Source organism: Triturus cristatus, chromosome 5_2 (genome assembly GCF_964204655.1).
Source record: "Triturus cristatus chromosome 5_2, aTriCri1.1, whole genome shotgun sequence".
Taxonomy (NCBI): domain Eukaryota; kingdom Metazoa; phylum Chordata; class Amphibia; order Caudata; family Salamandridae; genus Triturus; species Triturus cristatus.
Window position 1 is genome coordinate 982,476,555 of NC_140588.1, and position 72,089 is coordinate 982,548,643.

Consider the following 72,089-nt stretch of genomic DNA (forward strand, 5'->3'; position numbering starts at 1 on the left):
TTATGATGCCGCCAGTGCTGGTCACGTCATAGCGCATTGTAAAACATTGTTGCTTAGGACAACGCAAGGGGCATAAGGCAAGACGGAGAAAGGAAGCGCTATTGGAGGGAACACGGACAAAGAGTAAAGAAAAATGCTTAGATGCAGCCAGCACTTGTGGCAGGAGGCAGCACAAAGAGAGGCACATGGGGTGATAGGCAACACAGACAACGCAGGGGGGTAATATGTAAAGGGGGATGGCGTGTGGTAGGGTCTGGGAGCAAGCAGATGAACACAAACACATGCACTCGAATGGAGTGCTTCAACAAAAACAAAAAAGTAGCTCCCATAACGCAAGTTGTGGAAGGACACAGGTACTTTGGCCATGAGGCAGGGGAAGATCAAACACAAGAAGAGGACATGAGGCCCTTATGGGTTAGCAAATCAGAAGCAAGCCCACTGTAAGCTAATAATCGTTCTCAAAAGCAACAGGGTATGCACTGTCGCGAGGCAAGACTTAAACAGATAAGTCTTAATGTCTTTCATGAATGTAGAACAAATGTTACATTTCTCTCAGGAGTCTGGGAAGACTGTTCCATAACTTGACAGCTGGAACCCTGAATCAAATAATAACATTGATATTAAAGATATGACTACTGGCATTAACTAATGTTGTTTACCTGCATTCTAAGTTGAGTGAAAGTCTGAATTCGGTACATGAAACAGGGACAGCTGGGCCTCTTTGCCTGCCCCTAGGGTGCTCGGATTGAGAGATGGTGCAAATAGTCTCAGTTCCAATATGGGAGCACCTGTTATGTGCCATTTCCCCCCAGGATGTGACTTCATCAACATCTCGGGCCCATAAATACTTGGCAGACAATATAAGCAGAAGGCAACAACCTTAAGTGCCATTCCCCTTGCACACTGTTTTCAGATTGAGTTCAGTTTCTAACTAATGTCCACCACTCAATGTTTGCTCAATCTAAAGCTCCATGCTTATCATTCGAACTTCAAGGTATTTGCAAATCTGTCTTTGAATGGCTGCTTTTATCTTTACTGCATACTTTAGCATAGATACCTAATCTCTTGACGTGTTTCTGACCTTAAGACTGTTTGTACGGTTGGGTTAACCTGGGTGCTTACTTATATCTGGGTGCAAACTACTTTTCCAAGCACCAGAGTTACTAAATTTATAATGAAATGTAGGAAAATACGTCTACTAAAGGAGATATTCCATTTCTGTGTCTTTTTATTATTACATTTGCTCACCTGTGGATTTTAGTACTAAATTGGTATTCATTTATGTTACTTTGCCTCTCGATAACTATCATTATATTTCAGGTTTTGTGTACTGTTTGTAAATCTGCCTTTCTCCGTGGGTCGAACACTTCTAACACAAGTCTTTATCCCCATGTTGCTGCATATTGTTATATTGTCTCTGTGCTTCCACCTACGCTGCAATGGTTCTTGTGGGACTAAACATTAAAGCTTAAAACAAGAAGACACTGTATCTGGTCCAACCCAACCTAGAAGGCCCAATTATAAATAACTGCTGTTCCAATACACCATACATGGTGTGCGGCATGTGAATATATGCACACGTGACACATGTAAATCAATGTACCGGGCACAGGAGGCATGAGTATACTTCAACATGTTACGCATAAATCAAGGTGGCCAGTAGGTAATATGTCAATGTACTTAGACTTGATACATGTAAATCAAGGTGCCCGCTGTGTAACATGCGAGTCTACTTAATTTATGTAAATCAAGCTGTCCAGTGTGTAACATGTGACAATACTGAGTTATGATACATGTAAATCAAGGTGTCCTGTGTCTAACATGTGAATATACATTGAATTAATACATATAAATCAAGGTGTCTGTCATGTAACCTGTGAGTATACTTACATATGATGCTTGTAAATCAAGGTGTTCAGTGTGTAACATGTGAGTATACCTAGATTTGATACATGGAAATCAAGGGTTCCCATGTGTGTAACGTGAATATACTTAGTGCCTGATTACGAGCTAAGGCCTTATTTATCACCCCTGACAAATAACAATATCACAGGGTACATTATTTATTGGGAATAACACCTATTATGAATTCATGTTGAGTGGCATGCAAATGTTGGTGTATAATGCACCAAAAGCCACATGATACAGTTAATATGTATGTTTTCCCCTGTTAAATTACGGCAGGGTGGACCTGCTGAAATTTAACAAAGGTTGAGTTATTAAACGCATCTGATAATTAGCGGGTACGTTAAACACCCAAAACTCGTAATTCCGACACCTGCATAAACAGGAGTACACTCTTGGGTCGGAATATTACGAGGAACTCATAATTGGGCCCATAGACTTGATATGGGTGAATCAAGGTGACCAACATGTAACATGTGAGTATAGTTAGACTTGATACATGTAAATCATGGCAAGGGGGGCAACGTAAGAGATGGGATGAGTGAATCCAGGACGACTGATGGGGACTGACTGACTGCCTGTGTATGTGACAGGTGGGAGTTGTTCTTTATAAAGACAGGGGTGGCACTTATGGGCGCTCCCCGGGAGCAGCAACGCGGGACCAAACCCAGTGTAGGTGGCAAGGGACAGTCATCGCATCCCTTGCAGGAGGGACCATCAATGCCCCGGGTCTGACCCCAGAGGGGACCCAAGGGACAGCCAGGCAGCAGGCATCATTGAGTTCCAGTGCACAGGTATTATCCTGAAGTGGTTTCCCGGTCAGCCGGCCATCCATGCATGGTAGCGCCACGCTCAAGAGATGGAAAGGGGGGGTCTCAGACCCTCTGACTCCTTAACTAAACCATTGGGCGGCGTGGTTGGAGGTAGGCATAGTTCACCCTACCAGTGGCAAGGGTACTGGATGCTGTCACCTGGGTTCACATCTATTGACGAATGTCTCACACTTTCCATGCAGGGGTTTTAGGATCAGCCTGACACTTAGGGGTACCCCACAGGATTTAGGGCGATTGATCTTTCCGTTGTTTATCTGATTTATTTGTTTCCTCAGCCCCCACACTCAGAATAGGCCACCTTTGGATTGATCTCCACCATGGAAGGAGGAGGTGACCTTGAAGGGTGCAGAGAAGGATTACTACTCACTGCTGAGAGTGTGTGTGTGAGCCATGAAGGTATTTCAGATGGAGCTGCCATTTAAGTGTTGATCTTTTTCTACATGTGACCGCCTTGTTCCGGGACTTACATAGAGCCAGGTTATGTTTGCACTTGGCAGAGGCATTGCATATGTAAACGTTCTTGTGTACGGATGATAGCAAATAGCTTGTATTTGGGCCTTCTTGCAAACCTAATAAAACGCCTTCAAACGGTTCAGAACTCCGCTGTTTGCTTAATCTTAAAGATTCCTCCGCGAGTTTCGTGTCTAACTATCTATGCCAACTCCACTGGCTTCCAGTTTCCAAGAAGATCCAATTCAAGGCTCTTAATTTTGCTTTCAGGACCTAAATGTCAAAGGGTCCCACCTACCTTCGGGAGATGTTCAAGGCTTACTGCCAAGTCAGATCCTTGAGACCGAAAGCTCGAAAACTTTTTCAACTACTCCGCATTCACGGAGCTAGAAGAGGAGGTAGATTCTTTCTTGTCTCTAAATTGTGGAATGCTCTTCCCCTCTACTTACATTGCAGCCCTTCTGAATCTATTTTCCGAAAGAACCTCAAAATGGTGCTTTTTGCTTCTTGTTTATAGGGCACCTCAACCGCTGACTGTCATCTCTCTCTTTCTTCACTCTTACCACTGGCGCCTGGACGCCTCTTTGGAGGCAGCTGTGTGCTCTGCAAATGACTTGTATTGTATTGGGTGTCTGTGTCATTTCTTCTCTAAAGGGGGGCTCATGTTGTGGTTTCCTGGACCATCTGACAATGATGAAGATGCGATATTCATGTGTGAGACTATGTTATATATCTAGAGATGACAAAGCAGGGCGTGATCAACAGACGGCGAGGTATGCCATGCAACGCGGTATACAGTGCCTAAGTTCGGAAATGAGGGTTGCACAAATAAAATCATATAAAGTACAAAACAAGGAACTCAAAAGAAGAGCAAACTATGCAATACAGTGGAAAAGGAAGAAGCAGAAAAATAAAAAAGAGTTATTTATTCCTAAATCCAATTCAGCATTGTTGTCCTTTGCAGAGGCTGGTAACTGCTGCAATTATGAGCCTCAATCATAAGCGAGTGCTCATAATAACAACAATAACAACACACAAAAGTATGTGGATAATGGGGCTATTAGGATCTGCCCCCAGTTTGACCCAACACAAGTGATTAAACAGGCTCCTTGCAGTTTTGTAGAAAGGATGCCATGGGTCCAGATGCAATCAAGAAAATTGCCCATTTGACTGCTGTTGGGGGTATAAATACAGCAATTATCAGGGTTCAATGGGCCCTTCAGGGCTCTGGGCCCCGGTGCTCTGCACCTGCTGCACCAATGGTAGCTACGTCCCTGGCTCTGTGTGTCTGTGTACCTCATGTTTGTGCCACTCAAACTTCGATTCATACAAATAACAGAAGTGCCATCCTTCTACACACTCTGATTGGCTCAGCCCATTTCAGCATTTCTCATAGGCTACAAGAAGTATTAAAATCTTTCTGGAATTAAACAGTTCTCTTACCAGCTGGGCCACAGCTGGGCCGCACATTAGCAGCAGTCTCACATGATCCTGCACACCAAGCACACACTCTCCTCCCTGTGTTTAACAGGTAGATTCTTCACAACTTTATCAGATTGTTGCAACCAGTGCCCTTCGGTTGTCTACCCGCTGTCATTCAAATCTCTAATTTTCTCGCCCCACACAGCTACTTTAACCTCTTTCCACCAAAAGCCTCTCTGTCTTTGTACGCCATGAGTTTGGGGCAGCGCATTCTAGCGCTTCATGCACATACACACGTTATCCGACAACCATAGTAATCTGTGTCCACCATACTAACTGGATAATAGCTGCAGTGAGAGCCACATATAGAACCGTATTATAATCAATGTACTCACACATGCCAACTGTACCCGTCTAGTTGCCATGTTTTTACTCATAACCTTGACCTGACTTGTGTTTACGGCAGTGCTATCACTCTACCAAATTCTTATTTTTCTTCTCATTTTATCATATATTTGTGCATTTGCCAAAGGATACAAATGATCAGATTCATCCAATCCTGTCCTTTGGGGCGGTTTTTCTTTTCTCTATAACTTTATATTTCTACACCTGATTTTCTTGCATCCTGTGACATCTTTTTTATTACATTTTCGTCCTTCAAACTAGCTCAGTTGGACCCTTTAAGTTGTTTATTCTTGAACTGTATTGTTGTTTGCCTAGTTGCACAGGAATATTTGTCTGCGCGAGCCAAGCTACGAATGGCGAGCCATAGATCCCACGCAGAAATCAGTTTACTTTTATGGTCAGATTGCTTGGCCTTGTGAGGCTCAGTTATAACTCACATGAAGTTAGTGGCCTCTCTTTCCTACAGCCTAACTCCCTGTTTCCCAACAAACAGATTATCGCCCACCTGCTGTTCCTCTCGATTTACCTCCCCCATACCCCCTGCCCCATGACCTCCCTGGCACTCCCTACACCGCCTCTCTCTCTGTCCTGGTAGTCAAGGGCTCCTTAGTAGTCTCAGCTTTCTCTCCACTCACTCCTTGCCCTCTCACTTTTACACGCCTCCCATCTTCCTGCTGCTCCCTTCTCCCCCTCTTCCTTTCCTTGAGTGTCCAGTTTAATGTCCTGTCCCCTCCGCCCCACTCCTCACCACTTCCCTCACACTCTCTGGATTCTCGGTCCCACAGAGATGCCTTCTTGCTGCATCACGTGCCAGTCTGAACAGGCACAAGGTCAATCCACAGTCTGGCCACGGGGGGCTCTCCACCATCCTGCAGAGGGGAGCAGAACATCACGCATGTGCCACTGGTCTGTCATATGTGTTCAGCGTACGGTTCTTGATTTTGTCCGGGGTATGGACTGGGGTGGAAGGAGTGTGGTCACTGGGACGGAGAGTAGATGGGAAAGAGTGTGCCTAGCACAGCACTCTCGGATGTAGACAATGGCAACTAGCATGAGAACCAGCCGTGGCCCGTGCAGGTAAAAGCGGTGGGGCCGGGTGTGGGGGGGGATTTCGACATGACGACCACGAGGGAAAATTAATTATTGATTTCATTTTCCCTCGTCATTGTCTGTTGAAATCCCCCCAACCCGGCCCCACCGCTCTTACCTACACGGGCCGCGGCTGATGAGAACATTTTCAGGGATGAGGGGAGGAGCCAGAAGAGTGACCGAAAGCCCAAAACTCATAGGAACAGCACACACCCAATGTAGGAGGCTGGCTTAGTATATGGTGCACACGGATGTATGACGTTACAACGCACACTTTTACAACGCATGCACTTACAACGCATTTTTTACAACGCATAATCCATTACAACGCATGACATTACAACGCATGACACTACAACGCATTTTTAAAAAATACCTTTACAACGCATTTCCATTACAACGCATACTACCTTTACAACGCATACCATTACAACGCATAATATTAAATTACATTTAAGGTAAGTATTAGATAGTATAGGGGTAAAAGTTACTTTTCTAACTCCAGGGGGTGCAACAGTAGGGTAAGTGTTGGATAGTATAGGGGTAAAAATTACTATTCTAACTCCAGGGGGTGCAACAGTGGGGTAAGTGTTGGATAGTATAGGGGTAAAAATTACTATTCTAACTCCAGGGGGTGCAACAGTAGGGTAAGTGTTGGATATTATAGGGGTAAAAATTACTATTCTAACTCCAGGGGGTGCAACAGTAGGGTAAGTGTTGGATAGTATAGGGGTAAAAATTACTATTCTAACTCCAGGGGGTGCAACAGTAGGGTAAGTGTTGGATAGTATAGGGGTAAAAATTACTATTCTAACTCCAGGGGGTGCAACAGTAGGGTAAGTGTTGGATAGTATAGGGGTAAAAATTACTATTCTAACTCCAGGGGGTGCAACAGTAGGGTAAGTGTTGGATAGTATAGGGGTAAAAATTACTATTCTAACTCCAGGGGGTGCAACAGTAGGGTAAGTGTTGGATAGTATAGGGGTAAAAATTACTATTCTAACTCCAGGGGGTGCAACAGTAGGGTAAGTGTTGGATAGTATAGGGGTAAAAATTACTATTCTAACTCCAGGGGGTGCATCAGTAGGGTAAGTGTTGGATAGTATAGGGGTAAAAATTACTATTCTAACTCCAGGGGGTGCAACAGTAGGGTAAGTGTTGGATAGTGTAGTGTAATATTATGCGTTGTAATGGTATGCGTTGTAATGGTAGTATGCGTTGTAATGGAATGCGTTGTAAAGGTAGTTTTTAAAAATGCGTTGTAGTGTCATGCGTTGTAATGTCATGCGTTGTAATGGATTATGCGTTGTAAAAAATGCGTTGTAAAGGTAGTGCGTTGTAAAAGTTGCGTTGTAAAGGTTGTTCCCCGGTGCACACGGGCCTTTGTCACTATGGTGACAGAGAAACGTGCGTCTCCTGAGCAAATTCTACTTGGTCAGATTTACCAAGCGACCAACTCAAGCAATGCCAGGACAGATCATTCTACGGCAGTTGTAAATCTCAGTTGGGGAAGGGTAACTGGCCCAGAGAGAGTTCTGTATCCCCAGATCCCGCCCCTTTGCCATGAGAAAAGACTCACTGCGTGGGACAGGAGACAGAGCTAGAGAAGGAAAATCTTTACAGGAGTCCTTGCCTCTATGAACAGGCAGAGAGAGTAATTTGGGGGATGGCTGAGCTCCTGGAAGGAGGAAAGGAACTGCTGCCTGTTCTGAACAGGAAATTACCGACGTGACAGAACAGTACCTTTCACTAAGATGGAGAAGGAACCCCACTAAAGAGAGCGAAGGCCATGCAGCTTGGTCTTCTTAGCAGTGGACGAAAACTCCAAAGGCCGCATTGTATTGTCTGTAACATTCTTGGCCAGCAGGGCTTTTAGATGGAAATTTAGTTTGTTTCCTGATAAAAGAATAAAGAGTCTATTGCAATGAAACACGTTGTGGGAATGAGAAGAAACGAGAAGAAGAAAAGGAGAAAAGAAGAAAGAAGGAAGACATACTTTATATATATATTATAAAGGCGTGTGTTCAGGCAGTGGTTTGTTACACCTTTGTGGTGTACTCTGACATCTACCATCTTTACCACTGAGGTAGAGCTTGTTATGGTGAATTTCTGAAGAAGCTGCGGGCAGCACGATTTGAAGCTCCTGAATTTCAAATGATGCCCTGATGTAAAACGCTTTTCCTCAAAGACACCACAATTGTTTGCCTTTGGAATCACTGCCAGGACTTTATTTTATCTAGGCACAGTACTTCAAAATGAGAAATCTTAGCGTTGAAGGACTATATTTAAAAATGGGCGTGTAGTTTACTGCTTCTTAAATATTGACAAATACAAGTCACACAAAGTCAGCAAGCGTCAGAGTCCCAAGGGTAGACATTAATCGTTCTGTGATGGTGTATGTATTGTAAGTCTAATGTAAGACTATTTTTAGGGGTGGTGACTACATTTAATGTAGAGGATTGTTGGCTACCAAACATGGCTACATCAAAATAAATCTTCTCTCCCCATATCCCTGGCTCCTATTTTTAAAGTGGAGACTAAGAGCGTTCTATCTTTACTGACAAGACCCAGTGCACCCCCATCAGGTAACATTGGCCATAGGGAATTAAGGTAACATTTTTACCATCTAAGATGAGGGAGCTCATATAATGTCTGGGGTTGCCTTTTGAGATGGGGCTAGAGATTTTTGGTTTTCTTAGAAGAACCTATTTCTAACTGTACTATAACTTACTTGTAATAAACTTGTATTTTCCTAAAAGGTAAAACTGACAGGACATTTAAGTTAGAAACACAGTGACACATTAGGTAGTAGTTTATGAATTTCTAGCCCCAAGCTATCTCCTGGAGTAAACATTGGCTGCTCACTCCTGCTACCATGTGAAAGTCAAGTGGCAAAATGGGGTACTAAGTAAATAAGTTGACTTGCACTAGTACTGTGGCCCAGAACAGCAGAGGAAAAATACCATAACCATAACATTTAATGCCCAGTAACCTTTAACTGGGGTTATTCTAGGTCACATTAAGGGTACTTTGTGTACCTAAGATTACCATAGAATTCCAGACCTAAATAATAAACAAATCAACATTAATCTACACATTCAATGTGTGAAATAGTTGATACACCTCAAAGTATGACCATTGTCTAACATGAGACTTCCGGTGTGACGTGCCTGTTGTAACACCAGGCTGATAGCTAGTGTATGGGGCAGAAGGTCAGATTAGAGAGAGGCGGGGGGGCGTGGTTTGGCACCGTGGAAAATGGTGGCGTCGAGGTGAGGCGCTCCAACGGGACCGGGAGTTACCGCGCAACATGGCCATGACCCGCGACGTCGGAATGCTTGCAAGACGTCTGAAGTTATACTGCACCCTTTGAAATTACCAGCGTCCTCGAGACCTTCATGGTGTTTCTGCTTTTCATCAAGTGAGTCTCTCGAGATGCGCTATTGCGGCCGCCATTTTAGGTAGGATTTGACTGACGGCTTTCCTCAGAAATGCGGAGTTACCGGCTACAAGCTCTTTGAATCTCCCTAATTGTTTCCTTCTGCACGCTTTATCTTCAAAAGCCTCAATGCTTATTTCCTGAATCCCTCGCAAGCAGAAAGCTGTCTGATACTTCAAGTTTTAAATTTTACTGACAGAAAGAGAACTTTGACGGCTATTTTTTGTTCTCCCCTCTATTTTTCTGGCTTAATTCACTCCTTTTCCCTTTGGAGACTGGAGCATTGCAAATTAAATATCTGGTTACTCTTTTTTTTCCTGACTAGAGGAGAAGTTTGGCGGCCATTTCGCGCATATTTCTCCTGTTTCAAGACGCTTTTTCTCTCACTTCCCTGGAATGTTTACGTTGTGTTATTCTTCTAGCCTCAATAACTTGACACTAACATAAAGTAGCTCATTACGTCTAAATTTACAACAAATATAACCATAATTACAACAGCATCTACCTGGCATAAGGCTCAAATACCGTCAATCCTGCCTAAATTGATTGACCTCCACATGGCTCCTTCCTTCTGACTGTGTTTTTGTTTACACGTCATACAGTTGCTGCCTTTTTTCTTTCGAATTGGTGTGTTGTTGGCTCTATGGGCAGAACAAGAGGAGCTTTATCTTCAAAGCCACAACCGAAATATATTTTTGTCAAAAATTCAAAAAATTTCTGCGCCTATTCTAAATTGGAGGACTCACTATTGGCTACACCTCCTTCCTCAGTGACTATGGATCCCTCATTGGCACCCTCTGGGAAATCGGTTACTAAACGCCTGAAGCAAAACTCTCCTTCTCCTCCAAAATCGGTCTCACCGGTACCCATGGAGATGTCATTGGATGAAATTAGGGCCCTTAGGCCATTTATGGAGGAAACTAAGTCTAAACTACAAGCTCTAACAGACAATTGGTGTCAACTTGACTCGAGGGTTACCGCAGTTGAACAAGGTATGTCTTCATTTAAGGACACCAATGCAAACGTATCTCAACTTCAATCTCGAGTGTTGACGCTCCAAAGACAGATTGAGGACCTTGAAAATCGCAACAGAAGAAATAATCTCTGAATTTACGGTTTGGCGGAAGGAATTGAAGGGTCGGACCCTCTCACTTTCTTTAAATCTTTTCTTCTCAAAGTTCTACACTTAGCTCAAGGCCATGTTCTTAATATTCAAAGAGCACACAGATTAGGTCGTCCATCTTCTACTGCTTCGCCTTCACAGAGGCCAAGAGGAGTCATCATCTACTTTCTGGAATATACAGACTTGTTATTGGTGTTGTCTGCGGTCAGACCTTCCCAGCGGATTACTTGGTCTGGTTCAACTCTATTCTTCGCGCAAGACTATGCTAAAGCCACAGCGAATAGGCGTAACGCTTTCCTCAATTTGAGACCAGCGCTTCGATCCATGGGGGCTCGCTACGGTCTTTTCCATCCATGTCTATTTAAGGTTACATACAACAATAGGACAACAATTTACGAGGATCCAGCTTGGTTACAAAGTTTAAATAATTCATGTAACCCTAATGCAATGGACGTTCTGCAGTCTTCTGCTTCGAGCAATACTTGATCCTATGTTCACAATGTTTAATACATAGTACTTACCTCTTCACTGTGGGGTTCCTAAGCAGCCTTTTCAACCCTTTATTCGTTTTAGACTGGTTGTTTATATATTTTCACAAGTTTTATAGAGTTTATAATTTTTGTTTATTCATTTTTTCTTTTCTATCTCTTCTGTATTTCTGTAGATCTCCTGTTTGTATGAATACCTATCCAATTCGACTAAGCGTTGCTCACTGTTTCACTTTTTTAACTTACATTGTTGTTGTTTGAAGGTTTGTTCTGCTTTCCAAGTTTTTATGTCCTCCTTTCTTTTACTCAGTATTACGTTTTATCTTTTTGTCCTCTTCCTTACTTATGGATATCCTCCGTTACCGTGGAGCGTTTATATTCCCTCACTCATATTGTTTTATCAGTTCTACGTCATTTTTATTGTTCTACCTTTGTTTTCTCAGTGCACTTATCTTTTCACTGCTCTTCAGACATATTATAACTGCATTGTTTTTGCCTTTTATAGTTTCTTCCTTCTTTGGCGTGGTGTCTTCCTGGCCCAGTTGGTCCTCCCTGGATGGTCCATTTCCTCCATGTGGTTCCACCTACCCCCGCTTTCTTGTTCCATTTATGTAGGTATGTTTTGTGTATTGTCTCTTGTTTTGTCTTCAATTTTACATTTTTTTTTTTTTTTTTTTTAAAAACCTTTATTTCGTCAAGAATCTGGACACAGCTATTCAGCCGACAACCCGGAGGTTCGGCAGCTTCATTAGGAGAGTATAGAGAATCGTCCACAGTACATTGAAGGAGCAGTGAGAAGGTTCCATTTTAAATAATTACAAACACACAACAAACCCCAGCAAGGCAACAACACTGAATGCCCACGGTGGTAGCCCCCCAGGGGGAGCCGGACCCCAATCATCTAACGGTCACAGTACTATGATAAGAGGAAAAAGGGGGAAAAGCAGAGGCCCAAGAGGTCAATTAACCATCACATCTACATACGGAGCTGGAAAGAAGGTCAAGAAGAAAGCTGTTCCTCGGGGGGATCCAGATCAGGGGCAAGACATATTCCCCCCCTGTATTGGTTCCACCGCCCCCAGATGGCATGCCACCTCCGAGGGCGGCCTCTGGCGCAATATACTGTCTTCTCCCTGAGCATACTCCAGTCCATATTTTCTTTCCACGCAGTTAACGTGGGGGGCCCCCCGGAACCCCACAAGCGCGCGATGTCCCTCTTAGCAACCATGTTACCCAGGGTCACCCACTGGGTCTGTGCCTCATCATGGTCAGTGGGCCCCCAGACATTCAGGAGACAACACCGCGCCTCCGGCTGCATGGCAATGCCCGTCACCTCCCCCATCACCGCATGAACTCGCCTCCAAAATTCCGTGATGACACCACATTCCCAGATGATATGTAGGAAAGTACCCACCATACCGCATCCCCTCCTACATAGGCCTTCCTCAGAGAATCCCATATGAACCAGTCGCGGCCCCGTCACATACACTCGATGCAGGATCTTAAGCTGCACTAGCCTCAGACGCGACGGGATCGCAACCTCCTTAGGAGAGGAAACAGCAGACTGCCAGTCCTCATCGTCCAACTCGAGTCCGTCCCTAGTCCACTGGTCCCGCAGCCCCAGTAGCACATCAGCCCGAACATTTATCAGTTTCTTGTAGATGAGCGAGATCGTGCTCTCCGGCATATGGCCATCAAGGATCCGGTCCTCCAAAGGAGAGGACTCAGGCACCTTCTCACCCTCCACAAGGACTGACCGCAGGGCATGACGCACCTGAACATATAGGAAAAACTCAGACGCCCCCAACTCATACTCCTTCTGCAACTCTTCAAAGGACTTCAGCATATCTCCAACCCTGGAAATGCCGATCAAATCCCATTTATCAAACCCTTTCGTATGCCAAAGCCTACCCAACCTTTCAGATTCAAACAACGGGGCAGCTAAGGTGAGCCTATCCTTCCAGCCCAGAGAGTCAGTCGCCATCTTCCATACACGCACCGCCACCCCAGTGGGCCCCGTGAGGGATGAGTCGTGGGACCGCGAGTACAACGCCCTAAGATAGTTCCCACCGCGCAACAACCATCTGTCCATGGCATAACCAGGGCTGAGGGCCGGGCCATAGAAACCGTGGTTAATCGCGGACAACTGGGTGGCCCAGTAATAGCGTCGGATGTCTGGAAGCGCGATACCCCCGTCATACCATGGAAGCGTCAATTTAGCAATCGCTATCCGCGGCCTCCCATCCCACAACAGCGTCCGTTGGAGGCTTTCGACCTCCCGAAAGTACTTGGCCGGCACCCAATCTAGAGTGTTTTGCAATGCGTAGAGGAACCGAGGAAGGGACATCATTTTGAACAAGGCAGCGCGCCCGACGAGGGAGAGCGGCAGCCTCCGCCAGCCCTCAACATTCCGCCACAGGCGCGCCAGGGGGGGGAGCAGGTTTCTCTCATACCGCAAAGCGGGGTCCATGGAGATAAAGATCCCCAGATACACGAAGCCCTGCTGAGCAATCTGGATCGAGCAAGTTCGCGGGACCGGCGGAACCTCACCACTCAGGACGTATAAATACGATTTACTCCAGTTGATGACGAGACCCGAATTCCTACCGAAGGATGTAAGAACGTCACAGACCACTATGAGTGAGTTCTTGGGCGAGGCAAGATACAACAAGATGTCATCAGCGTATAGCGAAATGCGGTCCTCGTGGTCGGGCGACCACCGAAGGCCACGTATATCCGGGTGCCAGCGTATCCACGCCGCCAGAGGTTCAAGAGCAAGGGCGAACAACAGAGGCGACAGGGGGCAGCCCTGCCGAGTCCCCCTCCCAAGCCGGAACGGAGTCGATACCCGGCCATTTACCACCACGCTCGCAAGGGGTCCCTCGTATAGCAACCTCACCCAGCTCACAAAACCAGGGCCAAAGCCGAACTTGGCTAGCACAGCCCACAAATACTCCCATTCCACCGTATCGAAGGCCATCGTGGCATCAAGAGACGCCACAATAGCCGGTTCTCGCAGCGTGCCAGCCCTGGCGATCCTCCCATGAAGGCGCCGAAGGTTCAACGCGGTGTTGCGATGCGGAATAAAACCGGATTGATCCGGGTGAATCAAGTCTCCAAGTACCCTGACCAATCTGCCCGCCAGGATTTTAGCCAGGATCTTCGGCTCGGCGTTGAGGAGTGATATGGGCCTATATGAGGCACACTTATCTCGGGGTTTACCATCTTTATGTATCACAACAATTGCCGCCAGCCTCTGGTCCAACGGGAGGGTCCCACTCCCCCGCGCCTCCACAAACATGGCGCGCAGGTGAGGGGCTACCCTATCCGGGAACAATTTATACAGGTCAATCGGCAAGCCATTCGGGCCCGAGGCCTTGCCCGAGTTCAGCGCGCGAATAGCTCCCGCCACCTCATCGACCGTTAAGTCTCCATCAAGATCATCTCTATCTACATCAGAAAGAGAGGGCAGAACGATATCCCGCAAGAGGTCACGCGAGTCCCCGGGCGGCCTATCCGACACTGAGGCATAAACCTTACGGAAATAGTCCGAGAAACACTGGACAATCCCCTCAGGTTCCACAATCACCTCTCCCCCCTCACCCGTCAGCTCCGGCACTACTCTATTAACCCGTTCTTTTTTATCCAGCCAAGCTAGGAGCTTCCCGGCCTTGTCACCAACATCATACAGGCGGCCCTGCTGCTCCCTACTGAGGGTCTTAGCGGCATTTGTCACAAGGTCCTTATACTCGGCTTGCTTCAAGCTCAGCTCATGCAGTGAGGCCGCTGTTACCTCCTCCTCTAGCGCTCCTTCCAAAGCCATGATCTCCTCCTCCACCTGCATAACCTCGCCATCTCTCCGCCGCTTGGCCGCCACTACAAGTGAGAGGGCCTCCCCTCGCAGAACGGTCTTAAATGCTTCCCAGAGCGACACTGCCGAGTCCACGGACCCCTGATTATCCTTGAAAAAATTATCAACTGTCTTCACCAGTGCGCTGCGCATCTTGGAATCTCGAAAGTACCAGGGGTTAATAGGAGCCACCCTTCCCCCTCCCTCTCGGCCGACATCCAACCTGACCCACACTGGCGAATGGTCCGATATGCCACGCGCCATGTGCCTGGCCTCAGAAACCAAAGGGGCGTGCACAGCCAAAGTGAGCAGATAGTCAATCCTAGAAAGGCTACCATGCGCCCCGGAGTGGAAGGTGTATTGACGCTGTGTGGGGTGTCGGAGCCTCCAGCAGTCTATCAGGCCGAGTGTGTCTAGGAAGTCTGGAAGCCACTTCTGAGCCCCCCCTGTGTCTCTGGGCGGGTGCCTATCCAGCAGCCCAGAGCCGACAGCATTGAAGTCCCCCCCTACCACTAACATACCCCCCGGGAGATCCAGCAAGGCCCTACCCAGATCCACAAACGTGGAGGCCTGCAGGGCTGGAGGGACATAAACCGAAACTAAAACCAAAGTTCTACCTTCCCACCTCCCCGCCACCGCCACAAACCTCCCCCTATCGTCAACAACGGTGGAGTCCACCTCAAATGGCAGCGAGACCCTGACAAGGATGCCCACACCCCTAGACCCGGAGGAGAATCCCGAATGAGCTATGAATTTATAACCCTTCCTATTAAGAGCATAGCACGTGTTACCTATAAGGTGTGTCTCCTGCAGTAGGGCAACATCTGGCATTGACCGTTTCAAGTGTTGCAAAACTATCCCGCGCTTAATGCGATCCCCCAAACCATTAACATTCCAGCTAATAACACTTAAACCTCTACCCCCATCCCCAAACACAAAGAGGCCCACCCCCCCCCCGAAGAGCCACCATGGGACAATACCGAAGATGATCACTACGCCTTGCAGAAACAGACCCCCCAACAACAACCCCAAAATCCCAACCATCCCCCCCACCCTGCACCCCTGCTGCAGCTTACAAAGCCCCCCCAACTTGCAGTGTGCCTGTCGCCCTACAAAACCCAACATCTACAAAAAGCACCCTGAGGGAGGAAAGAGCTCCCCTCGTCCTCCCGCAACCCTCCGCATTTACTGCACTCTAATCAAGTCATCAAATAAAGTCAAATCGAGTCAGACCGGCTCCGAGAAATCAGCCTTGCCCATCCCGGCCACTGTCCCCATCCGCGGCAGTATCCTCTCCCGTCCGCCGCCGGGGCAAAGCGTCCAGCCATTCATCGGCCATAACAGGAGACTCAAAGAAGAATGTCCGATCTTCGTACACCACACGTAGTCTGGCAGGGAAGAGCATGGCATACTTCAGATCCCTCTCCCGAAGTCGCCTCTTCACCCCCAGAAAGCCCTGTCTCTGCCTCTGCACCTGCTGGGTGAAGTCCGGATAGAAATTCACCGACGCGTTCTGGAAGGGGACCGGGCCCGTCACCCTCGATGCTTGCAGGATAGCGTCCCGATCTCGAAAATGAAAGAGCCGGGCAACAATCGGCCTCGGTGGGGCTCCCACCTTGGGCCTCCCACCCGGCACTCTATGGGCCCTTTCAACCGCAAAGAACTTCCCAAGACCCTTAGGCTGCAGATGGTTAAGCACCAAGTCCTCGACGAGCAGGTCAACCGAAGCCTCATCCGAGGACTCCGGGACCCCGATAACGCGCACGTTGTTGCGCCTGGCCCGGCTCTCAAAGTCCTCCAGCCTGCGGGCGGCGAGATCACTCTCGGTCCTCAGCTTACGAACCTCGGTCTGCAGTTCCGCGACATCATCAGCGAGGCCCGTGATCTTGAGGTCCAGGGTTTTAACCCGTTCATTCGTTTTGCCCAAGTCCGCACGGATCAGGTTGACATCCACCAAGATGGCATCCACCTTATGCGCCAGGGCATCAAACTGCCTCCCAATCGAAGTCTGCATCCCTTCAAGCGCGCCCATGACATCCTGCAGCGAGAGCTCCGGGGCCAAGGGCGAGGCCTCCTTCTGGGTATCTGGCGACTGGCTCGACCCACTCGGTGATCCCTTCTGCAGAGCATAGCGGTCCATATTATTGACCTGAGTATAGGCACCCCGCCTGGTAGATTTAGGCTTCAGCCGATCCACCTCTGCTTTGCCCGACATGGTTGGTACCAAGCAGGTCGGTTCAGATAAGACGGCCCTCCCCCAGCGAGAGAAATCAGGAGTGATCAGTTCTGCAATGGGCCGCCAGAGTAGCATGTAGAGCGTCCAAAGGAGAATGAAGCCACCAAGAGCTCTCCAGGGGCAGTTCAGACAAAGGGAGAGAAAGCGAAAGTGAAAGGACGGGGACCTCCATCCGACAGTTCACACCTCGCCTGGCCGTTGTTGTTCAACTAGAAGTCGGGCGTCCTGCCAACTCTAGCCCCTGGCATTCCTCGGAGATAGGCCGCAATCTTCCGCCATGCATAACTCCAGTTCCCGGTGGGCGATCCGACCGCGGGTAGCATCAATCGCCTCTCTGGCAGGTCATCTACACGATGCCATGCATACAGACAGGATTAGAGACAGGATAGTCGACGGAGGGCGCGAGGGTCTCGGGAGCTCAGAGCTCACGCGGCCATCTTGGTCAAGCGCTAGGCTCCTCTCAATTTTACATTTTTGTATTCTTTCTTCTCATGGTGTCTTTTACAATTATATCTCTTTTTTCTTTTTCAAAATGTCTTCCTTCTTACTCATTGCTGGTTTAATTTTTTCTCTTCTGTATTTTCTTCACAATATAGACTTTATACTTTTCCCTCAAGGCTTTGCTTTACCAGAGCTCCTTTTCTTCAACCAAACTAATATTAGTTTCTCTTCCTTCTGGATCTGCATTACTCTGTATGTATATCTTTTTCATCCTGTTTCTACCACTTCTTTTTTATTATATTACATTATATTGGACGGTCAATGTATTTTGTTATTCATGTTTTTCCTTAAATTCTTATGCCATTGAAATTAATCTCATGGAACGTTAGGGGATTAAATTCTCCTATTAAGAGACAAAGGCTATTTGACTCATTTGTCAAAGTTAGACACAGACATAGCTTTTTTGCAAGAAACACATCGTACGGAAATTGAGTCGATGAAATTAAAAAGAGGTTGGGTAGGGGAAGTTTATTTCTCTAAAGGTGATGATAAACGTAATGGAGTAGCGAACTTATGTCGTAAATCTCTTCCAATTACATATATTTCACAAGAATCAGATACGGAGGGCAGGTGGCTAAATGTTAAGATATCATTAAGAGGTGTTCCATTTTCTTTCCTCAATGTCTATGCCCCCACTGGAGGTGACGTCTCTTTTTGGACTACACTGGCTAAACACCTTTCCAATTTCATGGAGGATAATTTCATATTAGCTGGAGATTGTAATCAGGTGTTTGATCCTTTCATTGATCTGAATTCTAGAGTGCCTTTTGTTCCTAACAAATCACATAAATCTTTTATACACACCGTATCTCAATATAAACTTTTGGATGCCTGGCGCTTATGCAACCCGACGACTAATGAATATACATTTTCTCCCCTGCACATCAAACTCAATCCAGAATTGATTATGTATTTGTTTCCCACAATATTTTACAATCCCTTACACATGCTGAAATTGGCCCTATTTTATTATCAGATCACGCTCCGGTACTGATTGGTTATGACCTAGTACCCAAAATTAACGGCCCAAAGAGATGGCGTTTTAATAACACACTTCTTCTGGACCCAAATTTCAATACCTCTTTCACTTCCTTCTTTAAGGAATATTTTGAGATAAATCATACAGAATCCATACCATTCTCAACGATTTGGGATGCTTTTAAAGCCGCACCACGAGATTTCATTATTCACTTTGTTGCAAAAAAACGTAAACTTGCACGCAAAAAAATTAAAGATATCCTCCAAGACATTAAGAAACTGAAACACTCTTATTATGTTCCCAACTCGAAAGATTGTTTAATGGCTCTTATAAATGCCAAAATGTCATTTAATAAGAAATAACAGAGGATGCTTCACTTTACTTGTTAAAATCCAGTGCAAAGTATTATGGTGGTAAAAAGAAGGCAGGTAAAATGTTAGCTAACTACTTAAAAATTAAGCACAACAAGTTCAACATCTAATCTGTCTTTGACAAACACAATGTCTTACAACTTAAGGATGCTGACATCTTGAATGAGTTCTCCCTTTTTTACCAATCCCTTTATACATCGGAAACACACTCCTCTGATCACACTTTAACACAGTTTTTTTCCAGCATTCAGAAATCCCAACAGAATCAGCCGGATCTTTCCCCCTTAGAAGCAGATCTAAATCAACAAGAGCTTTTAAAGGCTCTACATACCTTGAAAAAAGACAAAGCACCTGGTCCTGATGGTCTTACTGTTGAATTTTATCTTCGTTTTTCTAACCTCTTAATACCCAAATTGCATTCTTTGATTAATTTTTTCTATTCCTCGAATAATTCATCAGGTTCCTTTTCAAAAGCACACATTTGTCTCATCCCTAAGGAGGGTAAAGACTCCAATATTGTAAAAATTATAGACCCGTTTCCCTGATCAACATTGACTATAAGATTTTTGCTAAGACCCTGGCCATTCGCCTGGATTCGTACTTACCAAAACTATTAGGCAAAGAACAATCTGTCTTTGTTAAAGGACGGTTTATAACTGATAACACGCGGCCTTTCTTTAAGGTCCTATCCAAATCCACTTACTTAAATCACCCTCTAGCAGCAATTGCCTTAGATGCTGAAAAAGCTTTTGATAGAGTTGAATGGAAATACCTATTTTACACCCTCAAATGGTTTGGTTTTGGTCCCAATTTTTAAATCTAATCTATCACCTGTATTCAAATCCTCGAGCCGCTGTGTGCGCCAACGGGATGATTTCTTGATTTTTTAATTTAGGCAGAGGGGTACGCCAAGGTTGTCCTTTGTCTCCATTTATAATTAATTTGGCTTTGGAACCATTTTTAACCAAAATATGCCAGAACCCAAATATATATGGCTTTCAAACGTCAAATACCCATATAAAATTAGCAGCTTCCGCTGATGATATATTACTTTTCTTATAAAATCCAAATGACTCCGTTCCAGCTTTTTTAACAGAAGTTAAGACTTTTTCTCTCATTTCTGGATACAAGTTAAATAATGACAAATGTGAAATCTTACCCCTGACAAAGTACACTTTCAGTGCTGATTTTAATGCCTCTAAATTCTCTTGGAGTCCAAATCACATTAAGTACCTTGGTTTATACTTTACATCCTCAATTTCCAACACTGTACTTCTGTGAATGAATAAATGTATCCAAAAACTTTCCGAACTTACTTCTAAATGGCATCCTCTATATCTATCCTGGTGGGGCCACTTAGATACCATAAAAATGATGTTGGCACCCATAGTTTTATATTCTATTTCTAACATACCAGTTTCAATTCCAGCCAAATTATTTAAGAAAATTAATTCTATCTTATCTTCCTTTTTATGGAACAAGAAGAAACCTCGAATGTCCACTTTAAAATTAACAAGACCTAAAACAGAAGGGGGTGTACATTTTCCGGATTTCCGAACTTATCAGAAAGCTCTTCTTTTACGCCAAGCTTCTTTTTGGTTGCTAGACTCTACAGATGATCGCCCTCTTTGGACCACATTAGAAGGTCGTTTTTTATCTCCTTTTTCATTCCAAGAATATCTTTCTTTTTCCCGTAAACCGCAATCTTTTTCTACACCAATAATAAAGCAAACTGCCAAACTTCTTGATTTGCCTCTAACTCACACCTCTGTCACCACAGATTCTTTCCTAAACGTAACAGTCTGGCACAATAAAAACTTGATGATCCGAAATAAACCCTTTTATTGGAAATCTTGGAGAGACAAACGTTTAATATGGATTCATCAATTATTTTCTGATTCAAGCTTCCTATCTTTTGAAACTCTTAGCCAATCATTTAATTTGCCAATCGCCTTTAAGCATAAATATACCTTGTTAAAAAAACTGTGTTGGATACTTATGATCAACTCAGACAATCATGCGACATCTCAATCCTTTCACAACCTTCTGCAAACCTCCACATACTGTTCAAGACTGCACCCAAAGCTTACACTATATATAATTATTTACGGAACACTGTCCCACTTAGGCAAAAGTGTACATCAGAAGAAACTTGGGAACGTGACTTTGATACCTGCTGACCGCTATCACTCTGGAAGGGCATATGGACTAAGATCCGTAAATCTTCTAGAGCTGCAAATACAACGCAAACCTTAATTTTTATTATAACAGACTCCTTACCACACCGGTTACCTTGAATAAAAGATTTCCCACCACATCGGACTCGTGCTGGACGTGTTCATCGCCCAAGGCTGACTTATTTCATATGCTTTTTTTCTTGCACACATGTACATGATTTTTGGAAGCAAGTATGGACTCAAATCAACTTAATTTTTGGTACTAAATTTCCTTTTTCCTTAACTCACATTTTTCTAGGCAGTCTCTCACCAATTTGGGATAGTGCCTAGCTCAAGATTAAAATTATTGATTTATTATTAGCAGTTGCTTTTTAGCAGGTTACAGTCAACTGGAAGGATTTCACAAAAATTTCTTATAAAGCTTGGTGGAATACTGTTTGTCATAATCATAGACTAGATACTGAATTTGTTTATCCCATTACCTTATCGTCGAAACGTTTGGATTTATGGTCATCTGTTACAACATATATTGATGTGTGTGCCAACAGTTATTCCATGTTAAGGCCCTTTCAGCAGGAGGTTCCTAAGCCACCATAATTTCCCTAATGGTTCCATTCATTTCTCCTTAATTTCCACGTGATATTTATGCTCACATATTCTTAATTTTGATGATTCAAAGTCCAATGTCTGTACTCTCAAGGTAAAAGCCTTGATTGTATTAATTTGTACTGATTTATATGTCAGGATTGTATGTTAAACTCAGACACCTTAATCTATTTCAATAAAAATCTTTTTGAACTTAAAAGATTAGAGAGAGGCAACATTGTTTTGTGCTGCAAGGGCTTCCTTATGGGATAGGATGGATTTTAGAGTCCAGCTGATCATGCTTGGTGCTGAATGTGACTCAAAAGCCTGCAGACCAACCGCTAAGGCTGTAGTGGGTTTAATGTAACTTTTAAACATTGGCTATGTAGATTAATAATAGGTTATCATTAGTCAGAATAATTTAAAAGGGTGTAACCCTGCTAAGAATCAAACACTTAGATAACTGTGTGGCTTGGATCTGCACTGAGCATATGATGATGACAGACATTGTATCTAATGTTATAAGTGTTCTGTTATTGTAGGGTGATGTGTAAGTGTAGCTGGTGCTGGGTGCATTACTGATCTAGCAAACACTGCACCTTCTGGTTGGTTGTCTCCTCACCCACTGGCATGTGACCGACACCACGATACGATGACTTGAAGGGAGATAACAATAGAAAGAGTAGCTGGAACCAGGCTAAGGCAGCAAAATGTTGTGAGACACCAGTCCAAGTCAGCACCCCACACCATTCCCTGCGTAGGAGATCATTTGCTGGAAGACATAAAAAAAGAGGGTAAGTAGAGGCAAAGGTTACTATTTGACTTGGCCCTCTCTGCAGGATCACCACCACACTTTTTGTCTTCTCCCGTTCTGTTTTGCTGAATTCGCTTTTGTTGGCCTTAGGACTCTGTGCACAGTGGGTGAGATAAAATGTATATTTCTGAAACATTTGAACAGCATTTTCAGTACAAGCTTCTCTCAATCATACAGTAGGGACAGCACACCGTCAGCTGTGCAAGCAACACACAGAACATGTACAGCCGGACATTAGCATTTGAAGTTTGTCTCTGTCACAGAACAGATACATCATGAGCATCAGTTGACAAACTTCCCATCTTCGCAGAAGACGTACATCACAGCAAACCTTCAAACAGCAGGGTATTAGAAGTGTAGGCTTTAATTCCTCATGGAACTGGTACACCATGCATAGAAGTTTAACCTGCTCTCCTTCACTGAACAAGCACAGCATGTTAATAGTAGTAGTAAGTTTAGTTTATTGTATTAATCAGTGAATACAATAATTTAAAATACAAAACTGAGGCCCCCTTGAAAGTACATTGAATACAAAACAGTGACTGGGTTATAAGAAAACAATAATATCTTAGTAACTTGTATGAGATGAAAATACACTTGGTCAAGAAATGTCATAGATTTACTAATAAAGGAATGTGGTTGTGCATTAAAACACAGTTTGGTGGCCCATCCACTGTCCCTACATTGGATTGGTATATGCAATAGTCTGAATCTTAAAAATGTAGTTTTAACAGAGCATTACAAATTTGAGGTCATATACGGCTGCTTTAAAGTAAAAAAGGAGTCTAAAATCAGATCTATATGTTTAGATTTCAAGGATACGAGTAGGTCTACCTCACGTTTATATTCCAAGAGTGTTTTTTTTATTAATCTTCTTCTTGTACATGCATGTACTTCTTGGAATCTCAATGACATTAGGTGATTGGGGTAGTTTATGTTCTTGAATTGTTTTATCACCCCCCCCCCTTCCTAATGGTCTTTATTTTGAGCTGTTCTAGGATTGGCCATTAAAGTGTGTCGGCGTTTGCCCTACTCCATTCGCAGATATAATTTAGTTTGCTCGCCCTTTAATACACCCACAGTGTTGATTGGTTTACTTCTACACACAGTTTACTTTGCGGAGTCACAGACCATACATGAGAAAGGATATGATGGCTTTCATATACATTTTTGTTATTAAGCAAGGATCTGATGGCTTTCATATAGCTTGTGTTATTTTTTTACTACTAAAAAAAGGAGTGATGGTATAATTTTTGTATTTATCATGGTGATTGGCTGGTCTATCACTCTTCCTCCATAGATCCTTGAAAACCTTTTGATGGCTTTAGTAATTATTTCTGCTTTGCGTTTTCTTGTTTGAGTATGCGGCAATCATTTCAGCTTTCCATCAATGGTTACACCAAGATACTCTTAACTTCTTACTTTACCAATCATTTTGTTACCAATTTTCCATCATTTTTTCTCGCTACAGTTCTCGAAACACAGCACTTGAGAGTTGTAATGGTTGACAGTGAGAATGTTTGCGACATTATATTCATGAAATCTTGGTAGTTGTACTGAAGACCTTTGGCTGTCTGTGAAAAAATGACCAGATCATCTGCGTAGGCTAGAGTCGTGATCCCTTTTTTCCCTAGCTTTGGTTGTCAATGTCCAGTTGAATAGGTAGGTCAGAAATGTATTAAGAAAATAAGAGAGGAGCCAAAATACAGCCTTGTTTTAGTCCATTCTGTGTTGATATTTTAGGCAACAGGACGCTTTCTTAGATAAGGCTTGAATTCTGTTGTTGATTCATTTATATAGAATGGTACTTTATCAGTGGATGATTGTTTGTGGTTGGAGGCACTATGATTCCATCAAGTGATAGGTTGGTAATCTGTGTAAGCTGAGTTCTCTCAGTGAACATAGGTGATAGTGTTGTGGTAATTTGGCTGACAACACGGGTTTAGTCAGACATGATTATAGTCACTTGTGCTATTTCAGAGGCTGGCTACTGAGCTAGAGCTTTGCGGACTGACAAATGTCACTGGCGATAGCTAAATTAAATCAGTTGAAGAGAACTAGTGGTTGGGGCCTTGTACCCCGCCTCCTCATGGCCATAGATAGAGTTGTGAATGTTTGGAACATTGTATATTTTCGTTGTTGTTATATTTGTTGTAGAAGGCGGGATTGGCCTGGAATTTGTTTCAGTTAAGTTGTCAGCGTTTGGGGTCTTATACGCCCCTTCCTCACAGAGCAATATAATTTATACTCCACCTTCACATGTCACAGAGATGCAACTATATATGTGCGCTTAACACTATATTCACTGTGTGCCTTAAATTCTATTAACATGAGTGAAACATTTAAACGCATTACTTAAATGTATTCACTGTAGAAAATTGAGATTTATATACATGTGCATACTAATGTTTAGTTTAAACATGAATTATGTATTCTTTATCACGTTTTAAACGTACACATTTTTATGTTATATCAAATCGCATCTGCAAACATATATTCTTTTGCTTACGTTTTGCAGTTCATTTAAAGTTTCATATGTGCATTTGAAGTGCACATTAAATGCTCATTTAAGTTAGCCTGATTCCAAGCCTCAGTTGAAATGCTTTTTGCTTTGCCAGAATGTTTTCCCTTTTTCCTTTGCAGGTTCATTATTACGATTGATGTTAGCTGGTGAAAAGGTTATTGTCTGTATTGAACGGCTGATAGAGAGGGGAACAGCCATTACAACGCGGTTATTACCACGCTGTGCAGTTACATCGCATGCGTTACAACGCATGCGATGTTACAACGCTATGCCATTAGAACGCAAGTCTGTACATCGACTTGCGCTAGATGGCGTGCTAACATTACAAATAGTGTAGTTTACTATCCCAACGCCTTCCCTACTGTTAAGTGGACTGGAGTTGGAATAGTAAATTACACTTTTTTAATGTCAGCACGCCATCTAGCGCAAGTCGATGTAAAGACTTACGTTCTAATGGCATAGCGTTGTAACATCGCATGCGTTGTAACGCATGCGATGTAACTGCACGCGTGGTAAAAACCCGCGTTGTAATATCATACATCCGATAGAGAGGCCTGGGAGAGACTTGGCACTGAACATGGAGGAACAATGGTCGAAAAGAAGCTTTCTGTTCACCGTCTACAAGAATGGCACGATGTTCAAGTCTGAAAAGGGCAGCCTTTGTCTGATTCGTTGGGAAGTCAGAGCTACATTGCAGAAACCCACGAATAGCTCGCTGATTGGCTGTTGGTGGTGTGAACAGAGATATAAAGTTTGAATCTCATGTTTCTTTTATATTGGTGTTCACACAGCTTTGAGTTACTTCTGTTGTAGTTAGGCTTCAGGAGAGATCCTATTTAGACTTTGAGAGGTACAGACCTCTCTTCTTGACCTATTCTTGTAAGTGTGAAGCTTTATGCCAAACACCTATTTTCTTTTCTTTTAGACTTCTACTGACTACTGATTAGGCTGACACCTACCTATTCCATTGCCCCTGAACTAGAGACCATTCATAGATGGTCCCATTCATTGATTTAGTGCTAGAGGAGAGAAACTGCCTTTATCTAAGCTTCTTCATGGAACATCTGTTCATTTTGATTTGTTCTTATATGCTTTTGGATATCACAATTCTGTATCTCATGTTATTGCATCTCAACCAACTGAGATGTTTTACTTTACCTATTGTACCTATTGTACTAAGGTACCTATTAAATCTTCATATGGTTGTTGTTTGGCTGGATTAATTGGTATTCCAAATAAACCCCTTTAATCATAGTAATTAATTCCTGGTCCTCATTGTAGAGTCGCATAGACTTCATGTGTTACATTGTATTGTTGATGTTTTCTCCCTTTATGTTAGCAACAAAGGTTCATCAAATCGATTGAGTAAATTCTTCCACCATTTGACTGAGATACCACGTTTGCAATGCCCAGGACGCTTCAGCACGCATGCCATACACAGAATCACTGAGTGAGATGTTCCCTAACCGAACCTTGAACATTTGGGACACTGTGTATTTTCGATGTAGTTGTAAATATTGTGATTGATGATGTCAGACTGTAATTTGACTCAGTTAAGTTGTCTGTAATTTTGACTAATAACCTTGGCCCCGGTGTGTGCTGCTGGTTTGATACCCGTGAATCCTGCAGCAGTGTCGATACTCAAAACATTCCAAGATAGACAACTGCTTTGTTGGTAATTTATTCGGCTGCTTTGCAGTTGTTTTACTTCTAACTTCACAAGATGCATACCAGGCAGTCATCATACCATTTACCGGGTGGGAAGCAGCTTGTTCAGTGTTTGTACCTGATGAAAAATAAGCATGGCCACAGACCGGAGACTAGGTATGGACAATATAAGGCTCCTTGATCCTAGGTGAATATGGCTAGTTGGGCCGTCTGTTGCAGTGTTTGACGAAGACGTGTGTAATGGAACCTCATGACTGTGTTCCTACAGTTTTGTGTGCCTTTTTGTGAGCATGTATTAATTCCGTTTTGTTTGTTAGTCCAAAGAATCCTAGAGAATAGTTTAAGGCAAATTGAAAACTTGATCGTATTGTTTTATATTTAAGTTAAATCAATTTATGGTCTTTAATTTGTTTTAGTTTACTTCTGGAGATTTGACTTGGAAGCAGTCTAACAAAATTGTCAGATGTAGCAGATTGCGGTTTGCGATTGAAATTGTTGCCGACAGCTACAGTTAATGAAGATGGACTAGGTCTTGCTCAAGGTAGCGAGTGTTGGATAATAATTGGTAGGTTTTTATTGATGGTCAGCTAGAATAAATGTAGAACTACTCATTGGGATGCTAATGAACTCTCATTTCAAGGTAACTCTTTGTATTGTATTAGGTATTTATTAAGCGTCTCTATCACCCATAGGTCTCATAGCGCTAGTGGATAATCAGAGAATCATAACGGTAGGGGCAGAGTGCTAGAATAGCCAGGTTTTGAGGGCTTTGCGGAATTTCTTGCGCTCCTTTTCTCAGATTACATACGGAACCACCATAAACACTGGCTCTCTGACCAATGGTCACGCTACAGAGGCAGATGGGTAAGAGTCCATGCAGAGCCTAGGGGAAGCAGGTAGTGCTGGTGACTTGGAAGATTTGACTTGAACCTAATGAAAGAGAACGACGCTGGATTTTGTTAGGACTTGACAGAACAGATAAAATCACTGGCAGCAGATTCAGTGTTTGATACTTCTCATATTAACCAGTGCAGTACTTAATTTCGTTCGTTCGTTTAAACTTTATTTCGCCAATATAGCCTTAAAAGCACAATACAGGAAATAAATAACAATCACATTTTTATATACATAACCATAATCCAGCAGTTAGTTGTGTTCCGTATAGCGGGGCGAGTAAATCATTAGAATATAACATATACAGAGCTTTATCGCATTTAAGATCATAAATACAATTATTAAATTAGCTAAAATCTAGACACTAAAATATATTAAAATTATGAGGATCAGTACTACTGAATTTCTATACAGGATAAGGCTAGATGGCAGTATGCAGTCTAACATTCACAATTTATAACCAGACCGTTTCCTAATAAGGTACACATTGAATAAAAATCTACTTGTACCAAATACCACAAGTTGCGAGGTATTAGACTTAATTATGCGCTCTGCCTCTTTATAGAATCTAACCTCCATATTTTTACATAGAGGTTTGATCCAACGGTCTCTCGGTTTTTTATAGGCCGGGCAAAAGAAGAGTAGATGGACATCGTCTTCTTTTGCCCCCAGAGCGCAGAGAGTGCATAAGTCAGTACCGTTTTTCGCCCCCCACCTACATGTGCTTGCAGAGGTCTGTAAGATCCCATATCTAAATTGCATGTACAGTGTTTTTGCTAAAGGTGGGCCTATCTCATCCATAAATTGCTCAAAGGAAGGGATATCTTTTATGTTCAGAAATTTCTGGGTCATTGGGCCAATCGAAGAGCTATATAGTACGTCAAAATTGACATAAGACCAAAATGAGTCCTGTACTAGTTTTTTAGAGGAACAAGTCATATTTTGAGGGGTGTCCCATAGGTGTGAGAGCCCTAACTTCTCGTACCACTTAAAGATATGTTTTAACCACGGTATTTTCATATATCCATCAAGCTGGAGTATTTCAATCAAACCACTGTTGTAGTCACCCAACTCCGAGGTTGTCCATAACCTAACCCACTACAACAAAGGTCTTAGTATGGCTTGATAATTAGTCCTCTTTAAATTAATATCAAGGAACACAGGTACTAAGGGGGTTCTGGTCGGAATTTTAAGCAGCCTACGTATAAAATGGTTTTCAACCTTATCAAAGTTGTTTTTACAGCTGCATCCCCAGAGCTCGGCTCCATAGAGGGCCGCCGATTGGGCCTTCGCTTTAAAAACCTCAATTGCCGGCGTAATTGCTTTAGAGTGGCTTGCACCGTGCACTTTTAGTATGGGCAATGAGTTCTGCTTAAAGGTCAGATTGCTCTTTTCCAACTGGCCTTTCCATGTAAGATTATTGTCCAGCATCAATCCCAAATAGTTAAAACTATCCACATGTTCCAATTTTTGCTTTTCTAAGAACAGATTTTTCCTAAATGACTTTTGGGGATTGATGGACATATATTTAGTTTTAGTTGGGTTTATTTCAAGGCCCTTCTCCACACAATAGCTTTGGAAAGAATCCACCAGTTTTTGCAAACACCTCGGAGTCTGTGAAATAAGAATGGTATCATCAGCGAACAATAAGGATGTAATCGCCTCACCACCTAGCTTTGGGGAGTCGTGGTCACTATTACTTAAATAGCTGGGAATATCATTAACATACAGCGAGAAGAGTGTGGGTGCTAACACACACCCTTGTCGCACACCACGTTCCACAGATATGGGCCTTGAGATTTCTCCACCCTTTCCCCATCTAATTTTTGCAAACTTCCCTGTGTGTAGTTTAATAAGTTCCTTGAGAAGCTCGCCCGGAACCGCCATATTTTTAAGTGTGTTCCACAACAAGTTGCGAGGGACAAGGTCGAAGGCGGCTCTCAAATCAATAAATGCTACATACAGGCTACCCTTCCTTATGTTTATGTATTTCCAACAGATGCACATAAACCTAAACACCTGATCAACCGTACTCGTTTTAGATCTGAATCCTGCTTGGAATTTAGTTAAAACCTTCATGTCCTCGATCCAATCTAAAAGTCTATTTAAAATATGTCTGGCGAAATTTTTTTGTAAAATATCAATTAAACTTATTGGGCGATAATTGCTCGGATCATAGCGATCGCCTTTTTTAAAAATAGTTATGATTTCCGCCCCTTTCCAAGATTCGGGGATTGGAGTTCCTACCACTATTGAATTACATAGAAAGTTTATGTATGGCCCCCACACTTCTTCATCGTGCTTTAGAAGATCACCAGGAATCTTATCAAGACCAGGAGCTTTACCCATTTTAACAGCCTGTAATGCCTGAATAGTTTCATCTAGACTAAATCGTAAGGGAACAGTACTCTGTTCTGGGGTAATCTCTGGATCCCCTGAGATTAATCCCTCCTTATCGTTAGAATAGAGCTTAGAAAAGTGATCACACCATGTTTTCTCATCTACGTAGATATCCTTTGGTGATCTGCCTTTTTTGTTTCCCTTTGCAATTAGATTCCAGAATGTACTCTGGTCTCTTGACTTGGCCGCACTTAGGAGATCATCCCAGAGTCTACCATCCCAGTCTTTTTTTGCTTTAACCATGGTTTTATTGTATACCTGTCTACCATTTTTTATGACCAGTTGATTTTTAGATTTTACTGCCTGTATCAACCTGGACTTTGCTATCCGACACTCTTTATTATACCATGGGTTCGTTTGTTCGTGATGGTTCCCTTTTAAGTTTGTACCCTTAATGTATAATTTACTTAAAAAGGGAGATAGCGCATCTACCAAATTGGTATGGAGATCTAGGACTTCCTTAGAGCCCAATATGGGCTTCTGCGAGGCTTCAACAGTGTCAGAAAATGTGGTATAAATGTCTTGTAATGATTTTTCTTTCCCCAGAATAAATGGCCATCTTAGAACACGCCTATTGTTCGCTATCTGCGGCTCCTCATCAATAGTATTTAATAATGCTTCTCCAGCTAGTCTAGATGAAAAGGGCTGGGGATCTAGCCATAATTGAAGTGGGAGATGGTCACTCTCTGACCTAAGATCTATCTTAAAATCAATAATTAAATACCATAAGCACATTGAGACCAAAACAAAATCTATGTGTGATCTACAATTGCCTTTCGAAAAGGTTGGGGCCGGAGGTCTGTCAGATCTAAAACGACCATTGCATGCCCTCAGATCATGAGACACAGTCAACTGTAGAATCTGGATAGCAGCTACAGTATTTTTGACTGACCCCATAGACTCTAAAGGCATAATTCCGTTGGCAACATCTTGTTCGCCAAATATAGTTTCCAACCCCAAAACAGGTTCGAACTTACAATTAAAATCCCCGCCAATAACTACATGGGCAGTAGTGCCCAGTGAGTCTAAAAAGGAATCCAGGAGTTCTACCACCTTATTTGCTGGGTACGGTCTATTATATATATTTATTAAATACATAATTACATTCCCCCTCGTCACAATTTTTAGGCCTAAAATATCCGCAACGGATGAACGGAGACGCTTAATTCGCCGCCCAGAGATATCGTTTATTAACTGACACTCTGCTGCCAACATTTTCGAGGATAAGAACGAGACTGTTCTGCTATACGTGCTGGATGAAATTGACTAAGCCCCTCCTCACCCTGCTCTGATCAGTGGTAGTATATAGAAAATCGGAAACATCAGACTATCCTTGTAATTAGTTCCCAGATAACTGTCCTGAAGAGACCCCTTATCCATTGTGGGTTGAAACGTCGTCGACACAAAACTAAGAGAGAGCGAGAAAAATTCATGTTATTGTTGAATGCCTCTCAATGTTTTTAAGACCTTCTTTGAACTCCTTTTCACTCACTTTTCACTTTGAAGGTTATAATCACCACACTGGGTTCACTTTTGCACTTTTCTTTACTGTGCCTATACTGTCAAGAATCTGACCCTGAACGCTTATGTGAAGAATTGCCATTTGCCTAATAAATTAATTTTACTTCGGCTGAAGTAAATAAGGTTACTGTCGCAAAATTATTTATGATAATTGTTTGTTCGTCTCTGTGATTGATTCATTTATGAGTATATAATTGTACTCCTTATTGAAAAATGTATTATTTCAAATAAGTTCCTTGTGGACATTGTTATTGCTTACTGCAAAATACCCAGTTCACAGGGACATATGGGTTGCTCTTGTGTTCAGTTATAATAACTACATGGGCAGTAGTGCCCAGTGAGTCTAAAAAGGAATCCAGGAGTTCTACCACCTTGGATTCCTTATTTGCTGGGTACGGTCTATTATATATATTTATTAAATACATAATTACATTCCCCCTCGTCACAATTTTTAGGCCTAAAATATCCGGAGAGGGAATAGACAATCGGCTAACAACTATATCCAAGTTAATTTTCACCCATGTGACCAATCCCCCTGATGCTCTACCTCTTACTGAAGGAGTTGCGTTCAGGCTAAATGATTTATACCCTAACATATGGGGGGTTTCTGTAGCCCAAGTCTCCTGTAGAAGAATAAAATCATAATCTTCTATCTAAGAGCACAATACCACGTCTTTTAAGTTCCTAGCTAACCCTGCAATATTCCAGGATATCAATCTTGTGCTTAGGTTATTTTCTACATTAGGTAGGGGTATAGCTGATAGTGTATCGACCATGGATGTAAATGGAGTATTTAGTACTTCAATTTGAATATTGTTTGCACTAGTTCTCTCTTTCTTTTCCTCTATATTCTTAATAAGACCTTGGTTAATTATAATTTCCCTACGTACCTCGCCCTCCCTGTCACCCTCTCCCAGATTGATCTTATATGATCCACCACTATATGGCAACTCGTCTAGGACCATAATTTTAGAAGTTGAATCCTTTAAAAAGTTAAGAATAACTTCTTCATTATTCGATGATTGACCTTGTACCTGGGTATCTAAGGATATCTCTGCAATTGAATTCCCATCCTGTGCGAGTCAGTCATTTTGGTCCAGTGTACTCAGTGCCTGATATCTATTTTTAGTGGAGATTTGAAAAACTGGGCATCTAGTGGTGTTTTGATTCCCTTTCGTGATAGTCCTAAATTGACATGTTTTATCTAGGTGACTATAAAAATAACCCAGCGGGTGTACAGTCACATCATTTTCCCCTGGAACAGGGGAGGCTGCTCTAAGTAGAACAGTCATAACATGTTGAGGGTGTCTAAAGTTTATAATCACACAATCCCCCTTACATTTTTTCCTTGAATTACCAATCCAGGGAACCCGTCTGGTTGACAATATTTGATCAGAAAAATTAGAAGGGAATCCACAATTTTTATTCAGCCACGCGATTGTTTTCCTTTTTAAAGAGTCGTGTGATTCCTCCCGGAAATTACATACCATGTGGTCTACTGGGGGCACATTTAAAAGAACAATAACGTAAGGTTCGCAGTCAGGAGGAAGGTCAGTGTGTCGTATACTTCCCTCTTCAACACTATGCCTCCCAGCTCTAGATGTATTTTCTTTTGTCTGAGTAACACCATTAACCATACAAGGTAACACCTTTAGCTCAGGGTTATGATTAAGGAATTTCTCTCCCCCTGGCACATTAGCCGTTACAGTGGAACCTGAATGGACCAATGGCTCTGGTGATTTATTACTCTGTTCCTTATCTATTTTAATTAGGAGGTCACTTAACCTTGAAACTTCAGCAGTTAGAAAATCAATTTTATCCACTAAAGGTTTAACAGTGTTGTTTAATTTTTCTTCAAACATCTTGGCTATGTGGCTCAGAGAAACTAAGTTCATATCATCACTGGTCGACTGAATCTCCTTAGTTTTTTTAGTTCTTTTCTGTCCTACTTCCAGTGTTGACTTAAGATGTACATTCCCATCCTTAATCTGAGTTTTCCTGCATTTCCTTACTACTCTCTTAACAGGGGAATGTGTTGTTGCTATCCCACCAGGGGCAATTAGTGGGTCCTGGCCGAAATCAATTTGTGTCACATCTACAGTTACTACACTCTCCTCCATTGAGGGATCTATACTAAAGGGTTCAACCATAGAAGCACTACTACTATCATCTGGAAATGGGAGTATGGGTTCTGGGAGGGTTTCTCTACCCAGCGATTTCCTTCTGTCGTTATTAATCTTGCTCACCATTTTGACCAGATAATTATCCATGGTCGATTTGGTTTTGGCCATAATAGACAAGGAAAATTATAATAAGGATAACCTACTAAATGTGAGCAGAGGTGCCTGTGGATTTAGCAGACAGTAATAGCTAAATCTCACTTAATATCTATACGAAATGTTACTTACACTATGCCTATCTTATAACACATTACAATAAAGCGCACTTACAATCATATTAAAAACACTAACAGGTAAACAGTGGTTTACGGCAGCGATGTGATGTCCCGACCCGACCTCTTCCGGCCCCCTAACGGCCACACAACGGCCCGCCCTTTGCCCGGGCTTAGCCCGGCGCCGCCCGCGCGCGTCTCGCAACGCGGAGGGAGCCGTTTGATTTTAGCCCCTCCGGGCGCGGAAGTGCTGCCGGGTGGGGGCGGAGTCACTTAGAATCCTGGGAGCCGTGGTGCTGTACTCCCAACGTGTGGCGGCAAGTCTGCAGCAGCAGCGGCGGTGAAATAAGACAGCGACCGCCCCAGCACAAGGAAGAGAGCGTCTGTCCCCTCAAACTCCCCAGCGGTATTCAGGTAAGGAGCCTGCCACTCGTGAAAATGTTCTCCAAAGTCTACTTAATTTGTAAAATAATGAGTGCTGGTTCTCAAAGCTCTGCTCCGGTGGTGCTATTCAAAATCGGTGTTCTGAATATCAAGGCTGCGTAGTGTTGAATGCACCTCGGGCCTCTCTAATCCAGTCCCAGACACTGCTGCCTCTTTATCTCACTCTTGAGTGTCCTTAATTTGTCTGCTTGTGCCCATTTTTCTGTCTTTCTCTTGCTCCTTCTTTCCTGTTTGTGGACCTGTTTCACAAAGGTAAACGTACACTTTTGTGTAAGTTACGCTTGTTTGCTATTCACAAAGGGATTTATGATTAATATGTTCATGAGTGTGGATTCTCCATACATAAAAAGATAGGAATGTCGTATCTTTTTATGTGCGGAGACGCCACATTCGTACAGATACTACTTGTAAAATTCCTTTGTCAATTGCAAAAAAATCGTAAACTTACACTTCAGTTTAAGTTTTCCTTTGTGAATAAGGCCCAACGTGTTTTTCTCGCTCTAGCTCGCTGTCAATATCTAATGAGGAAAAATAAGTGCCGGTCTCCAAAAGGTTTTGTTGGAGAGCACAAAGAGCAACACACCAGTTCACATTAATTACCAAAAGAGGGGACTCAGACAGAGGAAATACAATGCTGCACTAGTAAACACACGGCCTGATTCACTAGGGTAAATCTACCCTGTTGTGTACTTTTACAATTGTTTTGTATTCACAAAGGGATTTACGAGTGGTATCTTTACGAGTGCGGAGTCTCCGCACATAAAAAGATAGGAGAGTGCTATCTTTTTATGTGTGGAGACTCCGCACTCGTAAAAATACTACTTGTAAATCCCTTTGTGAATACCAAACACTCATAATCTTACACAAATGTGTGAATTCACCTTTTTGAATCAGACCTTTAACTTAAGATTCCCCTTCAGGTGCAGTCCCAAGTGTCCAAACACCATGTCCGAGGCCAGAGAGGGGTGTGAGGCTCCAACGTTGCGCATTGATTGGATCGATGTGGTCGCCATCCCAGGCAGTCAGAACTCAGACAGCTAGAGGCGCCTCAATCACATAAGAGACATAAGCTGCATAAAAAACTGTATCACCTTTATGTATTGCCTCAAGGCTTTCTACAGTTGTTGGGAATATGAGCATTGTTTTTCCTGTAAAGGTCGTGACTTTAGGACCTGTTTCAAGGTAGGGTTTTTAATACTACTGTTGTATTCTGCTTTAGGTGTCTGTATATAGGTTTTCCTGAAACATGTCCTTATATAGGCACAATTCGCATTGCCCTTATATAGGCATAAGATCCCAGTCCTTATTTAGGCATTAGCCATGCTACCCAAATACAGGCATGGTCACCTACATCTGTCCATCCCAACGTCACAACGAGTTCTTAGAAACCAGACCCATAAGCTCTTGGGAGTTTCCCTAGCACAGGATTATTGATTTCTCCAAGAACTCATTTATTATGCATGAACCGTTATTCCTTAAGGGTTCATTCCTGACGTCTTCCTCTGCCCGACTTTACATCAATGCTAATATTCCAAGGCACCTGCCAGGTATAAATATACCTTCCCTTGCCCAAGCAAGTAGGAGGAGACCTCGACTTTAGAGGAGACCGTGTCCCGGCCTGACGCACTGACAAGACGCTGCCATTCCTGCTCACAGAGAATCCAGCTTCCAGTGTTCTGACTCCCTTCGCGGGGTGTTGGAGTTCGAGACCCGGAAAGAGATTCCCACCTCTCTCATTCTCAAGGTATGGAATTGACTAGAACCTAGAGGGACTCTTGGCATATCAGACTTGGCATATCAGACTTAGCATATCAGAATATAGCATACCATACTATATCATACATCACCTACTTCTTACCTTGTACTACACTTAGGTTAGGTACATGGGGGTAGAACTAGTTAGAGAAGCATCTCATGAGTACTCACATTTTTAGCCTATGTTATTTATGTATATGAATATATGTGTCATAGCTAAAAGATAATGCAAGCGCAGTATTATTTATTCCTACTACTTACACTGTACATAATATATCTCGCATACTGTCTTACAATTGTAACAGCTCATATCTCTTACACGAGAAACAAGACTGTTCAATAAATCCTTTTATTGAAACGCCCGTCTATTCTTTCTGTGTAACTCTGAAGAAACTAAGCATGCACGATTAGCTGAGTGAAACTGTTATCTGTTGTTTCCACGATTCTGAGAGTGTTCCGATTCTAAAGGGAAACAAAGTTATCATGTTTATACGGTTGCCAGAAACTACTCCCTTCTTGTTTACAAGGAGTTTCTAGTGGCCTCTGAGTTAGCTGGTAAAAAATAATTAACTTTAATATACTCGATAGGGGCATACTGAATTCAGTCCTATGCCAAATCTATAGGGTATATTTTTCCAATGCACAGAGCCTATTAGGGAAATAGGAACTACACTACATGGTGCCCAACATTTGGTAAGGCACTAATTTAATGCTAGATACTGAGTAACTCTGTTGTGCTTTTCTCAGAGATCCTTACTCACATACTCCATAAGATGTCTGGAGTGGGTAGGGTTAAGTAGCCACCAAAGCTGAATAGGACAAAAATCCTATATATTAGCTGTTTGGTTTGTTCAACGTTGAAGGATACAGTGTTCCAAAATATTGTGCACCTTATCTTTGTTTTCTTGAAACTTATTCTACATTCTTTCAAAAACAATGACCCTGAATGGAGATACTAACACCGAGAACGGTGTAGCTGCGGCTGACCCAGTCGTAATAACTTTTAATTTTACAGGTTTAAATGAAACCGATAAGGGTGTTATAATCATCCCTCCACACTTAAGGAGAGCCATCACTCTAAAACTTATAAATCACGGCCTAACACCAAGAGGTGGTAGAGCAGTTTTCGTGATAGAGGCACACGAATCCTTTCAGGCAGAGGTATTCTATTCATGGATTGTATTCCCAGGATCAAATCCAGTAACAAAAGTATTTCACTTCTTTAAAGAAGATGAACCACCTGAGGAATATATTCCTTTCGAGGATATTGAAATTCCACTCACATACCAGGAGCATAATCTCTGGTTTAATGGCGCCCTAAAACATCACAAACATATTACCAGGCTCGGTCCACTAGGTAGACCAGGAGCAACATGGCCGATTTTAGCCGGCTACACACCTCATCCTGACATCGAAGAGATGTCAGACGAGGAATTACGTACGCAACTACAAGAGGTAATAAAAATGTATAGACAATTAGTCCAATATGTCATGTGGACTTTCACAGTCCAGCCACCAATAACCATTCCAAATCAAACCCCTCAACAAGGGTATACACTAAAAATTACTCCACAGACTTTACACACAGTCATGGGTAAAATGCCCACAAAACGTGAACAAATTCCATTCTGAATAGCTCAAGACCAGGTCTCAACAACAATATTATCTAATATTAAAGGGGAGGCAGCATCAGTGGCAATCCACCGACGTTTAAGGGAATTTGATGTAACAGAAAATCAACATGAACTACCCAGAATAATAGAAAAATCTTATGCAGAATTAGGCAGAGACAGTTTGGGTGGAAAACCTTTGAAGCCAAAACTGTCTGAAGGTCCTGAGAAGGACTCTAATATTCAAAATCCTACATCTTCTAAAAAGAAGTGGGAAACTAATAAACAAAACCCAAAAGAGACACGTTCTCAATCCCAAGGTAAGTCTCCTCAAAAGGAGCCCTCTGAAAGGAGGTATCCTCAGGATTAGGAATACTTTAAGAAAACCTGACAGGTATCAGGATACTGATACACGTTCCTCTCGTACCTTTCAGATATCGCCACAGACAACAGAAAGAAGAGGACGGTCAGATCACAAAGAAGAACGCATGAAGTCCAAAGACGATCAACACGTTCAGAAAAATAAATCAAAATCTCAATTCACAAAAGAGAAGGTAGCAGGTCTGAAGATCAGACATGCCGAGAATACTGCGAACACAACCCAAGAACGAAGAATGGTCTCAGTCAATGCTGGACAGTGCAGCAGAAGTCACAATAGCTCGCCAGAACCTGAAGGAACTTCTGGAGATAGTGGACTTGAATGAGTACATCACAGTAGAGACTATATATTCCAGGGTTAGTACTCCACAAAAGTTATATGAAATAACACTCCGAATGGAGGGAGACATACCAAGAACTTTCAAGGGGTTATGATATACTTCTAGCAGAACAGGACTGGCCACCAAAATTTGTTAGGGAATGCCCACATGGCGATGACATCATTATGTCAGCCTTCTCCAACCATATTCCAATTCACCCAAAATATACTTATGCCAGGAAATGGGCAGTAGCCCAGGCCCCGGCAATATACAAAAAACATGTAGGATGGGATGAGGACTCACCTCACCACAAAATACAGCTAAAAAATCAACCTACTGCACAAAGGCAGTACCCAATAAAGCAAGAAGCTAAAAAACAGGTCAGGGAGATCTTAGATCAAGGGGTGATTGAAACATGCACCTCCTCCATGAACAATCCTTTGTTTCCTGTATCCAAACCAGACAATACATATCGTCTAGTTTTGGATTACAGACACTTGAACACTTGTTCCAAAACATTTCAGTGCAAAATGCACATAGTACAGCATTAATGAATAACATTGTGCGTAAAAAATATAAAACCACATAGGACATTTCAAATGGTTTCTTTTGTCAAAACCTAGCACCTGAAAGCAGGTACTTAACAGCTTTCTCAATATTGGGGGCCTAACGTCAATTTTGTAGACTCCCACCAGGGTTCAAAAATAGCCCGGGGTTATTCTCAGCAAGGGTAACAGAGTTACTACAAATTTATGATAACAAGGCATTGTAATATGTCGATGACATCTATCTGACAGACGAGGACCTAGATAGGCACTTGAACAGGGTGAATACCATTATACTGGGCTTTGCCTCTGAGGGATATAAATTCAACTTTAAAAAATCCAGAATTGCCCATCTCAATGTCCTTTTCCTAGGATATGAGCTTTCAAGTGAAGGCAAAATCCTGGCAGCTAACCTTTTAGAAAAGTGTGCGCTGCTCCAACCTCCAAAAACGCTGCAAAATTTACAATCCATGTTGGGTTTCCTAAATTTTGGAAGAACTTACATTCTAAATTACGCAGAAAGGGTTAAACCGCGCTACGAACTAATCAAACCTGATTTTTCAACAAAAAATTGGACACAGGAACACACAGACATCCTGCGTTCACTCCAAGCTAATATGTTAGCAACAAATCACTTACAAACACGCGTAAATAAACGCAATTTAGTGATCCAAATAATTTCTGGTCAATGCGGATTCATCTATTTAACATTTAATGAGGGCGAAAAAGTACCAATAGCATACAAATCTCATTTGTACACACAAGCAGAAATGCACTTCACTTCAACAGAAAAAATACTGACAGCAGATCAAAACGCTGTAGCAAAAGAAAGAGCACTAGCTCAGGGGAAACGCATTATTGTCGTGACTCCTGTGCCAGCCTTAGAGGCGGTTATAAAAGCGAGCATTCCGAATGCAAAAGCTTTACATCCTAGATGGATACAATGGGTTAATTCTCTTGCTGTAACAGATGTTGAATATGTTTTTGATCCTGATTTAAAAGCACAAGCGTTCCTGCAATATGAACATGAATGGTCTCTGCCCACTGAAATTCTGCCTCTGGATCAGTACGAATTTATAATTTATACTGACGGATCAGCACAACCCGCTACAGGGAGTAAGCAAGCTTACAGTGCAGCGTGCGCAATCGTTAAAGGTCGCATGCGCGATGGTAATTTCAGACCAATGGTCCCTAAAACTCAATCTCTAGGAGATTGTACAGCTCAGCGAGCTGAACTACAAGCATTCAAACTGGCACTTGAAAATACGGATCGCGAATTTCCCACACTTATAGTGTGTGATTCCTTTTACTGTGTCCAGTCATATAATGAATATTTACAGAATTGGCTTCAAAACAGATTCAAAGATGCAAAAGGTGGCACAATAAAGCATAAAACGCTTTGGGAACAAGTAGTCCAGTTGAGAAACGAACTACCAAAAGCTCACGTGATACACATGCTGAGTCATCAACGTGATGGCTTTCACATTGCAGAGAATTAATTGGCTGATGAAGCCGCAAACGGGGCTGTCCAGACGGCTTCCGTAGCTGTGATCACTCGTTCAAAAACGAGAATAGACAGTGAGATATTGTTGGCTGTCAATGCTTCAGGCAAAGGCAGTGGTGCAGCGTTACCAAAAAAAATTCCACTCAAGTACTCTTATGGAATTGATGCGAACAACGTTCCTTTTGCTCGAATCCCTGGAGTGGGGGATAGGGTAATTCCAAACATGGAACGTAGATTAGGACTGATCCTAGCAGCACATGAAGGGGTAGCCTCTGCCCATGCAGGTGTTTCTGCAACAATATCTTTACTAAAGCAAAGATATTGGTGGCCTGGCATTAGAAAGCAGACCAAAAACGGAAAGTGAAATATTCCAACAAATGAAAGTCTCCACAGTGAAACATTCTGAGCAGACACCCCTGTTAATTTCAGACAAACCATTAGCTTGTGTTTACCTGGACCACTGCGGTCCCTTGCAAAGGGACGGTAACTATAAATATATAATGGTCGCAGTGGATTTGTGCTCAATGTTCCTATGGATGTGGCCTCAGCGCTCGGCTGACGCTCGAACTGTTATAAAATATTTGCGAGTCTTTACCGGCACTTACGCAATTGGCACACTACATTCTGACCAGGGCCCTGCGTTTAGCTCTCGGGCTTACAAAGAAGCCATGGCCAGTTTGGGCGTAGCATTGCGGTACTCCTCTCTTTTTCATCCTGAGGGAAATTCTGTTGTGGAAAGGAAAAACCGGGACATAAAGCAGTCTATAACAGCTAGAGTATTAGGTTCAGGTGAAGGCGGGTCAAACATCTTTATGGGCTCCAACGCTCATTAAATAATTTGCCAAGAAGTTCTCTAGGGTGGGTCACTTCATATGAGGTCTTATTTGGGACAAGAATGTGAGTTCCTGATCTCGAATGTAAAGGCACAGTGGTGGAAAATAAACCCTTTGATATTAAAGATCGTTTGGCTGTTTTACAGGATCTAAATGAACTACGATCGAAACAAAGCAACGTGTTCCTGAAGCCAAACACCACCGGGGAAAAAACGGCAGCCCCAGCAAGGCCTGTCTGGATCCAAAAAGTTGAGGATCTAGTCAGAGACAAGATTGCAGACAAGAAGGAATTTGGACCTTCTTACAGAAAACCAGTACCTGTCCTAGCCATCCACTGAACAAGAACAGTACTTCTGCCGCCCCTTGCTGGAAAAAAGGAGAAAAGATTTGTGTCAATCGACCTCATCAAACCACACTATGTGGCCGATACTAAATAGTAGGCCTCGTGGACTCCGACCTAGTAGCAGAGCCCTCCTCTCGCTACTATCCAAGAGTTTCAGACTGAAAGACTCATAACCATCGAGAATTCAGCAGTAAGAGATGAAGGACTAAGTAACAATGCTATGGAACTCATCCCTCTTGAAACTCAAGTAACAGTTCGTCCAGATACACCTGTCTACACCAACGTAACACGTGATCAACTGGTTCCAGCAATTTCGATGAATCCTGATGCAATTCAAACAATTGACTGAACTGCTTCTGGCTACTTCATTAACTTTGATACATTTTCTGAGGATCCAAGTGAGCCTGAAACATCGCTGTTATATTATCTGGAAGTGGTTAGAATTGTTTACCTGTAAATTCCCGCTCGCCCTTGTATTCCAGTCCCCATGGTGATGCCTGTGTTGAGGCAGTTAGAAGCTGGAGACTGGAGAGCTGGCAGTGTCTGTTGGTGGTGCTCTCTATGGAATAAACTCCTTTTCAATTCAACTCAGTGTTTGTCATTTTAACACTGGCGACGAAGGAAAGCTTGTAGGGGACAAGCTACCCACCACCAACTCCCCCTTGAACCCACAAATTTGGTTTTACTGGACTTGGACTTGGTTTTACTGCCAGCGGCGCCTCTTTGGAATTCAAGTTTATACAATTCTGGGAATTCATTCACCAACTTCATCGCTTCAATCGGTCAGTGAAATTTATGTGAATTACCTTGGTTTCTAAGATGTCTTCGTGCTCGTGGGCAAGTCGCGTTCGTTCCAAGGTCTTGACTCGCGCTTGCACCGCTCGAGCTCCGGTCTTCGTGGAAACAACCGCCACGTCATCACGCACGCATAGTCACGCTAACGATACGACGTAATGTGCCGCCATCTTGTTTTTGTCCTTGTTTTCTGGTATCCATAACAACGGACAAAAACTACAGACGGCGATCATTTCAGAGTTTATTTTCCACGCGACTGCAATCAACAAGAACAACATCATGTTTAGCACTTTGATTAACCTTTGGAATTATTTTCCTCACAAATACAAACACGTCTACTACTTCAATGAGCCAACCTCCTGCTTTTCTGTGTGAAAAAGTTGAGCCTCTACTTCCATGGAAAAGATGGAAGAAATTATTTGATTCTATAGGTGGGGAAAGATTTTCAGCTTTCAGGAAACAAGCTATTCTTCTTCACAATTTGGGCATTAAGGGTCGCAATATTTATGACATCATTGATGAATTAACCATTGGTGAGAGCGATGGTCAACCTGCCGATGTTTTTGAGATGTCTATGAAAATGTTGGAGAATTATTTTGGTCCACGCATAAATGTTGTACTTGAACGACATACATTTTTCATGAGAATTCAAGAGCCTAACGAGAAAGTTGGAAATGATGTAGCATCTTTAAAAACATTAGCTCGAACTTGCGAATTTGCAGATTTAACTGAATCTTTAATTCGTGATCAGCTTGTCAGATGCACAAACAGCTCTAGAGTTCAAGAAATGCTCTTGTCAAAAAATCCCTCGCTTAAGGAGGCCATGGCTATTGTTGAAGGTATGGAAAATACCTCTGGATGGGTTAAAGAAATGAAAGAACATAAACAAACTACAGCAGATAATGTTTGTAAAGTGGTTCAAACTTCTAGAGGAAAGACACATGGTGAACAAGGCAAAATGAAATGTTATTGCTGTGGCAGTTTTAATCATTCTTCTAACTTTCCTAATTGTTATGCTAAAAATGCTACCTAATGTGGCATGAAAGGTCATTATGCTAGGGTCTGTAAGTCCGGTGGGAAAATTCATGCTGTAGATAGTGTTGATGAGACAACCATTAACCCTAAAATGGTAGTTTCTAATGTGAGAAGTGATGGTGTGGTTGATGCAGATCCGATATTTATGCCAGAATGTGATATTGAAATTGGAGGGAAAATGTTTGTGGTGATAGCGGACTCTTGATCTCCCTTCACAATAATTGGCAATGAACTCTGGAACAACACATTTCCTGATATTCAGTTGCTCCCACCTGATATCAATCTGGTGAGTTATGGGGGGGCACGCATTGATGTATCTGGTTATACAGTAATGAGAATACTCTTCAAGGACAGAGAAACAATTGGCAAGATTTATGTAGCACATCGCGGAGATAATCTTTTGGGGTGGAGACATCAAAGGGATTTGGGTATACTACTTAATCCCAATGCTCTCAAGGCTTCTGACCAAGTCATGTTGGTTGATTACAATTTGAATTACAAAACATTCTTTGAAGAAGTTCCTCAAGTTTTCACCGACAAACTTGGTTTGTTGAAAGATTTTGAGCATTGCATTATTCTGAAACATAATGCTGTGCCATGTGTCTACAAAGTCCGGAAGGTTCCAAACTTAATGATGACTCCTCTAAAAGAAGAACTTGATAGATTGATCAAATTGAATATAATAGAAGGGATTGAGTCATCAGAGTGGTTGGCCCCAGTAGTTTTGCCACCGAAAGATGGTGGAAACAGCATTAGAATGTGTGTGGACTTGAGGGGTCTCAATAAGTGTATATGGGTTGACCGTCAACCCCTACCTAACATTGCTGAATCAACACTATTCTCAAGGATGTCAAAGTTTTTTCAGTGCTTGACTTATCTGCGGCATATCATCAGATGCCACTTCATAAGGACTCTAAACATCTTACGTCCTTCGTGACACCGTTGGGAGCTTTTCTCTTTGTCAGAATGCCTTTCGGCTTAGCGTCACCTGCAGCCTGCTTTCAACGTGTCATGAAGATTGTTTTAGGTGATATGCCGAACATATTATTTTTCCAAGATGATATCTTGGTTTTTGGTAAAGATGGTAATGAACATGACACCACATTAAGAAAGGTCCTTATGAGATTGTCTGACAAAGCGCTCACAGTCAACAGACAAAAATGTAGAATAGGTGTATCTTCTGTCACATATCTTGGCCATGTGATTTCAGGAGAAGGGATCCAACCTAATATTGAGCTTTCCAAAAGTATTATTGATGCTCCAACTCCAACAGACAAAGAACAGGTTAAATCCTTTCTTGGTCTAGTGGAGTTTTATGCAAAGTTTGTCCAAGGATTTGCAACTGTAGTTGAACCAATTAGGTCTTTACTAAAAGAGGGAACTCAATTTGTATGGAATGATGATTGCAATGCTGCCTTTGTGTCTGTCAAGCGTGCTATCAGTCAAATGCCCAGTCTTGGCCATTTTGATTCTAAAAAAAAAACCTTTTCTCACCACTGATGCAAGTTTGTCTGGGTTGGGTGCAGTTCTCACTCAAGTAGATACCAGTGGTGAAAAAGTGGTTGCATTTGCGTCTAGGGCGTTAAAGAAAGCAGAACAACAGTATTCGTGTATTGAAAGGGAGGCACTTGCAATTGTCTGGGCTATTAGACATTTTAAATTTTATTTATGGGGGATCCCCTTTAATGTGAGATCTGATCGTCGTCCACTTGTACAAGTATTCTCTTGTATGGAAAGTGAAAGGTTGACTCCAGGATTAAAACGTTGGAGTGAAGGTCTTGAAGAATTCAATTTTCAGGTACAGTATCTTCCTGGTTCTGCTAACAAAGCGGCTGACTGTTTATCTAGACTGCCAGTTCAGGTTCAAGAGGATTATGTTGATGTTGAACCTTTGAGTGTTTGTTGGGTTAAAGAGCTTGCTATCACTCAAGAAGAATGGACTGAAGCCAAATCTCATGATCCTCTTTTACCTGTTATTAGAGATTTTGTGATTAAGGGTTGGCCTACATGTAGCAAAGGTGTCAATTCTGACCTCATGCCTTTTTGGTCTGTCAAGGATGAATTGACTCTTTTGCATGATGATTTGATGCGGGGCGAAAGGTTAATACCTCCTCTCAATCTGAGATCCAAACTTATTAACCTTGCCCATGAAGGACACCTGGGAAGGAGTCTTACCAAAGCACGGTTGCGTGAGAGATATTGGTGGCCGGGCATGGATCATTTTGTTGAGGAGGTAGTCAAGGATTGTTACCAATGTGCCTCGAATGACAAGTCTGAAGTTATAAATACTGCACCTGTTGAAGTTCCATGTCAACCATGGGTGAAATTAGGTTTGGATTTGATGGGTCCTTTTGAGTTGTTGGGACCTTCAGAGGGATTTGTCATTCTTTTAGTTGATTGTACAGCTAAGTGGGTTTCTACCAGATGTGTAAGTACAGTCAACACTAAAGTAATTCTTGATTTCCTCAAAGATGAATTCGCTTGTGAAGGTATTCCTAAATGTCTAATTACAGACAACGGTGTACAGTTTGTTTCTTGTGATATAAAGAATTTTCTAGATGATCTTGGAGTAGTTCATCTCAAAACAGCTCTTTATTCTCCACAAGCAAATGGCCTTGCAGAACGTATGAACAGAGTTGTTAAAGGTTGTGTTCAGAGAGCTTTAGAAACTAAAACCCCCCTTAAAGATGTTCTGCGAGATACTTGGTGGGCCCATCGCACCACTGTCAATCATGTCATGCAATGTTCTCCTTTCCATGTGTTACGAGGTAGACAAGCTCACTCTAAGTTGAACCCTGGGTGGCTGCCTCTTCAAAAAATCACCTTCATGGATAAGGTGGATTCAAGAATCCAATCTTATCAAAGACAATACAAAGAGAGATGGGATTTGAAGAATTCAGTGAAGGCTAAACTGTGGAGTGTGGGTGAGTGGGTGTTAGTTAAAAAACCCAGGTGGCAGAAGAAGGGGGTCACTGAATATATGGGTCCTTTGTAATTACGTCAATTCAGAAAAATGTTGTGACAATGCAGAATGGTTGTAAGCGGAACATGTCAAGGCTGGTAAGATTTAATGGTAACAAGTCATTATTTCCTTCTTGTTCTGACATAAGTTTTCCTGGTAAAGATTTGTCCAATTCAGATGTCATTTCTGCAAGGAGATTTCCTCAAAGACCCCATCGTATCCCTTTACGTTTTAAAGATTATAAATTGAATGTATCTTAATTATGCTTCCTTTGTTTCTTTCTTTTGTTCTCTCTTCCTCCTTTCTTTCCTTTTTATTTATTAGTATAGGGGATGTGTTATATTATCTGGAAGTGTTTAGAATTGTTTACCTGTAAGTTCTAGCTCGCCCTTGTATTCCAGTCTCCATGGTGATGCCTGTGTTGAAGCAGTTAGAAGTTGGAGACTGGAGAGCTGTCAGTGTCTGTTGGTGGTGCCCTCTATGGAATAAACTCCTTTTCAATTCAACTCAGAGTTTGTCATTTTAACAGACGCCAGCCCTAAAAACTATTAAACAACAAGTACAAGACTTTTTTCAATTCCTGACAGAGACTTATCTGGTTTCACCATGGATTGAACTATGGATTATTTCTGGAATCTTTTTCTTTCTGCTTTGACTAGCTTTGATAATGACTCTTAGTGTGCTTATGAATGGCAGATACATTTGTATGAACCCTGAAAGTAATAATTTGAACCTACTTTTAAAGCGACACAAATCTTCCCATCGTGAAGCAAGAGATATTCAGCAGTGAACATCACAGCCGTTCCTATACAGGATGGTATAGTTTGGGACAAAACCGATTTTGACATATTTGGTCCGACGGAACTTTAGAAGATTCCACATTTATTTAAAATTTCATTAAGTGACTTTATTACCTCTAGTACCTATTCTGATGATTGGGACTTTGAGACTGTTAACATGATGTCTGATCTAGAAAGGTCTGCTGCGTTCTCTAACAATGAAAAATTGGAGGGTTCATCAGACTACGAACAGCTTTATTGTTACAACCACTATGGTCATCATTTCTTGCATAAATCTGCAACACCCAGAAATGTATTTATGTTTAACCAATGGGTACATTGTCCTACACCACCAAAGGGTAGTTAAAAAAGGTTTGAAAATAAGTTTCCATATTTTTCAGGTTACAATACATCTGATCCAGAAACATTTTTCTATAGAAATGTAAACAGAACAGGACATAAAAATATGTTAACTAATACAAAACAGATTTATTCTGCAGCCTTTATTGCCCAACTGTCTAGACAAGGATTTGACTTTTGGAAAGACACTATCGACACAAAATCTGTCTGGGGATCTAAAGATTGGCAAGTGCAGGGGATAGAAGCTTTGTTTAGAGCCTGTATCATCCCACAGCAAATAATGTTTTTGAATGATACTGTGCAACAAACGTCTTGCCTTGGATTAGCCAAGATCAAAGACATGAACACACCTTCTGTACCAACACCTGCAAGTAATAGCACTACACAGGGAGCGGTCACAGTTGACACAATACTACAAAACAACAGATCAGATCCTGATTGGGGAAATGGTTGCTCTGGCCCACAGACACAAACATCTGTCAAGAAAGATTCCTGAATAGAATACAGGGCTTTACTATCCATAGGCCAGACCCGCGTTATTTTCAACGACAGCATCCAGGGGTAGTAACAACATACAGTGTAGGAAAATTGTGCCTCGACTGGTTACAAAAATCTACACTCGAGGAGACGCGACTAATGAGCCTGTGAGAGCCTGTGAGTCCTTTTCCAGCTACCTCTTTGCCGTGAGTGGAACGACCTTGATAGCGGGGGAATCCTGCTCGTAGCTCCATCCTTCAACGCCGTGAGGGGAACGGCATCGCTAAACTACCTTACCCAGCATCCCCTTGAACCGGCGCTGCATGGGACGTCACCCGGGCGTGCCGGAACATCGTAAAAGCCGCCGGGTGACTCCGCAGCACGGGACGCGCGCGGGCGGCGCCCGGGCGAAGCCCGGGCGAAGGGCGGGCCCGTCCTTGCCCGTCCCTGACGGGACCAGACTGGGCTGGGCCACCCCCCTAACATTTGGTGCATGCGTCCCAGCACACAAGGTAAACCTGTGCAACGCCGTGCTTGCGGCGACGGACACTGAGACCTGAAGCAGGACAGGACACCAAGGGACTTCATTTCCCAGACGCCCCAACGGTAGCCGCTGGGACGCGGCCCGTAGGCGCATAAAGCATCCAGCAGCGGGCCCTCTTAAATCTGTCATAGACCGGGTAAGATTGGATTGGGCCCTTTCCCCAAATATTTCCCCGGAAGTACCCGTTCTGCAATTGTTGCCTCTTAGTCTATTTTTCCCGAATTGGTGAATTCTTAACTCTGTCTTGGTTGTATTTATGCTTACCCACATCAGTGAAGTAGCACAACGATGACGAGGGGCAGCAGAAGCAAATCAGCACATGGCCCAACACATATATCGGGCCCAATTGACCAATATATTACCAGGGCGAACGAGGCAATCAATCAAGGCATATCACTTTTGGAACGTAGGGTCTCTCAAGATCTGGCCCTGGCAAAGCGTTCTTCTATAGGCACTCTAGCACTATCTAAGTCGCCCTTAAACCCAAGGGAGTCTAGGCCCTTAATTACAGTCCAGGCAGAGACGCATGGAGTGCCAAATATTGTCGATCTTTCGGCATCTTTGGCCTCCTTGGATATGCAATCTAGCGAGATCCTCGAGAGGACTCCTGTTCTCTTTAGGAGCCCAAGGCAGGAGTCCCCCATTATCGACGAAACAAGGGGGAAGAGGGAGGGTGCCATTCCCAAAACTAAGAAGGCTAGGGAGGCGAAAAAATGCAAACGCAAACTTAACAAAAAAGCCCCCACTAGTCGGCCACAAAGCAAAAGTACACTCACACAGAGTGTGGTCATGGATACTCCTGCCCCTTCCTCGAACCCAATTTTTCCTAGGGACTCTGCTAATCTGGGGGAGGGATGTAAGACTTGCGAGGCTAACAAACAACTATTGTGTAGAATAGGTGAACTTATTAAAGCCTATATCCAACCTATCGAATTATCGCTTCTAAACATTGAAAAGCTGCTAGCATCTAGGAATATATCCCCCTCGAATGATTTTCCCGAGGCAAGGATGGGTGCGGGGCTGATAACATCTGGGAAGCCGAAAACAACAACTAATATAGCAATGAGGACGGAGCAAATACTATCCAAAGATTGGAATAAAAAACTTAAGCCACTCTCAGACGATCGCAAGAAGGCTGTGGAGCCTGCTAAATCCTAACCCCCTGTTGTAAACTTGAATTGCACACCACCTAAATCCCCTGGGTTAGTGAATAACAACGATAATAATGGGGTTATGAACGGCCAGCATATACATTTACCAGCTGAAGCTGACCTATACGTTGTGATCATGACAGGTGTTCCAGGCTTAAGGCCTAACTCAGAGGAGCCTTTGTGGTCCCTAAAAAATAAGGTGCAGCATTGGCTCACTACTAATAGACCCCTCCCACCCTCTTGTGCCAGTAAGATACTAATGGTACGTAGGGTGTCCTGGTTAGGTAGTGAAAAGAAACGGACTTGGGGGGACTGTGTCATAGTTAATTTCGACAACCCACATACGGCCGATTACATCTGCCGCTGTGGCACATGGGCCAAGCATGATGGTATAGAGACGAGAAGGCTTTCCTTCTTCTATTTCTCGCCAAATTGCTGTCCTACTCCAGGTAGGAGTAGGCTACAAGGTGGCAACTGGGATGGAAGAAGGGCGTGGGGTGACTGGCAGGGTCACGAGAGTAGAGGTACAGCTTTCACTGCAGGTTGGAGTGACATACCTCTGGCCAATAGATTTAGTTGTCTAGATGCAGTGGACTGACCATTATTATGCACAGGGCATGTCCTGGAGGACGCCGATTATATTATCTCAAACTCGCCTTAATCCCTGGATAGTTCTTTGCCTAAAATTGGTAGAGTCATTAACCCTATTCCTCTTACCCAGAAGTCAGCTGCTTATGGAGTCCCGCAGGCCTCAAATCCATGCCTATGTCCAATTTCTACATCAGTTGTATCCACACCTCTTATCGAATGCACTAGTTCCCCTAAAATTGATGGCCTTATTTCTTTGGACACTGTTAAGATCTTAAGCTGGAATCTAGCAGGCATCCAAAGGAAATTGTGTTCACCTGAGTGGAATGCTCTAGTGGAGGCTCACATGATCTGCCTATTCCAGGAGACTTGGTCTTTAGAACCGCTCCATCGGGTTGGATGTATTACGTACTTTGTCCCAGCAGGACTTCCCAGAAATGGCAAGGGTCGGCCCTTGGGAGGCTTGCTTATTTGGGTAAATATTGCTCTGAATTGTCGAATAGATCAAAAAAAAATTAATTCCCTTGACATCCTAGGAATTTCTTTAAGAGGTGCCCATACGGGCCCTACCCTCGACTTGTACAATGTTTATGCTAGAGGCACTAAACATGGCTCAATGTCCCCGATAGTGTCTATCCTTGAATCAGAACTTAGGAATAATTCAGCTGTAGCCCAAGTCTTGGTTGCGGGAGACCTTAATTGCACTTATGAGCATCTCACAACAGATGATACTCTTGACCCGGGCGAGGAGGATGCTAGATGGGGTATCACAATTCTAACCATACCCCCGATTAAAAAATGGTCACGAACAGCGATCCAGCTGAATGCTCTAACATTAGAGTTTGGCTTAAGAGCTGCCAACGGCCGCACAAGTTCAGACCCTATGGGTGCGGCTACATTTAATAGAGATAACCATACCTCAAGGATTGATTATATTATACTTGACTTTTCTCTTTGGGGTTTGGTTCAGGATATGATAGTCTTACCCACCATTGAAAGCGATCATAACTCGCTTTCCTTGTCCCTCAAGAATCCTTGGCCGAGTGAAATGATTAGACCATCTTCTAGGTCAACCGACGCTATCTCTGTCTCCTCTTGTGGGAGACGGTTGAAGTGGAAATTGGTTGCAGGGGACGAAACCAAGCTCAACACCATCAATACAATCCTTATTGCTTCCCAAATAGAGCTGGACAGTATTGATTCAGCCCTTCCTCTTATAGGAAGGATCACACCCATTTTTGAGGGAACCCTTGAGACCATTGGGAATGTTTTCTTGAAAAAGAAGCGGATGGGTAAAAATATGGTAGCCCGGAACCTTAGGGGCAAGCAGGAGTGGTTCACATCTGCTTGCAGATATGCTAAAACTATCCTGATTAGGGCCATCAAAAGTAAAATCCAAGTAAAGATTCAGGGAGCTAGGAAAAATTATAAGGAAACCCTGGCAAATGCTAGAAAGGAGTGGGACTTAGAGTATTGGTGTACCTTAAAAGAGGCAAGCTCTGGGAAGGATCCTAGGCGCTTCTGGGATACAATCAGAACCAGAAGTAGACCGGATAGTGATATCATAACATGCAATATCACTAGTCAGGCGTGGGCTACTCACTTTTCTAAATTATATTCTAACCAAATTAGTGATATTGCCATAGCTCCCTTTAACGAAGAACACGCCGGGGTGATGGATTGTACTATTCTTGTAGTCCCACCCACGAGACCCGTTAATGCCGCTGGCATCTCACACCTTACCACGCCGCTTATTGCTCGGGAGTTAGAGTTGGCAGATCCCGCCTTTTCTATCAAAGAAGTTGAATACGCAAATAGCACCATTAGGCCCCAAAAAGCCGCTGGTCCTGACGGCATTCCCGGGGATTTGTTGCGCTCAGATACCTCGAAATGGGGTAAACTAATCCATGCCTTGCTTAACGCTATTAGTAGGGGTACACCTATTCCCGCATCTTGGAAAGGGGCGGAGGTTGTGCCTGTTTTTAAGAAGGTGGCTAGGGACGACCCATCCAATTATAGACCCATAAGCTTGCTTGACATATCCCAAAAGGTGGTTGGCAAGGTGTTGCGGGTTAGACTGCTCCAATGGATCGGCGAAAACAACATCCTTTCCGACCTCCAGGCAGGCTTTAGAGTAGGTACTGGCACAATTGAGCAAGTCTTCAGGTTGTTGCTAGTTTACTGGAAGGTGGTGGTCCTGGCCAAGGGCAGTCTTTATCTCGCATTTATTGACCTAAAGACTGCCTTTGACCTAGTACCCAGAGCGACCCTTTGGAGAGTTCTCACTGATATGGGGGTACCCCATTATATACTATCACTAATCATAAGGATGCATGAAAATACCTTTGCCCAGATTAGATGGGGCAGGGAGGGAGAAAAAACTGGTAGAATCCCGGTAGAGAGAGGGGTCCGCCAGGGCTGTGTGTTGGCTCCCACTCTCTTTTCTCTCTACGTTAACGGTGTGGTTGAGCATCTATTGAAAGATCCCTCAGACGAACCATCCCTGGCGGGGGAACGCATCCCCACCCTCCTCTTCGCGGATGATACACTTTTACTCTCCAAATCCCCAATGGGCCTCCAAAAATTGTTAAACAACTTCCAGTCTTTTTGCGCAGAACGGGGCCTAGTAATTAATGCTGATAAAACGAAATACCTTGTGATGAACCCACCTAAGAAACCTGTGCGTCCCCCGAGGTTGAATGCCGTACCCTTGGAGAGGGTGGATGTGTTTGATTATCTTGGGATTCGTTAATCACATAATATGCTTTGGGCCCCACATCTATGCAAAATGCTGTTAGCCCATAAAAGGGTTACTGGGGCTCTCCTGAGGGAACAGCGCTCTTGCGCATTTAGACCTATAGCCCCTGTTATGGAAATTTATACAGCAAGGGAGTCAGCTCCGCTCTTTATGGGGCCGAGCTGTGGGGCTCATGCAACTCTAGTGAGTTGGCAAGATCAGAGAGAAAGTTCTGCAGGGCTATCATGTCACTCCCTCAGGGTACCCCCACGACCCCATTGATGCTTGATTTAGGTTGCCGGCCTATTGATGAGTTGGCGAAATTTCGCCCCTTACTGCTATGGGCTCGGTTGTGGTGAGTCCCGGAATTAGCTAAATATGCTAAAGGCCTCTCTGAAATAATGTCACTACCCGGGTGGTATAAGATTAAATGGTTGAGAGATATGAAAACCCTCCTCTGCAATCTGGGATTAAGTTCAGCATGGGAAAGCAGGTCCTCCCCACCAATAGCTACACTTAAAACCTTATACTGGAACTGGATTGCATCCCAACAGAATTCTAACTGCGCATTGGGCAGACTTACGGAGGATTTTCTGAGTTTCAAGGACCTGCCCTTCCGGGAACTATATCTGGATATTATAGAGAGACCATTTGATAGGACCCTTTACTTCAAATTTAGGACCGGGACTCTTCCACTCCATGTTTTCACATCTGGGTGGAAACCCCCTGCACAGACGACAGAACTTTGCCCTTTTTGTACATCTAGGCGCGAGACTGTGGCACACTTTCTATTCGAATGCCAAGTGTATGTACTCCCGAGGAGAAGATGGCTCAAACATCTGTGCCGTTCATTAGGCACTAGACTGCACGTTGAGGCGTTACGCATCTTAAGGTCTGACTCCCGCCCATTGTATGCTTGTGCCCTCTCTAAATTTTTATCCTGGGCATGGCGCATCAGAATTAATAGGCTTAAAATAATTGTTTAATCTATCTTTTAAATCTTATTTATGACATTTTTCTCTTTTTATTGTGACAAATGGTTTTTAAGCTAAAATGAATTGAAACTTTTTATTGTGATGCTTTTATGATAATTTTTTATCGAAATAAAGCCTTTGATTGATTGATACACTCGAGGATGTGAAACAAAACTTATCTTTACGTGAAGAAGACGCAGACCTTAGTGATTTCTTGCTAGGACCGAGAAAACCGCATCAGAAACGTTTCATATATGCCGGCATTTATGCTGCTTATAATGAAATATGGAAGGTTTCACAGGCAGAGGCCGCAGAGAGAATACGTGAGCTTGATCGTATTAATTTAGAGAAACCTCTCACTGTGGTCGACAATGGGTAACAACTTTGTCATCCAGAATATTTTCACTGGACAACATTGTATCCTCTGCTATTGAAATACTGGAACAAGATTTAGCCATGTTACAACAAGGCCCATCTCAGTTACGTTCTATTATGTTATTAGGCAGGAGGCTGCAATCCTTGCGTGCAGGATATGTGCCTTGCCGTTTTATCAACACGTCGTCTCTGTTTTCAGAATACAATCTCACGGATAAACAGATCAAACTGGCACAAAGGGGAGCAAAGTATACAGTGCTGAGCATTGAAAAACTGGAAAAATTACCATTTACGGTAGCAGAAAAAACAGCTACAGAATGGCTTATCCATGGCAAAATAACTCTGCCTGTCACTACTTTCATTTTCAGTATTGCCTCAAACAAATGCAAGCAGGCAAATATGAAAGGTTGGGTAACGAATACATTAAGACATCCTGGGTTTTACCTTACGAATACAGATGTTGGAGTGGGGGTCGTGAAGTATTTCTAAGCGGTACACACTATGAAAATGCACTGAGTGGATCTCTAATATGTCAGGACATTTCTTTACACGAGGGTTTAATGGTTCTGTGGCAAACTTGTCCTGCCACCTGCATGGTACACCAGCTGCTGTGATTAATCCAGCGTTTGGCCAACTTTCTAATGGGAGTTACCTCATGTTGAACGATCAAAGTTGCTGTGGCATGTTGCCAGGAATCCCATATCTGGTAACGGTTAGCTCCAGAGTTACTTGTTGTATGCAAGTATTGTTCCCCCAAATAGACACAGTCAGGGAGTTGCCTCTATGGCCTGCATTGAATGTTTCTTTTATACGTTTTGATACTTTAAACAGAATGAAAGCCATGCTTTTGCAACAGACCGTGCCTTTGACCTCGGCCAAAGAAACCTATGATCTACAAATTGCAAGGACTTCGGCTGAGATACAGGCTCTAATTCGTACAAACTGCCCTATACATTTTGTAGAAATGATGGGAGGTATCTTAAACATGTCTGATACGAGCGGGGTTGTACATGTATTTAAGACCATATGTTCAGGACTGTTAACAACTTTTCAGGCAGTCCTCGGAATCATTCCTAACTTTGTGCATTCGGTATTTGGTGGTCTGCCATTAGTTCTAGCACTCGTTGCAGGAATCCTGTTTCTGTTCCTACTGCAACTATATGGCAAGCCTATCCACCGGGGTTACTCCCAGCAACTTGAAGAAAGCTCTCCTAGAACCGAAGTGCCGTGAGCGCATAGTGCAACTTTTGGGCACAGCTCGTCTATGGGAACTTAATACAACATAGCTTCTGTCCTTTAGACCAATCGGGCAAGACTGCATCTTACCTGTTCTACGCTGCCTGCTCTGAGGTGAAGAATGCATGCTAGACATCTGTCTAACACTCCCATCAGTCATGCCAACGGATATCGATACTCTGCTGGACCCGATAACGGCCCATGCTCTGTGTTGTCCCCAGAGGCTACAAATCCTGATGATGGCATTTGTTGAGATCTCACAGACGCTTCCTGCTGCTGCTGAGGTATGAGATGGATCAACAGGCACACAGTAAACAACAGACGCGAACATAGCTGCGGCATCCAGTGCTGAAGGCGGTGCTTCACATCTCTGTGCGGTTAACCTTCTAAACGATATATTCCAACTGTCACTGACATCGGTAGACGATCTTTTGTCTACAAGAGTTGATGATTTCATGTTTCCTCCAGACCCATACACTGACTTTGATTCGGCTCACAGTGTACCAGGAAAGCAATGAATTTGGCCTCCATATTTTCAGAACAGAACAGAACTTGGAACTCTTCCTAAAATTGACTTTTTTCTAAATTTGAATATACATGGCAAATCAATCTGCTTACAGTAGAACTATTCATATAGAACGGACTTCTTTGAATACTTCCAGGGACACATTGTTACCTTATTTACCACAAGTTCATTTAGTACCATGTTATGAAATGACTTTGATGTTTGAATACTTGTCGACCATTTCGTCATATGTATATATTTCTATTCATTCCTATTGCATTTATTTGCGATATATGCTTAGAATGAAAAACTGCTTAAAAATTGTACAGTACCTTTGCATTACATGTTTAGCAACAGTTTTTTAAAAATTCTTTTAGTATGCTTTTACAAATGTTTTTTTTAGCAGCATGTGGTATTCAGTTTAATGTTTAGCATTTTATGTTTGGCATTTAGTATTATCGTTCATTCGAAAGTGGAGTGGGTGTTGTATTCCGCTTTAGGTGTCCGTATATAGGTTTTCCCGAAACGTCCTTACACAGGCACAATTCGCATTGCCCTTATATAGGCATAAGATCCCAGTCCTTATTTAGGCATTAGCCATGCTATCCAAATACAGGCATGGTCACCTACATCCGTCCACCCCAACGTCACAACGAATTCTTAGAAACCAGACCCTTAAGATCTTGGGAGTTCCCCTAGCACAGGATTATTGATTTCTCCAAGAACTCATTTATTATGCATGAACCGCTATTCCTTAAGGGTTCATTCCTGACGTCTTCCTCTGCACGCCTTTACGTCAATGCTAACATTCCAAGGCACCTGCCAGGTATAAATATACCTTCCCTTGCCCAAGCAAGTAGAAGGAGACCTCGACTTTAGAGGAGCCCGTGTCCCGGCCTGACGCACTGACAAGACGCTGTCATCCCTGCTCGCAGAGAATCCAGCTTCCAGTGTTCTGACTCCCTTCGCGGGGTGTTAGAGTTCGAGACCCGGAAAGAGATTCCCACCTCTCTCCTTCTCAAGGTATGGAGTTGACTAGAAACTTGAGGGACTCTTGGCATATCAGACTTGGCATATCAGACTTAGCATATCAGAATATAGCATACCATACTATATCATACATCACCTACTTCTTACCTTGTACTACACTTAGGTTAAGTACTCTGGGGTAGAACTAGTTAGAGAAGCATCTCATGAGTACTTAGCCTATGTTATTTATGTACATGAATATATGTATCATAGCTAAAAGATAATGCTAGTGCAGTATTATTTCTTCCTACTGCTTACGCTGTACATAATATACCTCACATACTGTCTTACGATTATAACAACTCATATCTCTTACACGAGCAACAAGACTGTTCAATAAATCCTTTTATTGAAACTTCCATCTATTCTTTCTGTGTAACTCTGAAGAAACTAAGCATGTACGATTAGCTGATTGAATCTGTTGTTTCGGATTCTAAAGGGAAACAAAGTTGTCAGGTTTATGTGGTTGCCAGAAACTACTCCCTTCTTGTTTACAAGGAGCTTCTAGTGGCCTTTGAGTTAGCGGGTACAAAATAATTAAGTTTAATATACTCGATAGGGGCATACTGACCTCAGTCCTATGCCAAATCTATAGGGTATATTATTCCAATGCGCAGAGCCTATTAGGAAAATAGGAACTACTCTACACTACTGCATCAGAGACCTGGCTCGACTTAAAGCTGTGCAGGCAGCACACTGATGTGGATAGAGTGACATGCAGGGGCCCAATCAGATCCAAGCCTTAAGGCCTGTCTGAGCAGCACACACATCTCTGTAGGTCACTCTGATATCCCAGGCACAGTCTCAGAGGTGGGTGAGCGACTGAAAGATTGATCCAAGTCAGATACCGGCTGTGGCTCATCTCAAGTTCCTCTCGGACCCTTGAACCCAAAACAAACTGATCTTTCAAGCGACCTCTGCTTGCCCCCACGTTCTAACTTAATACACCAAAAAACTAACATCAAAGCCGAGACTTTTGATGAAAAATGGGCGACTGAACGAGATACCCATTTAGTAGCTGAACTGAATAAGGTTAAATCTGGGCTTAATTATCAGCTTCTCTGCTTGAACAAATTGTGTGATTCTAGGTAGATATTTTATTTCACCGAACCTCCTTTTTATTAATTAGCAAATGTGAGAGACATGACTGCTGTAAGTGTTAGTTCAGGAAGACCTCTAGTATTTGATTAAACAAGCAGTAATGTTGCACCATCTATAATAAGAATCTAGACCACACATAGGGTACACATGACCAGTGATTAATTTGTAAAACAATAAGTGCAGGGGCTTTATTCAGGAGGCAGCTTGCACCAGCCCATTTCTCCTCTTAGCGCTGCCTAAAACAGAACCAACTGCTAACCATTAAAGAAGGGAGAGGATATGGCTAATGGCCAGAGGTGCAGACTTCTGGGGAACCAGGTTCGAGTCTCAGCGTCGGCTCAACATCCTGTGATGCTGGACAAGTCACTTAATCTCCCCACTAAATTAATGTGTCCTTAACTGGTGCTCATGAAAAGCACCTGTGTATATAATTAAGTGCCTGTGCAGAAACCACCAGCACAAATTAAGCGCTGTACATAACAACTGAGCTCACTAGTTGCATTGTCCTCAGGGTGGGAGGAGGGACATGAATGTTGCTGCAACACTAGTTAATTGATATCACAGTTACTGCAGATGGCTGATCCGACTGCCACTGCCCGGACAAGGCCCGTTTAAGAAATGATTAGGGGGGCACTCCACCCAAAACACCACCCCGAAGCTCTGTTCCTGGGTTTGTACATGTAATATTTCGTTGTAATGCATAATCTATTGGTTTGAAAGCATTAAGTGCTGGTGTGCACGCATACCATACTGGTTGCTATTCACACATGGCTGATTTGCATTAATAACATACTGATTTGCATGTGTAAAATACTGTCTAAGACACATAATTCTATGGCTCATATACAATATGTCGGTTCATTCTTGTAATGTTCTGGTTTCTGTGTGTAACATATTGATTAAAATGTTCAACCATTGGTTTTAAAGGATTACATGCTTATTTGTATGCATGATGTCCTGATTCTTATATGTAACCTACTAGTTTGCATGTACATCATATTGGTTTGCATGTGTAAAGTGCTGGTAGGTATGCATCAATGTATGGTTCATGAGTGTGGTTTGTAAGCACAATATATACCTTTGTATAAACAATATACAATTTTCTAGACATTACATAATGATTTGTGTGCACAATGTAAATGATCATATTCTTGGTATGTCCTCTGCATAGTATTTGTTTTCATTTGCCAACCACTCTAGTTAATGAACAGCCAACACCTTACTTTGAATGAGTTTTGGATTGAAGGGTGTGCTTCATGCATTGGTTTGCTTGCATTATACTGTGGGTGGATTCAGCAGATTTGAGGGGGTGAAACAAGACCAGGGGTCACAAGGTCTCTGGAAGCTGGAGGCTCTGGTTTCTTCAGTCCTGGGAGAAGCAACTTCCTGTGAAGCTGAGGAGCACTTGCTGCTCACCCTGAGAGGTGAACGCTTTGCATCCTTTGCTCATTTTAGCTACAAGGTTTATTCTTTTAAACGTTAAAGATTATCCATCGCATTTAAACATGATTTTAAAAAGTGTGCTCCTAGCTGCCATGTTTTCAGTTTCCTCATGCGTGATATGTCCATGTTACATGTGTTTTTTCATGTGAGATTTCAGTCCTGCGACCCTTTACCATGAGTACAACAAGGCAGCCATGTCCATATAATGTAACTTTTTTTTCCTAAAATGACCACCTTTTCTGAAATGTAATAATGGGCTTGAAGAAGCCTCAAAAGGCTGTGGTAGCCTAGAGCAGTGGCCATGATTAGGAAGATATGGGCATATCGGAAGTTCATTCTGCCGTGATGTAATGAAAATAACATTTTTAAAGCGCAACAATTACCCGGAGGTATCTAGGCGCTGAGCCAAACTGAGAAATATGTTTATGGAGAGGTGAAGAGAGGCTTTATGGTGAAAAGCCAGGAGTTTAGGTTCTTCCTGAATTCTAATAGATTTGCTTTGTTTTTTAGTTCTGTGGGGAGCGAGTTCCACAGCCTCGCCGAACATGTTACGAATCCCATCCCTTCCCAGTTAACTCGTTTGAATCTGGGGACTACAAGATTTCCACTAGTGGATGAGCGCAGTGAACGTGCTGAAATTAAACGTTGGAAACGTTGTCTCTAATAATCTGGGCCAAGGCCTTGTAGCGCTTTGAAGGCTATACAAAGTGCCTTAAATTGGATGCGTTTTCTGATGGGAAGCCAGTGTAGTTGGGCCAGAGCTTGAGATGCAGATTTATGCTTCAGGATACCCAGCAGTAACCGCGCTGCTGCGTTTTGCAATGTCTGCAAATTGTGCAGAAAACGTTTTTGAATATTAATGAAGAGCAAGTTACAGTAATCCAATTTGGAGGAGAAGAGGGCCGTGACTACCAATTTTTGCAAGCTTATCGGGACATTGGGCAAGACTTTTCTGAGAATTTTCAAGATATAAAAACAAGAGGAGGTGGTATGATTTATCTGTCCTTTAAAGCATAGCTTAGTAACATGATAACTCCCAAATTGTTTGCTTTACTACTTGGAGTAAGCAGGGTTCCCAGTTCTTGAGGCCACCAGTTAGGGGACCAAAAGGAGGTTGTTTTTTTACTGAACAGTAGAACCTTAGTTGTTGAGGAGTTCAACTTCAGGGAATTATTACGCATCCAGTTACCAATATGGAGCAAGCGGTCATGAAATTATACTACAATGGCCCCAGGGTTACCTGTTACAGATACAACGGTCTGCGTATCATCAGCATATGAGACCAGCACAAAACCATAAGATTTGATCAGCACTGCAAGTGGGGTAACATATAGATTAAATAGGGTGGGGCTCAGGGATGAACCCTGAGGCACCCCACAAGGCAGCGAGAAGTCTGGTGATGTAAAGTCTCCTAAAGAGACTGTTTGGATTCGATCAGCTAGGAGGAAGTAATGAACTTGAACGCATTATCTTTGATACCAACTGATTCAAGTCAGTCAATTAGGAGAGTATGGTTAACTGTGTCAAATGCGGCCGAAAGATCTAATAGTATCAGGGCCTTGTTTCCCGCACAATCTATTGGCTGTCTGACTTCCTCAGTGGCTATGATCAGTGCCAACTCCGTGCTGTGGTGCCTACAGAATCCAAACTGAGTTGGAACAAGACTCTTATTGTTGTCTACAAAAATCACCGGTTCCTGATTGACGGCCCTTTCCACCATATTGGCCGGAAATGGTAGTCGAGTGATAGGCCTATAACTATTTGGGTTGCCATCATAAAGGTTAGGTTTTTTATGCAAGGGAAGGATCAACCCCTTCTTCCAGTCTTTTGGAAAGTAACCTGCCCCAAACAAATTGTTAAAGATGTTTGTAAGATGTGTGGCTATTTCCTTGGAAGCCAGATGGATTATTCTGGGTGGGCAAGGGTCTCGAGAAGAGCCAAATTTAGCTTGTATAAAAATGTACTAAAAAGTCAACTGTCAGTGGCCCAAAGTGAGTCTTGACAGGCTTTTATTTAGGTCTACTACTTGATTAGCATCTACAAAGGAGTCGTATACTGATTTGACTTCATCTTTAATGTAAAGTGCTAACTTGTTACTGATGTTGAGGTTTTTTGCTTCAGAGAGTTTCAATAGTTTCTTAACTGTTGCGAACAATTCCTTTGAGGAGTTTTTAGCTTTTTCTATTTTTGTGGTGAAGTAAAAAAAATTCTCAGTTTGAATGAGCTTTTTATAAGTTTGTATATTAGTTTTATAAATCTCTTTGTCGGCCGTTTTGTAATTGATTCTCCATTTACGTACAGTTCTCCTGCATTCCTGTTTTTTTTTCTAAGGTTTTCATTAAACGAGGACTCAGAGGGGTTGGTCTTGCGTCTATGGTGACTTTTTCCTGGGGCTTGCTGAGTTAGTGATAAATCTAGCCTTTGATGATAACTACAGATGGCCATGTCCAAGTCCTGAGAAATCAGCGGAATAGATTGGGTGAGAGAGGAGCTAAGCGTCAACAGTGTTCCAAGTGCGACGGACTGTGTGTCCTAAAGGTAGGCAGGACTTATCTTCCCCAGACACTTCCCCTGTCTCAAACATGATCACCTTATGGTCTGACCAAGTCGGAGGGAGAGATGATGTCCATTTGAGCTCTGGGTTATTTGTAAAAATGCCATAGATGAGAGGGCCTGCTTCATGTGTGGAGCCCTGAACAATCTGTTTTTAGCCCTGCACTTGCCATAAGGTCTATTAGATTTGACGAGTCAGCATCTGATGAATTTTCCAAGTGATAATTAAAATCACTCAGAATTGTAAAAATCCACTAAACTGACTTTTAGCTCTATATGACTGCTGATGGTTTGGTTAAATATTGCCCCGGGAGGGGCGGTAAAGCAGAAGTCCGTCAAAGAAGTAGTGGCTGTGATAGAGATCAGGATACCTAAAATAAACCCACTACCACGGATAGAGTAATTTCACAGTTACACGCACATACATTCATCATACGCTAGGGCCCATTTCACTAACATACGCTCAAATACTCTACCAGCATAAGACCTGTGGGAAGAAAACCCTGCATCTATATCTAGGACGATAGGACCTAATTATAGTGGTTATCCTTAATCATACTCTATACAATCTATACAACAATGATCAAAATGTACTCAATAATTGACAAGAAAGAATATTCAACACCATGTTTTAAAGTTATATTGCTTTATCTAAAATTAGTCAAAGTAAATCAGAATAAATCATTTCTCATAGTTACCTATTCTAACTAAGTGTCAGAACGGGTCAGGACCAGTCTCTCGGTAAAGTCTCTCAGGACAGAGTCCTCAGCATCGATCCTCAGCAACGCAAGTTTACGCGACAAAGGTAAAATGGCAAGTGGCGAAAGGGTGGCCAAAAGAGTGGGGAGATCCCTCCCTAAACTAACAGTTTTTATAGTGAAAAATACAATGGAAACTCACATAAAGTTGGCAGGATAAACTGTATCACTGAGCAGAACGAGAAGGAAGAAATGTAACATTGCTACATCTGGAAATCTCCGCTCAGGAAAAGTCACAAGACGTGACTATGGAACAGGAACCAAGGAAATAAAACATGTAACACATTTAATCCGGTTTCTCCTCGGCCATCGAGCCACAGTTCAGAGTTTCCCTCTAAGGCTCCTTTGTCTTTCGAGATTGCCAAGGACACTTTCACTTTTCTTGGAGAACACCCAAAGCTGCTGCCGTCCTCATGGAAAATTTCATAGAAGGACCATGGTCAGTTGTCTTCGACCTTTTTCCAGCAGGGGTCTCTCTTGCCACATCACAGAAATATTCACTCGAGGCCAGGCTCTCAAAATTAGCCATCATGGATTAGGCCTCCATAGGCCACAATAGACCATCTCAATTTAAAAGAAATAAAAACAACGTTACTACAGCATAATGATTAAACAGTGTTAACCCCACTAATACCCTTATGTGTATGCATTTATCTAGCTTTTGCAACATAAAAAGCATTAATTCAGACAGCGTTTTGTGCTTAAAATAAACAGCACACAGCAACGTTTAAACATGAAAACTTGCACGTTATTTTTTAGAAAACAAAAACAGCACACACATGCTAACCCTTGTGTAACTTTCTCTTATGTTAAGACAAACGAATTGATTAATAAATACACACTTGCACAAGACAAATAATTAATTTGTTATTTATTAATATTTAGTAAAACGCATAGACATACCAGAGCTTCAAAAGCCCCTGAATTTTCATAAATGAAAACTCTGCTCCAGCAATCCCCCCTTTGGTGATTTTATCACCAAATAAACCCCCCAAAAAAAAAAATAAATAAATAAAAATTTAGTCCCATTTTAGGAGAAATCAGAAATGTCTTTTCCCCTTACACAACATTAAACACCAGTCACTCTTTCATCATCTCTCTTTGTCTCTAAATAAACACTCTCCCTCAATTCTTCTAATTCAATCTCCTCTGGTTTTCTTTTCGAAATTTTCGAATTCTTGTTTTTCTTTTCATTTTTCAATTTCTCTTTCCCTCTCCTGTTTTTACAACACACACACACCAATCTTAGTATCAGTAAAGCAACAATTATACAAGACAAAGGAAACAATATTCTACCTATAATAGTACTACCTATTTTTGCAATAAAATCCTTAACAGCTATCATCTTATTAGCTATTTTAGTCCATAAACTCCCAGTTTCAAGTGGTACTAATTCTTCATGTAAATCAGTAATATTTTTGATATAGACCTTCAGGTCTTTACTTTCGTCAGGAATGTAAGTGCAACAATGTTGAACTTTCAAAATTCCACAGACTCCACCCTCCTTGGCCAAAAGAATATCAAGGGCAAGTCGATTTTGCATTGACATGGCACGTACGGCACTTAATTCCGTATTCACCAAAGAAACCCTCCTGCGGTATTTGTCGATAAGCGATCAACCACTGTGGACAGTTTCCGAATTCCATAAGCATTTAAAGAAATTCCCACTGCTGGAATCAAAACCCCAAAAATATCACCCACAATTTCAGACCAAGTTTCTCTCTTAAAACGTGTTAATAAGTTAATATCTTCTACATCTTTTATTTTATCTGTATGAAAAATCTTAGGGAAAACCAGGCCCACATAACACGTGCCATACCAATGGTCAGGCAACTTGTAATAAGCCTTGTTCCCACAAACATAGTACACTCCTGGAAAAATTGTATCTTCTCCACCTCTGAAACCCCAACCTGTCGCAATGAAGTATGTATCATGGCACTCACTAGTTCCCACAAAATATGTATCATATTGGGATTCCCTTCTGGTAATGCAAAGTTTACCCTTCTGTGGTGCATCTAGAGCTAAAGTTGGACTAGCCCCATTCCTCAACTTTTTTCCCATCTCAATGTCCCAAATTGTTTCACTCTCTTCATATTTTCTCCCTTTCTCATGCATGTTCACTCTCCTTTCTTCTACCATATCCAGGAAAGCTCTCTCCTCTTCTTTCAAACTGCAAGTTAAATTATTCTTAAAAATGTAATCTAATGTTAGTCCTTTTTCTTCAATAAAAATCTCACCAAAAGTGTTAGCTTCTTTAGCTGGATTCAGCTCTTTGTTCATTGGCAAGTGCCCAAAAATACTATCTCTGTTAGACATCTTATAATCTATTTTCCCTAACAAATAAAAAACACTACTTAAAATACTACAAGAAATACCATATGTAGCTGGCAAATGGTGATAAGTAACACCCTCTGAGACGGATGCAGGTAATTGCATGCAGACATAGCAATCCCTTACTTCCATTGTCTTCACATATTCATATAACAGTTTAGAAAAAACATTACTAGAAAAATTATTAATTGACCTATCTTTGTGTATGTAACTACTACTTCTAATTGGAACTACTTTTTGTGAATTCCTCTCTATATTAGTCATGTTTTCTGTGTCCATTCCAAATTCAACCTTAAAAGTTACTAATAAAATTAAAACACCCCATAGAAGCATTAATAATCCAGTACAACAGCAGCACATTCTGCACCACCTCTTAAAAAAGGCACATCTATTTCTATTTTCCTCTATGTTAGCCATTTTAGTTTAGCCTCTACTACTCCACTACTGTTTGAACTTCTTCAATTCTTCAACAATTCTTCAGCTTTCAGTTTATCCAAATGATCTCTTCGTTCACTTGATCCAAGTGAATCCTTCTTTCACTCAGTTTGGATACTTGTCATTCTTCACTTCACTTTCTTCAACATCAAATTGTATCAGATCTCCAACGTCAATATCCTCAGTACTCGACTCTTCTCCAATGTCAGTCAAGAGTACTTTCAGAATTTCACCAGTATCTTCCTCAACCACTTCTCTCAAGACCACTTCCGGATTATCTCGAGTCACTGTTTCTTCTTCTCCTCCTTCAGACAGTGTCACATAAGACCATTCCGGTGATCTGTACTTTTGGTTGGGTCTTCTTACTCTTTTTATTTCCACTGGTTCGTTTGACTCCTTTGATTCTTCTCCTTCAGCTTTTGAACTTTGACTTGAAACTTCATTCACTTGTTCAGCTTTCGATGAATTTGCTCTTATTACTTTGTATCTCAGCCTCTTAACTCTGTTGTTAGGCCAACGATCTCCTCTTAACACCTTTTTCGGCTTTGTTTCTTTATTACTCCTTTCTCCAATCCAAGTTCTCTTTCTCAGAACTCGACCCTCTGTTTGTTCATCCTCATCATCTGTTTCAAATGCCTCTTGTTTCCGTTTTCCAGCAGTTTTCTTCTTCTCCACAGATTTTTTCACCACTGTTTGAGACTTCCCTACTCCTGTCCCTCCTCGGGTCTCCGACACGCAATCTTCTTGCTGTCTACTTGTCCCTTCACCTAGCTCCTCATGAATGTTCCCTACACCTCCTCGGGGGTCTTCCGCAATCTGTCCCTCTCTATCTTCTTCTGACCCTGTTTTTTCAAGAATAATCTCAAGTGGTTCTTCAATCTCCTCCTCTTCTGATTCAGGAGTGGGTTCTGTGTGTTTTCTCTTTTCTTTTCTTTTTCCCCCACTGCTACTTGAAACTTCAGGCTCTTTATCAGAATCTGATCTTCTCTCTGATACTCGCAGTGATTCTCTTGAAGCTCTCTCTGCTTCTTTTCTCACTGATTCCGTATCTTCAGGATCTTCACCATCACTGGAATCTGACTCTTCAAAATACTCTTCACCAGTTCCCTCTCTCGGGCTTGGAACTCTCAGAGTATGACTTGCATGTACCCAGTGCCTTACTCCAGCACACTTTACTGCAGTCGTTGTAGTCAGAATAACTTGTCTTGGCCTTCCCCACCTTGGAATCAAGCAATTTCTTCTTCTGTGCACCTTAATCCTCACCCAGTCTCCTGGACTCAGATCATGGGCTTGCTTCTTCTCAAGTGTGGTAGCTTCTTCTCCAACCTGGTGAAACACAGAATGAACTGCGTCAGCCAGGCCTTTACAGTAATCCAAAATCATGTCATCAGTTATTGTCACCAACTTATTGACAGGCACGAATGCATGGCGCATAGCACGTCCCATGATTATTTCATGCGGGCTCAAACCAGTAGTTCTATCTGGAGTAGATCTCATTGTCATCAGGACTAGAGGTAACACATCTGGCCATTTCATGCCAGTGGCTAAACACATCTTTCCAATTCTATTCTTGATTGTGCCATTGATCTGCTCCACCACACCAGAAGCCTCTGGTCGGTATGCACAATGTAGTTTCTGCTGTATTTTCAATGCTTCACAAATCAAACCAATGAGTTCATTTTGAAAGTGTCTACCTCTATCAGACTCAACTGTAACTGGAAACCCGTATCTAGGAATCAACTCTCTCAACAGTAATTTCGCCACTGTTAATCCATCATTTCTTCTAGTCGGGTAAGCTTCCACCCACCTTGAAAACAAACAGACTACCACTAGAACATACCTCAGTCTGTTCACTTGGGGCATTTCAATGAAATCAATCTGCATTCTTGTAAAAGGACCTCCTTCTCTGCCAATTGTCCCTAGACTCACCACTGTCTTTTTCCCTGTGTTGAATTGCTGACAAACCAAACACCTCTGACAGATGCTCTCTGCAATTGTCCTGAACTTTGCATTGTACCAGGTCTGTTTAAACGACCTAACCATCGCGTCTCTCCCCAAATGTCCCTGGCCATGATACATCCTTGCCATTGACGACAAGATAGAGTTAGGCATTACTGGTCTGCCATCTCTGTAGACCCAAACATGGTCTGTTTCTCTTGGAGCACATCCTGCCTTAATCCAATCTTGTTTCTCTTCATCTCCTGCCTCATCTTGTAACTGTTTCACTTCATCCCAGGTCTCTAGGACATTAGTAAACATCACAGAAAGAAAAGACATTTCCCTCTCTCTTTCCCTGTTAATAGACTGATTGGTCTTGGCACAATACTGCGCAACATCGTTCGCATAACGGTTTCCAACCGTTATAAAATCCTCCCCTGGACCATGGGCAACACATTTTACAACTGCTAACTCCTTAGGCAGCTGTATCGCCTCAAGCAATTTTCCAATCATTTCAGCATTCTTTATCGGAGTTCCACTCGATGTCAAGAAACCTCTTTGTAGCCAAAGTTGGCCAAAATCATGCACCACTCCAAATCCATACTGACTATCAGTCAACACAGTCGTCCTCAAAGCTTTCCCAATTTCGCAAGCTGTTGTCAATGCTATTAATTCAGCAACTTGCGCAGATTTCACTCCTTTCAATGGTGATGCTTCCATGACCTCTGAAACTTTGCACACCGCATATGCTGCACATAGCACACCATCACCATTCCTCAAGCATGATCCATCCACAAACAACACATGGTCATTTTCTGGTAAGGGAATATCCCTTATGTCTGGTCTCGGTTTCGTACAGTACTCAAGCACATCCAAACAATCATGATCATCTTCCATCTTTATACCCACATTTTCAATATCCGGCAAGAGTGTCGCTGGATTCACATTCACACATCTCTCAAGAGTCACATTTGATGCACCCAGTATCACTTTTTCGTACTTAGTCAACCGACTATGCGACATGTACTGAGTTCTGCTTCTTGTCAAAAGAATTGCCACATTGTGAGGTACGAATACCCTTACAGGATATCCCATTATAATTCCCTCACTCTGTTCCAGACTCCTGCATGTTGCAGCCACAGATTTCAGACAACCTGGTAAACCCACAGCTACAGGGTCAAGTGTTGATGAGAAGTACGCAATAGGCCTTCTCAATTGTCCATGTTTCTGGATTAACACTGAAAGTGCACATCCATTTCTCTCACTGCAGTACAGCTCAAATTCTTTCTCATAGTCAGGCATACCCAAAGCTGGAGCCTCACACATTTTACTTTTGAGCTCTTCAAATGCTGCCAATTGTTCTGCATCCAGATCTAATGGATCTGTCATTTCACTTTTTGTCAGTTTAATCAGTGGCTTTGCTATCAGGGAAAAATTAATTATCCACTGACGACAATATCCCACCATACCCAGGAACATTCTCACTTCTCTCTGGGTCTTTGGAGCTTTCATTTCTCTGATTATTCTGATCCTGTCAGTAGTTACCTTTCTCAGACCTTTTTCAATATTGTGTCCAAGATAATGAACCTCTTTCTTGCAAAATTGCAATTTGGCTGGAGATACCTTTAACCCTCCATCTGCCAGATGATTCAGTAAAGCTATGGTATCCACTTCACAAGCTTCACGTGTCTTTGATGCCACCAGTAGGTCATCAATGTACTGCACTAACACTGAGTTTTCGGGCATAATCAAACTCTCCAACGATTTCTTCAATAACTGATTGAATATCGAAGGACTTTCTGTATACCCCTGTGGAATTCGACACCATGCTAAGATACGCTGGCCAAACCTAAATGCAAAAATCGGCTGGCTGTCATGATGCAATGGAATTGAAAAGAACGCATGACACAAATCAATCACTGTATACCACTCAGCATCATGTGGAATTTGATACAGAATCACTGATGGATTTGGCACAATGGGACAACATGCCACCACAATTTGATTAACTTTTCTCAGATCTTGCACGATCCTAAATTTGCCATTGGGCTTTTTCAGTCCCATTATCGGTGAATTACACGGACTACTCAATAGTTCTCTTAGAACTCCTTGCTGAATCATTTTCTCAATTATAGGAGTTATCCCTTCAATTATTTCTGGTGTCATTTTGTACTGAGGAATGTTAGGATATGTAATTCCCTCTTTCACTGCAATTTTCACTGGATCTACATTATTCATCAATCCCACATCCTCTCCTGTAAAATCCCAAACTGCTCTTTTCACTGTGTCTCTCAGCACTTGAGGCAAATCCTCTGGATTAAACACAGCAAATGCACCAATTAACTCACTTTCTCTATTTTCTAGAGTCATTCGATAGAAAACATCATCATCTGGTGTCTCAAAAGCTATTCCATCTGGTGTACAAAAAATTGTGCAATTCATTTTACACAATAAGTCCCTACCTAACAGGTTCACTGGACTCGTGTCACAGACAATAAATCTGTGCATGTCTGAAAATTTCCCTATCTGTACTCTTACTGGTTCAGTAAGATGTGTTCTGATTTGTGTATTGGCTACACCAACTACTTGGATTACTTCATCCGAGAGAGGAAGATTTCTAACATCTGTTGACCTGACAGTTGATCTTGTCGCACCTGTGTCTACCAAAAAAGTAACACTCTCTTCATTTATTTTCCCATCCACAAATGGTCCTGCCTGGTCTATTTCTAGAGTTGCACCAAGTATGCACTCTTCCTCCTCTCTTCGGCACCGTCAATAATCACCCTCAGACTCACTCCCTTCACTCTTTAACAAGTACTGCTGTACTTTGTTAGAACGTCTTGGTTTGTTTACCTGCTCATCATTGTAGAATCCTGAGTCCTGATTATATTTTTGTACCCCTCTATTCTGCGGCAAGGGCGGTTTTGGCTCTTGACTCTGCTGTCTCACAACTTTCTGTTGTTGCTGTTGATTATTCCCTTCATTCTGGTTCTGCACCTGTTGATTTAAAGGTTTATTCTCATTACTCACTAATGGTGGATTAGGACATTCAGATCTCCAATGTCCCAGCTGGCCACAGTTGTGACAAGGAAACTTTTTCTTTGCTTCCTCAAGACTTCCTTTCCCTTTTCCTGCATATCTGGGTGTATTTCCTGCATTATTTCCTGGATTATTCGCCTGTTCCACTAACTGTGCTTCCTGTCTTTCTGCAACTTTCACTTGTGCCCACATTGCTTTCTCTTTCAGCTTTCTTTGTTTTGCTTCAATTTCATCAGTGAAGTATTTTGCATGTCTCAGAATCCCATCTACTTTTTTACTCTGCCAATCCACTGTGTGTTCACGAATTCTCTCACCAATTTCAGGTCTTAGGCCATATACAAATCTGTATACAAAGTGACTCAAGTCTTTGTCACCCAGGTGTTCATCTCCACTGAATTGTTTAAATGCCAGTATCAGCCTCTCGTAAAAAGCATGAACTGATTCTTTTGCTTCCTGTTGTGTTCGATCTATCTTAACCCAGTCTGTCTCTTTTGGAGGAACTTTACTCTTCAGGTATACCATCACCTGATCATACTTCCTCATTACTTCTGGATCTGGTGCCCCTGTTCTTGAATCTCTTGGATATTCCTCAGTAGGCCAACTCACAACTATTTTACACTCAGTCCACAAGTCTGCTGGAACAATTATATCAAACAGACTATTCAGGTCAACCCACAGCACTTTTGACAACTTCACAAACCTATCTACCTGCCTATACCACTCGACGGGCTTTTCTCTCAATCGAGGGAAATCATTCGTAAATGATAAAATATCCTGTCTGGTCCATGGAACATGTACATATCCTCCTCCAGGTATTTCCCTCATAGGATCATTATCCACTGGTTTCTCTTTTTCTCTCACTGGAAATGCTGAATAAGTTGTTCTATCCTCAGATTCCTCTCTTTTCTTATACCACCTATCCTTCCACTTTTCTACATCACCCCATCTTCTCAATAATGCCACCATTTCTTTAATCTGTCCTGTTCTACCAGAAGTATTCAAATTTTCTATGTCTTTCTCTGTGAAATCCATCCTGTACGTTTTCTGCAAAGCCTTTACTCTATCAATGTCAACTCCTTGCTCATTTGCTATTGCTCTTAGTCTATCATGTGTATTTCTTGCTCTCCATGTTATGCTCTTGCACAT